Raw genomic sequence first — 68,532 nt, forward strand, 5'->3', positions numbered from 1 at the left:
GAGCAGGGCAGAAGGCCCTGTCTGAGAGCAGTTCCTAGTCATGGGGCTGGCGTGGCAGGGAGCGTGGAGAGGTCCCTCTGAGTGGCATTGACCTAGCTCTGCCCCCTATGGGAGACCTCTGTGGGGGGCGGTGGGGAATAGGGACAGGGAAGGGAGATTTCCTAATTATGTCGTTCCTAATTCAAACAAGAAGCTAACTAGTTGAATGGATCAAGAAAGGCCAGTGAATCAGGCAAACATGCACAAGCCTGAACCCTTGGGTTGGGTTTTCGAAGGCTGAGCTTGGAGAGACTGGGGAATGCTGAAGGACACTCCGGAGACCCTGTGGTATCCGGATCGAAGCCACGTCGGAGATGGAGCTAGGTCTCTCTGCTCTGAAAAGCTCGTGGGACCTCACGTGCAGCGGGGGTCCCCACGCTGACAGAGTCCCTCCTCCCTGTCTCTTCCTTAACCCCCTCAGCATAACGTGCTGGGGCTTCCACCAACCGCTTCACAGCCTTTGCCCCCAAGATGGCGCAGGCCCTGACAGGCATGTGATATGTGTAATAATAGTCCCTGCCTCAGGCTGTTATGAGAATTAAATTAGATAATCCTTACGGAATGCTTAGAGCAGCACTTAGCAGGCAGTAAACACTCAGTAAATGTTGGCTGTTATTACCAGAGGTAGTAGTCAGAGGAAATAGGCAGGTGACTTCGCTCCAGCATCAAGGCATGTGGCAGCGGCCTCCCTTGCTCCACGGTTATCCCCGTGTGACAGACAGAGCTTGCCACTAAGGAAAAACTCCTCTGTTGAGGCCCCTCTGGGCCCTGGCATCCACTAAGGCCTGAACAGAACTGTATTCCATGTGCTTTTCTTCCCTGAAGCCATGGACTCCTGACTTAATTGAGCATCTACTGTGCTCTAGGTTCTGGCTGATGAAGGGGAGTCAGACGGGTCTGTGCTGTCAGCAGGCTTGGCAGCAAGGCCAGGGGGAGGCCTGGGAGGGGCCCACGGACCCGGCCGCTGAGGGCTCTCATCGCAGGCCTGGGCCCTGGAACTCGTTAGAGCCAGAGGGAGGACGAGGGGGCCCAGAGCAGCCCACGGAGGTCTGCAGGCTGGAAGGGGACTTACAGGAGGGGTAGGAGTGGCAAAGGCAAAGGGGAAGGAGTCCCGGAAGGGAAAAGCATCCAGCTTGTCTCCAGCCCCATGGCCGTGTGTTCCTGCGCTCCAGAAAGTGGTTCAACATTCAGGGGGCCGGTAGAATATGCCTCACCCTGAGCCCACGGGGGCTTGTTGGGTCTTGCTCTGCCTGAGGTAAGGACAATCTCAGAGATCCTGGGAGGATTGCTATCTCCCTCCCGACCTTCCCCCTTGCTCACCGGGACTTCTTATCAAGGAGGGCTTTGCTGTTTGCTAAAGCACTTACTATGTGTTCGGCATGGTTCTAGGCACTGGAGATACTGACGGTGACCAAAACAGACCAAATGTCCGTTTCGAGTATCGGGGGTGGGGGTGGGGAAGATCAGATACTAAACAGGATAAGCGAGTGGGATATAGACATACTGTATCAGGTCGCATGTGAGACGTGCTAAGGAGGAAAATGAGGCAGGGGAGAGGATGAGATGGGAGCCAGGGGGACTGGAGTGTGAGAAGGTCACGGTACCTGCCCCAGGAGGTCACCATCTTACGGGGTTTGAGTTTAATGACGAATCTCCTAGGGGAACTCTAGAAGGCAGATGCCCGGGCCTGACTTCTGGGACTCTGATTTAGCAGGCCTGGGGTTGGACCCAGACCGGTAATGCCAAGGGCCCACTCAGAGGGACATTGCTTCCTTGGAAACCAAGTCCAAGAAGGCTGGCACTGGTTTTTCCCCTAGGAAGGCCCCGTGGGAACCCCAGGAAAACTGGACAGGGGCAGGGACAACAGTGCTAGTCCCCGTGGCTTTGATCTGGGAGGGCTCTCCACGCGCCACTCCCTCTCCCTGGAGCCAAGGCCAATGCCCAGCCTCTCCAGAGAAAAGGATGAGTTTGGAGTTCCCAGCCAAACCCTCTACCAGACACAGCTGGGTTGGGCTGGAAGAAGGGGAAAATCCAGTCTGAGGACAGAAGCGCAGCTTGGGGTTCTGCCTCCTGAGTCAGTTCTGACGCCCAGGGGCAGTGAGGAGGGCCCCTGGCCCAGCCCAGATGCCGCTGTCCCAGCATTTTACCGCAATCTCAGTGCTCATCTGTGCGGTCAGGACGCCGAGCTTTGGTAACAGAGGGTACATGGAACAGTCACGAAACTTCCTGGAATGATGTACGTGTGCCACCAAGTACTTCCTGAGCACTTACTTTGTGCCAGACCCTGTTCTGGGGCAGAGGACATAGCAGTGGGCAAAATTGTCAGATCTCGGCTCTCTTAGAGCTTATATTATGGGGGAGACAGACACTGAACAAGATAATAAATAAAATCTATCTTTCCAGTAATGATAAAGGCTGAAAAAGAGAAGGGAGTCTATAGCAAGATATCAAAAGTTAGATAGATTAGATAGAATGGGCCATTAGATAGAATGGGCCAGCAAGAGCTGCACGGAGAAGGGGACTTGAGTGAAGACTCTTAAAGAAAGTCACGAGGATTTCTGAGGGAATAGGATTCCAGGCTGAGGAAATGGCAGGTACAAAGGCACCGGGGCAGGGCTGAGTTACAGCATGGTGGCCAGTGTGGCTGGAGCGAGGAAAGAGGGAAAGGAAGGAGATGGAATCAGAGGTCACATTGACCAATCACAAAGGGCCCTAGAGGGCCTACCAAGGACTTGGGCTTTTCCTGTCAGCGAGGAGGAAAGCCAAAGGAGAATTTTGGCAGAGGAGTGACCTGACTTGACTTATATTTTCAAGCGATCACCTTGGGCAGCTGTGTTGAAAATAGATGATGTGGGACAAGAGGGGAAGCAAAACCAGGTAAGAGGCCATTGAACTACGTCCATGAGAAATGATGGTGGTTTGGACTGGACCGTGAGCTACAGGAAGATAACAAGGGATTGGATATGTTACAGGAAGGCCTGCCGGATTTGCTGATAGGCAAAGTGGGGGTTGTAAGAAAAAAATTACATGTGTATGTATGCCAGGTGCTACATGACATCCTTTCTACACAAATCACTCAAATTTTGCAACAATCATATAAGTGAGGTTCTATTGTGTGTGTGTGTTTTAAGATTTATTTATTTTCGAGTGCAAATAGGACAAGGGACAGAGGGAGAGGGAAAGAAGCAGACTCCCCAAAGAGCAGGGAGCACGTTGTGGGGGAGGGAAGCCGCATCCCAGGACCCTGGGATCATGACCAGAGCTGAAATCAAGAGTCCGACGCTTGACCTGCTGTGACACCAGTCACCCCATGAGCCTCTGTTGTTCTGTGCACTTTACGGATGAGGAAACTGATGGAGATGCTAAGTACCTTGAACTACTTCTTGGCAAGGGAGTGGTAGAGCCGGTATTTAAATCCAGTCTTCCACCGAAGGCCAGCCCCCAGCCCTTCCTTAGAAGTTCCTCTGTGACAGTCCGACACACTCGCTCACGTGCCACTCTCGGTTGCCTCAGGCCGTAGACTAGATGCTGGGGTTGTGAAAGGAGCCGGAGACAGCTCTTGACCTTGGAGAACGCATCGTTTGGAGGGGGACGTGGACAGGAGTAGGAATAACCCATTATAAGAGCTAAACGTGCAGAGTCCTAAGCCCTCGGCGGAAGGGCTACTTTTCCCCATTGGAGTAAGACTCTCAGAGGAGACAGTGTGTGCCCCGGGCTCCACCAGGCAGAGCGGATGGGAAAGTGCTCGTGGCCAGAGGCTCCGTGTATGCTGTGTGCCAAGGCACGGAGGTGGAAAGGGGTCTGGCGCCCCCGGAGGACTGCACGTTCTGTGCTTTGGTTTGGGAGGAGCCTGGAGAGGACTGTGGGGAGGCCTGGGAGGAGGGAGGCGAGCTGCAGCGGTTAGCAGGGCCTCAGGCAGGTCGGGGAAAGAGCTTCTCCTGAGAGCAAGGAGAAATCCCTGCAGGTTTCCCTGGGCAGGGGTGGGTGGGGAGAGTCAATGAGATCTGTTTCCCAAAGATGGCTCTTCATGTGGCAGGAGGATGCCAGGGAGAAGAGGACGTAGCTGTCCCTGCTCCAGGATGACGCGGCTCGCCGTATCTGGTAAGCCCGTGAGAACCAGCCCGCGTTTCCAGGAAACAAATAGTACTATCCCATGCGTTCATGTCTCTGTGTGTGTCTCTCTATAAATATACTCCTACATAGCTTGACATAGTTGGAGTCTCACACAGGCCGTGGCAGCATCTCGCCACACTCCCAGAACCTCTGCCCCCTCCCATCCTCCCCCTGGCAAGGCTCAGCCTGATAAAGCACCAAATTTCATCACGCAGCAGGCGCGCCCAGGAGCTGAGCGGTCTTACCCTTTTCCCCCTGGGGGACACCAAAGCCAGTGTCTGAACAGCAGAACGAAGGATGTGAGTTTGGCCAAAGGAGGAAATATGGAGACTGTTGGACTCCCCGGTGGCAAGGGCAGGAAGGGGGCGTCTGAAAACCTAACCCACCTCCAGTGACCATCCTGATCAGAGGTAGTGAGTGGATGAGGTGACCCTTGTTCCCTCCATGGGAAGCTCTGTGACCTTCAAGTTAGATTAATGAAGTGAGAGCAAACTGAGACAAGACAATATGTGCGTGTGTGTGTGTGTGTGTGTACCTAGAGATATAGACATTTATCTGTAGATACAGTGTATGTTCATAGAATATGTCTGTAAATATACACCTGTATGCCCACATATGTCTATATATGGAGAGAGAGACAAAGAAGACACAGGAAACAGGGTCAGGGACAGACAGACAGAGACAAAAAGATGGGGCAGCCAAACATGGGTTTTAACCATGGCAATCTTCAAAGCCCCAGCTAGGGCAGACCTGGTAAAATAGGACAGAAACGGGGTGCCTGGGTGGCTCAGATGGGTAACCCTCTGCCTTCAGCTCAGGTCATGATCTCCACGTCCTGCGATCGAGCTCCACATGGGGCTCCCAGCTCAGCAGGGAGCCTGCTTCTTCCTCTCCCTCTGCCTCTCACCCTGCTTGTGCTCTCTCTGTGTGTCTCTCTCAAATGAGTAAGTAAAAGAAAAAGAAAAGCAGAATTGGTGTCACCTTGTGCAGGAGTCCAGCCTAACTCCCCTTGCACGTCCCCCGCTCAGAAATGTGCACCAGCTTCTCCCTCTCTTGTCAGCTCTGGGAAAAGAGCAAAAAAACAGGGAAAACCCAGACTCAGGAATTTGCAGAGCAAAGCTCCTTCCCCAAAGGCTTACTAAAACTCCTGTTCCAGGCTGGCGGCGGGGTGCGGGGTGAGGGCACATTTTTGACAGGTCTTTGTGAGGCTGGGCCCCGTGCCAGGGGTCAGGGCCCCGGTCAGGGAGGGCCCTGGGTACCCGCCTCTTCTCTGGAGCGCTAGAACTTGGCAAGTGGAGCCGGGTGTCAGCCAGGCTGCCCCGCTGAGCCCCCGTTTATCAGGGACCAGAGGGACCTGGGGAGACTAACTCATTTCAGGAGACAGCGGAGTCCTAGTCTCCGTGTGACTTTAAGGTGAAGTATATGGTCCTTTCCCTCTAGTCTTCTCGTCTGGAAAATGGGAAGAAAACATTTGCTACTGTGTGGTCTCATTTATATGTAGAACAACAATAAACTACCAAGTTCACACATACAAAGAACAGACCAGTGGTGGCCAGCGGGGAAGGGGGTGGGGGTGGGCGAAATGGAGGAAGGGAGTCAAAAGGTACTTCCAGTTACACAATAAATAAGCTACAGGGATGTAACGTACAGTGTGGGGACTATAGCTAATGACGCTGCGTTGCCTGTTTGAAAGCCGCCGAGAGAGTGGATCTTAAGAGCCCTTATTACAGGAAAGATAATTTCTTTGCAACTATACATGGTGACAGATGTTAACTGGACTTACTGTGGTCGTCATCTTGCGGTATATATAAATACCAAAATCATTATGTTGTACGCCTGACACTAACGTGTTACATGTCAATTACACCTCCATAAAATTTTTTAATTTTAATAAAGAGTTATGCAATTATGTGAATTTATGTAAAATTAAATTTTATTGTATTTATTTATTTTTATAAAAAATAACTTTTTTCATTTTAAAAACTCTGCTGTCCCATTTTATAGATGAGGAAGCTGAGTCACGAAGAGGTTAGGTAACTGGCCCAAGGCATTACCTTCTCCAGAATTCAGGCCAGGCAGTCTGGCTCTAGATCCCGTGGCTCTAGATCGTCACATTCCTTGGCTGGCTCCTTGCAACACCAGCGTCCCTGAGGTCCTCCTGCCGCGTAGTGAAAGCTTTTGTTCCAGAATGGGGGACTTCACTATCTGAATAGGATCATGCACTTGGACTCAAAGCTTGAGTTCCAGTTCCTCATTTGCACTGACTTTGGGTTGAAAGGCGCCTACGTCCGTGTTGAGGATGGTGTGGGGCAAATCTTAAGGTTGCCCAAATGTTCACGTGCAGAGTCCCCGCCACGGTGTGGACTGCCCTTCCCCTGCACCTGGGAAAACAAAGACGGCAGTAAAACTCATAGCCTTAGCAAACTGAGATGGCGGAATAGAATCTAGAACTCCACAGAATTTTAATTAAATGTTCAAGATATAAATCATGCATTTAACACTCTTTAAAAAGCCCTCCGATGCTTGCAGTTTAGGGACTATTAATAAAAGTTTCTGAAATGCAAAAAAAAAAAAACAAGAACCAAACAGCTGCTCTGCTCACCCCTGTGAGCGGTGATTAGGGGAACAGCACTGTAGGAATTTAGTGAGCTCTGTCCCATGTGCCCCGGGCTGGTGCCTGGGCCCAGGGGCCTCCAAACCACAGCAGAGAAGGGGAAGCCGGCTTGAGTGTGCTTTCTTGGAGGGTGCGCTTGAATTGAATGTCCCCAAAAAAGACCTGTCTGGGGACTGCCTGTCTCTTTCAGGAGTTTGTGTACAGAATGTGGGTTAGGGGTAGCGACTGGAGAGGAGAAAAAGAAGCTTTTTAGAAAGGCCCGTGTCCCCCTACCTAACCAAGCTACCCACAGCTTCTTTCTTACCCTGCCACCCCAAATCTCCAGACTCCTCAGGGGCCCTCAGGTCTCTAGGCAGAAGCACTCTGGGGAGTGTCAGGGAGCAGACCACTCTGCAGGGAGCAGACCACTCTGCAGATCATTCCCCAGCTCCCATACCCAGAGCTCCCAGAGTGGACACTCGGAAAGGGGGACCAGTGGGATTTGAGGAAGGGCCCAGGAGGGCGAGGCACAGGCAGATCTGGGTCCAACGCCTGCAGGAAGCCTCCCGCATCGTCCTCTTTGTGACGTTGGTCTTTCCTGCCCATGGGCTACCACAGCCATCCATTTATGAGGTCTTGTCATCGTACACCCTCGCCATGCCGTAGTTACATAAATAACCTCTCTGAACTTGACACCCCTAAGACCTACATCCTCTGATAACAAAATAGCATTTACGGAGTCCGTCTGCACACTGGGCAGACAGATGCCTACCTGACGGCTCAAGTCAGATCCTCCCAACAGCCCCGTGGGGGCCCACAAGGGGAAGTCGCACAGCTGAGGTCCCAGATGGTAGCGTCTTACGGGTCCCAGACTTGGAAGCCTGTCCAGGGAGGAACCTCTCCAGGGAGGGCATCCGGTTGAGGGAAGTAGAGAACAGTGTCTTCAGATCTCCCCAAAAAACAGAGCATGTCCCCACCAAGTAGAGGGGAGAGCTTCTGCAGGACCAGAACATCACTAGAGGAAGCTGCAGCCCAGCGAACTCTCCAGACACCTGATTGGAGAGACCCCGCATGAGAGGAGGACTGGGTGGGGCGGGGGGGTGGTTAGCTACAGTGTGTGAGCGGGTCCAGCCGTGGTGACGGCTGTCAATACACCTTCTGCAGGGACAGGGAAGTCGCTCAAACAAGGGAACAGCGAGAGCTACTGTTTATTACGTGTTGCTATACCTGGGTCACCTTTTCCGCTCCTCCCAGCTGTCCTGGGTTGCTCCAGGATTATCTCCACCGAGCAGAGGAAGAAGCTCAGGCTTAAGTAACCTGCCAGGGACACACAGGCAGGCACAGGTAGTGCTAAGATTCCAACCAGGTCAGCTCCAGAGCCACCAGCCCCGACGCTTCTCAGCCTGTCGCATGTCTGTCTCTCCGGGTCTGGCAGACTGGGAAGGCCTTCACGCTGGCTGGGCTAGCTCCTTTTTCTCTGGTCCTGCAGTCAGGGGCACCACGGGGGGGGGGGGGCGGGGAGGGGTGGCTCCCACAAATTCCCAACCCCAGCCTTAATGACAAAAACTCACGCACCCCTGTGGAGGGACACGCTGGCACTCTGCCCATTGCCCTCCTGTGTGTTTGGGAACGTGAGCCAGGCCTCCAGACACTCGCCCACTCTGGTACCTGAGAAAGCAAGAACAAGTTCTAGACCTGTGAAGCTAAGTCAGGCCCTGTTGTTTTCTCCAAGGTCTTGCCTCAAGCGTTTGGGGTGGTGGTCGGGGCCCAGGCTTCCTAAAGAGCCAGCCAAGGCTTGGGGTGTGCAATCAGAGATCTTGGCTGTGTATCCTGAGCTAAGTTACTTAGCTTTTTTTCTTCTTTTGTTTTATTGAGCTAAGTTACTTAACTTCTCCGAGCTTCGCTTTCTGATCTACCTCACAGAATAAAGGTATGTAAAATAACTCCAGAAACTAAAGTGCTTTGTGGTCTGCCCTGAGTCATCACGGGTCTCAAGTCCCACCAGGCCAGGAATTGCACTGAGGCCTTGTCGCTGTCACCTGCCTAGACAGCGTCCCTACTTCCTCCACGTTTCTTCGTGGCTGGCCCTCCTGGTTCCCTCTCCCTTCGGGAGGCTTCTTCAGGGCTTGTCACTCTGTGGTGATTGTCCAGCACCCGCCCTGTTCTGTAAGCTCCTTATCCCTGCCCCCAACTTGGGAAGGAGGTCACACGGTGGTCCTTCAGTGGGTGTTTAAGATGGGACACTCTAGGCACCTGGGTGGCTCAGTTGGTTGGGCAACTGCCTTCGGCTCGGGTCATGGTCCTGGAGTCCTGGGATCAGGTCCCGCGTCCGGCTCCCTGCTCCATAGGGAGTCTGCTTCTCCCTCTGACCTTCTCCTCTCTCACGCTCTCTCTGTCTCTCTCTCTCTCAGATCAATAAATAAAATCTTAAAAAAAAAAAGGGGGGGGGGACACTCTGAGGAGTGCGGAAGTGAGAGGAGAGCCAGCTGCTGACCCGGGCGGTGGGAAGGGCCTTAGCACTTCATCTACTTGGCAGGTTGCGTTCACCTTCTCTGTCCCTGAATAGCCTCGGGACTTTTTCGAAACAGCCTTCCTTGTCCTGGGTAGAGTATCATCCCACAAGCAGCTCTCTCCTGCAGTTTCCTGAGGGCCTGACAGCCTCTCCCCCTCTGGCAGGAGCTCCAGGGCAGAGGCCCTGCTCCTGTCCTGTCCCCATCAGACCGGCCTGCCTGGGCAGGGGCCACTCCCAGGACCATGCAGGTGGCCGAGCTTGGGCTGGCTAATTTGACTTGAGCAATTACTTCCCTCAGGGTGAGACAGTGATCTCGCTGAGCTTTTCAGTTTTTTGTTTTGCTTTGTTTTGTTTTGTTTTGCCTTCCCATCCAGGAACCTAAGAGCTGTTTTGCAACCATTTGCCCCTTTCCTCTGGCCACAGAAGCAGGGGAGACTTCCTTTGTCCTGCGCCCAACTGGCTGGAGAGCAGGAGCAAGGGTGGGGTGTGCGTGCAAGGCCCTGCCTTCAGGGGCTTTCTCTGGAGTCCACCGAGGGCCTACAGAGTGACTCATTTCTGGGCTGAACACCGAGGCCAGTGGTTCTGGACTCAGGTCCAGTATCAGGGGGGATCCCTGTCCCAGCACAGGAGACGTGCTGCCTGGCCACTGCCCGGAACCCAGAACACGGCTGACAGGAGAAGGCCCCTGCTCAGGACAAAGCCCACAACAGGCATTTCCTCCACGCTCAGAAGGTCAAGTTCTTTGCACTCAGGCACGTCCATCCACACACACACCCAGAGGAAGTCAGACAGTGAGAAATGGTGACTGGCTTTAAATAAACACAATCAGCTATTTTAGACGTCTGGGGACTGGGTGCCTTTTCTGGGCTGCCAGACACACCTTTCCCGTGGCAACACCTGTTGAGACTTGCCCAGCTCCCAGCCAGGACCGCGCAGACCAAAACAGAGGCCTGGCGCCCCCTGCTGGTAAGTCTGAACACCTACACCAGTTTGGGTGATGACAAACACACCGGGAAAACTCGGCTGTCCTGTTTTGTGGGGATACGGAGATGAGCAAGCAAGAAGAGTTCCTATCTTCCTCTCTCCTTTCCTTCCAAGGATCCAGATGGATTAACGTCCATTCATTCTCCGAAAGGCAGGATTCACCTCCCTGTGGTGTGGAAGGAAAGATGAGGCTCAGAGAGTCCAAGCGACTCTCCCCATGTAACACAGCAAGTTGGAGCTTCCCACTTGGGAACCAGCTAGGAGGCAGACGGGCCCATTGAGTGTCACTAGGCCCACTGGACCCAGCAGGGAGCACTCACAGTGTCTTCTCATCTCCATCGGCCAAGGCCTCCTCCTTACCATGTTCTCCCTGGCTGGAGAGTGGCGACCGCCGCCCCACTGACCCCATGGGGCTACATGTGACCTGTCTGAACAGCGTATTCTGTGGTGGCTGTGTGACGTGGAAACCTTCTTTGGAGGAGAACGAGGAGCCATTTCTGCATTCTGGGTCCACTTGGTGAGTGTCTAGGCCAAAGAAATCACTGATGTTTCAACAGAGACACAGTCAGATAGGGGCAGTGGGACAAGGCATCCACCGCCTTGAAGGCAGAGGGTCCTGGTGTAGGAACTGGGGGTCCAGGAGAAGGAGCCCGCCATGTCCTCCCATGGGGGAGCTCTCAGTCATGGGAAGGGCGGGCAAGATGGAACTACCAAGAAATCACATCCTCAAGAGAGGAACGTCACTGAATTTACACATGGAGGTGAAGAGGGGGACTCCTAAGGCTGAGGTCAGGTGGGCATCTCAGGCCTAGATCATTCCTACCATGTCAGGAGTTTCCATATCATCCTTGCCTCCGTGCTTAGCATCTCCAGGATGATAAGGGGTACTCAGCACTCACTTGTCCTTTTAGCAAGGGACCCCTCTTTGGTCTTCTAGAGAACATACAGGTTGAGGTAGGGTATGTGTCCTGCTTTTCTTGGGCCTAGGCCACCTTGGTGTCACTTCTCCTGGACACCCCTGGACTCCAGGCTGAAATAAATCCTAATAACTGACTGCAGATCACATAAGAGCTTTTTCTTTTCAGAGTTGCTGGTTAGGGATCAAAGAGGCTCCCACCCCTACCAGGTCCTTTCTCTCTGCCCCTGAGGCCAGGGCGATATGGGGAGTGTGTGGGTAAGCCCCAAGCGCCTCTCCAGCCTCTGGGCATCTTGCTGGGTTGATTTGGTGTTAACTACTGGGGTCAATGACCCACAGTCCCCCAAACTGTCTCCTCACCTGGGAGAGGCTACTTTCGTGGCCCTCCCTCCTCACCCATCCCCCTGTGTGGCCAAGATCCCTTAGTAACAGATTCCATCACTGGGTCACGGGTAACCCCTACTTCCTGCAGCGTGATAACAAAAGGACAAGGATTTGGAACCAAATAGCCTGGGATCCGAACCCAGTTCAAACTGTTACTCTCTGTTACCTTGGGCAATTGGCATTACCTCTCAGGATAATGTCAGTTTACAAATCTGTCAGCGAGGATAATACAATGGACCCTTGAACAACTTGCAGGCCAAGGGTGCCAACCCCCTGCATGGTCGAAAATTAAAGTATAATGTTTGACTCCCCAAAACTTAACTACTAAGAGCCCACTACTGTTGCCCCAAAGTCCTACTGATAACCTAAATAGTCGATTAACAAAATTCTATTTGCGATATGTATTCTATACTATATTTTTACAACAAAGCAAGCTAGAGAAAAGAAAATGTTATCACAAAAGGGATAAGGAAGAGAAAATACATTTAAAGTACCAGACTGTATTTATCAAAAGAGATCTGTATGTAAGTGGACACGTGAAATTGAAACCCGTGTTGTTCAAAGGCCAACAGGCCATGGCGTGTCCGTCATGAGGTGGCGTAGGAATGGAAGGGAATAATGCAGTGACTCCACGGGTATGTACGCCGGGTCAAAGAGAGGGGAAGCTAGAGGATAAACGTGGAATATCTTGCTGGAGTGTTCATTTTACCAGGAAAAATTAGGGAAATGTATCTTGGAGTAAATCAGCAAAATGTAAAGTCTCAATGCCTTTTCAAGAAGAAAGAGCAGACTGAAAGAAATGCTGTTACTTGTGGTCACTTGCTTTGGGTTACTCTTTAAACTCAGAGGTAGGGGTGGTGGCTAACAGTCCCTCTCTCAGCCTTCTGGAGTCTTTGGTAGAAGAGTCTGAGGTGTGTGAGGTCCCTCTTCATGCACAGCGGGACAGACCTCTTCAGAGGAGCCGTCTCAGCCCACATCTGAGATCTTTCCTGGGCTTTGGCCACCAGCACAAGGACAAGAATCGGAGGCCCCAGGGAGGAACTGGGGTAGGTGTTCTTTTGTGCAAAATTGCTAGCTGATGAAGAAAGGTGGGTGGGGAGAGTCTCTTTTTGCAGACTCCAGGGTGGGAGGCGTAGGGATAAAGCAAGTCACTCTGTCTTACTCTAGTATTCTGAGGCCCAAGACAGAAGACCTGGGAAAGTTCAGGCTGACTCTGGGAATTTGGTTGGGGATAGCAGTCAGAAACTGGCTGTAGTGGCTCTGGTCACCTTTGAGAGGAGGAGAGCTATCAGTGCACTTTCCAGAATTCTGGAATCAAAAAGGAACCAAAAGGTAGGGTGTGTGTGTGTTCCAGGCTCTGGGCAATATCACAACGTGTATATGGTAAAATAGCATAATCTCCATGCCCCGGGAGGTCATGAGATTTGCCCAAGGTCACACACCTACTGTGGTAGAAGCTATTAGTAGTTCCCCAGTAATTGTCTGCTACTTCATCTCAGCTACGGAAGCAGAGCGGCCTAGAAAGAAGACTACATTTCCCAGCCTCCTGTGTGGCTAGATGCGGTCACGTGACTGAGTTCTGACCAATGAGAAGTAAATGGCGTGTCCAGCCGCAGTTTCCAGGAACCTTAAGGTATAGCTTGTGTTTATGTTTTCTGCCCTTTTTTCTTTGTTCCTTCTAATATTTTGCTGTTTAGTAGGTGGATGCCACCTAGAACCATGAAGATGAGGGTCACCCACTAGGAACAGCAGGACAGTGAGCTGGAAGACCAGAACATGGTACCAGCCCCCTCCCGACTCCTACCTTTAGCCTTTTATGTGGAAGAGGAATAAACATCTACCTGTTAAAGACACGTTGTTGTGGGTTTTCTGTTACCTTCATTTGTACCTCATCCTAACTGAGGTACTTAGTAAGTGATGGAGTGGGGAATTTGAACCTGAGTCAATGAGTTTTTGTTTTTGTTAGTTAGAGGGAGAGAGAGTAGAGGTGGGGGGTAGAGGGGAGAAGGAGAGAAAAAATCTCAAGCAGGCTCCATGCTCAGCGCAGAGCCCAGCGTAGGGCTCTATCCCATGACCCCGAGATCATGACCTGAACCCAAATCAAGAGTCAGCTCTTGAACCAATGGAGCCACCCAGGCGCCCCTCTAGGAGATCTTAAACCCAGATTTCTCATACAATGTGATGTTTCTGGGGCCCCTGTATGTGCTCCTACTGTACTGCCATAAGCTCTTAGTGTGAAGCATTACTTGGAACTACGATGGTGTGGGGGTTGGGAGGAGGGGGAACCATGTCTGGTGTAACTCTTCACACACATTCATTCGAGGATAGCCCAGGGAACTTGGATGAATCCAGGGGCACCTTGGAGCTAAAGCCCCGGACCCTGAGAGGGTGGGGGAGGGAACATTTCCTCTAAGATTCAGGAAACTTCATTCTTCTTCCCTTGGACTTGTCACACAGCCACCTCTTGTGACAAGTGCATTCACGTAGCCCCCTTTCTCCGACCCCAGTCTCGTCGGACAGAATCTGGTCACTTGGGACACCTCTAAGTAAACTGTGCTAACACAGGTGAGCAATGCCCAAGGGCCATTCTCTTTCCGTTGGGGAATTTTGCAGGAGCTTTGAAGCCCAGCACAATTTCACGTAGGCAAGGCATGACCCGCTTTTGGTAAGGAGGCATATTTTCTCTTACACAATCTCAGAAGGGGTGTTAGAACTTAGTCTGAGTTAAAAGGGGTTTGAGATCCTACTGTAAACCACCAAACCTCCATGTCACCAAGGAGAGTCTGAAGTAGGACTCACAACAGCCGGCTAGATGTCTGAGAAGATGCTCCTCGCAAACAAAGAAGACATTTAACTGTCTGGGTGACCTAGAGGAAGTCTCCTACCTTGTCACTTTCCTGGTTCCTGTGATGGGAATTACAATCACTATCTGTCAAGGTTACTGCAACACTGAATGAGATGCTAAATATGAAAATACTCCAAACTTTGTAAAATGTTTACAAATGTGAAAGATCGTGATTATTCCTCATTTGTATAGTTGTTGACACTTTGTACCCAACCAGATCCCCTTTCCTGGGTTGATGCACTCACCCCCGCCAACCCCCCAACTGTGTGAGGACTGGTGCTAACAGTTCACAGCTATTCCCTTTCCAGAGAATTCCCTTGGCTGAAAGGAAGCTGCCTTGCTTGGGAGCCTGCAGCCAACGACTGCCTGACACAGGGGTAGGAAAGGTGAGCCCCCTTTCCCTTGAGATAGGATTATCTCTGGTACAATCCGTGCTCCAGGACTCCCCAGAGAATCAAGGGGATGCTCAATCAAGGGGGTCCTCAGTGGAGACCCCAACCTGGCTTAGCTCCATCCTGCCCTATCCTGCTTTCTTCTCTTGCTCCAGTAGATCACACGTGCTGAAATCTGCTTTTAGGGAACCTGACCCAAGTGTCTACCTCATAAAATTTCTGTGAAGATAAAATGATATAATAGAAAGAAGTTAGTCCCATGCCTGTATGTAGCAAGTGTTTAATAAATGTTAGAGATTGTTATCTGGGAGACCTGAGTATTAGAAACATCCTAGTGTGATAGTAAGGGGTGGAAATATGGGGGGTTGGCCAGTGGATTGAATTTCACCTGCTAAGGGAATAGGATGAGCAGAGAGGGGCAACTGAATTTTCTTGGCTGTCACTGGTCTCTCTGCTTTGGTCCTTATGTAGCGAAGGAAAAAAATTTCAGTCAGTGCACATATTCACCAACAGAGGGCGCCATTTCAACACAAATAAGTGCGTTTCCTCCGCTAATCTGGACCAAGTTTGATCAAGGCTGTGGAGGTTGGTAGGGATGATCAGTTACATAGCAGAGCAGACTTAGGAAAATGCCCTAGAACGAGTACAGATAATAGAAGAAGACAGAATAGGGAGAAACACTGAGTCGGGCTGATGGAGAAACTTCCTGGGAGGTGAAGCTTAAATTGGGCACTCTGGAGCGAAGGGAGTGGTTGGGAGACAACGTCCCTAGGGGAACCCACCAGCCTAGGCTAGATGATCGGGGCCTGGGCAGAGTAATGGCAGCAAGGGTGGCTAAGGGAGTGTGTGAAGGACCTCAATGAGGGAAACAGGACTGTAATTCCAACCAACGGGTTATAAGAGAACAATGGGCCCATTGACGCCAGGGCAGAATTCAGGACGCACCCTGACAGCATCTTCTCCAACGGGCTTGGCTGCCCTGTTATGGTGTCCACAGTGATCTCGCCCTACAGGGCACCTTCCCAATAGGCCATAATTCTGCAGGATTCCTGCTCTGTGTAGATTCCAGAAACCAGAGCAATATTCAGATGTGTTAATAGCATTGTAAGATTCCATTGGTTCCTCCCATTCTGTGTAGGGAAGGCAAGAAGTCACTCACAGCTGTCTCTAGCCTCTGCTCTAGAAGAGAGGAATCACACAGTAATTTGAACAGCGAAGGTTTCATAGAAGAAATAGTAACTATTTTCAGGGAATTAACTACCCAGTGGGAATAGAAGATGGAGAGTACACGAAGAAGAAACACACACAGACTGGGAGGGAGCACCCAAGGCTGGGGTTCCACCCTTGTTGGAGAAGGCGTGGCTGCAGCTCCCTGATGGCAGAGAAATTGTCTGGGTTGTTTCCGGACAAAGCTGGTCCACACTCAGAGAACCAAGGCTGGGGGGCAGAGAATGGGAGCCTGGGATTGCCGTCCAGAAGCCTCTAGAGTGGGTGGCCATATAACTCCCCGGGAAGTGGCTTTTGGGGGATGCTGATGAACTCATGGTGAAGCCACCTCGAGCTCACTCAGAACTCCTTGGAAACCAGCTCTGGGAAAGCACTGCGGGCTGCACTTTCCAGGAAACTGGCTGAGTCACCCCTGCTCTTCTTTGGGGGCACCCATGACAGTGCCATGGAATTGGGAAACCGGGTGGGACACCCACTGACGTAGCCATGAGGAGGCCAGCAGGAGTGATGCCGAAACTTGCAGGGAGTGAACTCCCCCAGGGTCCACAGTCCGTCCAGCAAGTAGGAAGGCAGGTGCAACGGAACCACGACCCAAGTTTCCTCTCCCAACTCGCCCTGTGCCTCTAGCGCCCTCTACTGACGAAGCTTAACGTGCACCAGCTGGCAAGGGAGATGGGCTCGAGGCGTCTATGAAGGGTGGATTTGGAGCTGAAAGGCAGTACGTTGACAACATACGGATGTTAGTTAGGTTCCATGAGGGTGCGGGTGGGGGGTATGGTGGGACGGCTCTTCCATAAAACCTTTTTGAAAACTCTTACTTTTGGAAATATCCTTGCTGGCTGAGAAATGAATGAAGACCTCAAAAAAAGAAGTTGTAAGAGAAAAGGCAAAGAAGGATTAAATCAGTAGAACTAAATAACATTACATGAACTAAGTAACTGTGATTCACATGATGCAAAACTCCAGAAAAATGAGATAAAGATAATCCTTACAATCGTATATAGTAAAGATTGCATCATTATGAACTGAGGACTTTGACAAACACTGGGAAGTCGCAAAGTTAAATTTTTCATCTAACGTAGGAGACAACCATAGCCATGCAAGTGTATGAGTTTGAAGACAGGTCAGAAAAAGTTACCGGGGAGAACAGAACAGAGTTAAAATAAACGCACATACATATGTCAAATGATGTCCTACATGGGATATAAAAAACCATTAACCAGAGAAGGACTTCTTTTATAAAGTCTTAGAATTAAATATGACTTACTAAAAATTAAAGACCACTGTTCATCAAAAGACTCAACTAAGAAAAGAAATAGACAAAACCACAAATTGGTATAAAACAGTCACAATAACATACATCTGAACATGATATCCAGAATATATTAAAAACCTCCATAACTCACTAACAAAACCAAAGAGCTCAATAAAAATGTGGATGGCAGACACTTCACCGAGGAAGACATGCAAATGGACAGTAAACACATGAGAAAGTGTTCAACATCATTAGTCAGCAGGAAAAAATAAAAACCACAGTGAGCTGTCACTACACACCCACCAGAATATTTAAAATTTTTTAAACAGCCAACAACACATGTTGGCAAATATTTGGCATAATTGGAACGCTCGCACATTGCTCTTGGATGTGTGAAATGGTACAACTACTTCGAAAAGCTGTTTGGAGTTTTCTTATAAGGTTAAACACACATCTACTCAACGATCCTGTCATTCCGCATCTGTGTATTTATCCTGATGTTATGGACTGAATGTTTGTGTCCCTTCTGTCCCCAGTTCATGGGTTGAAATCCTCACCTCCAATATGATGGAGCCTTTGGGGGGTTAATTAACAAAGTCTTTGGGAAGGAGGATGGAGCCCTCATGAATGGGATTAGTACCTGATGGGATGCTGAAGCCTTCAATTGTAACAGTGAATTTGTCTGTTTCTCCTTGAAGTTTTCAGTTGTTGCCTCACATATTTTGATGCCCTGTTGTTAGGCGTACACACATTAACTATTGCTATGTATTCTTGGAGAACTGACAATTTTATGGTTACATAATGTCCCTCTTTATCTCTGATCATTTTTCTTATTCTGAAGTCAGCTTTCTGAAATTAACATCTACTTCAGGTTTCTTTTGATTAGTGTCAGCATAGGGTATCTTTCTCCATCCTTTTACTTGTAATCTGTGTCTTTATATTTAAAGTGGATTTCTTATAAATAACATAAGTGGGCCTTGTTTTTTAACTCCATGTATGTTATATCTTTTGTAATTGTTCCACATTTCTTGGGTGGAACATGGGTGTTCTATTCCATTCTTGTTCTATTCCAGTTCTTAGAATTCTTTTTTTCTTAGTTTGTGAGTCTGGGTAATTTCTATTGACATATCTTCAAGTTCATTGATTCTTTTCCTAACTGTGTCTAATCTACTGAAGAGCCCATCAAAAACATTCTTCATTTCTGTTACAGTGTTTTTGATTTCTAGCATTTCCTTTGCTTCTTTCTTAGAGTTTCCACCTCTTGCTTACATTACATACCCATTCTTGCATGTTCTTTTTAACGTGTTCATTGTATGAATTTGAACTTCCATATCTGATCATTCCAAAATCTGTGTCCCATCTGAATTTGGTTCTTTTCAAACTCTGTTTTTTCTTGCTTTTTTGTAATGTCTTATAATTTTTTTGTTGAAAGCTAGAGATGATGTACGAAGTAATAGAAACTGAAATAATAAGGCTTTTAACATTATATCAAGCAAGGAACTGGCCTGAGTTTCGTGTTTGATGTGGTTGTGAGTACCAGTGGCTTCAGTTTCCTTTAGTTTCCTTGTTGTCTTTTCTGCCTCCCCTGTTGTCTTTGGGTTTCCCTTAGAACTGCTTCTTACATAGTCTGTGTCCTGCGTGTCTTTCAGTTGGAATCCGCTGTCATTACCCTGGAGCTTTGTTGATGTGAGGGTAAATAATCAGGGAGGTGAAGCATTCTATAATCTTATGATTAAATCTTAGTTTTTTAGTGGATCTGAGCCTCTGGGCTCTGCTCTTCAAAAGAATTTCTCAGCCTTTGTGTTTTCACCCCTTAAGACAAGGCTAGAGGGGCTGGAGTGGGCTAACTGATTCTCCAGAGCTCAGATAAGACTCTGGCAGAGTAACCTCCCTTAGAGGACAAGACTTTGTTATGGACAATGCTCAAGGCATATTTCCAAATAGCTGCTTTCCCCCTCCACCTGAAGGGAATGTGAAGAAGTTTTTTTCTAAATTTTTAAAAAGATTTTATTGATTTATGTGATAGAGAGAAAAAGAGAGAGTGCATAAGCAGGGGGAGTGACAGGCAGAGGGAGAGGGTGAAGCAGACTCCCTGCTGAGCAGGCAGCACGACATGGGGCTGGATCCCAGGACCCTGGGACCATGACCTGAGCTGAAAGCAGACGCTTAACCAACTGAGACACCGAGGCGCCCCTTTTTCCTGAATTTTAATGTGAGAAGCAGGTGGGGCTTCTGGAGGTGAAATCTAGAAAGTGCGACACCACTATGTTGACTGGGCCCCGGCAGCTTTTCATTCTCCAGCTAGCCCAGGCTCAGCCTCCAACAATTCATTACAGTCGCTCTTTAAATGTTTCTACCAGTTGATTAAACTTGTAGAATTAACTAACAAACATATGAGATTGTGTTCTTTAAAAGATGAATGAAATACACAAAGTTTGACAAGCTAGTTTTTTGTTTGTTTGTTTGTTTTTAAGGGAAAAACTCAAATGCCCAGAATTGAGAGTGAGAATTATAAACATGGATATAAGGGCGTCCTGCCACGTTCTGCCCAGCCCAAGTCAGGACATGGGACAAAGCATCCCGTGATGATCTTGGGGGAGCTCATGGGAAAGGAAGCTGATACTCAGAGTCACTTAGTCAGCGGGGAGGGAGTGGGTGGAAGCCCCCAGAATAGAAGACTGAGCACAGCCCTTGAGTGAGAGCTGAGGAACCCTTCTAAGGCTGATGTGCTCCCACATCTCAGTCCTTTTTGGCCGGTCCTTCCTGTCTGGCTCCCCGGAGGCTGGGTAGAACCCATCTCAGAGGGACCAGCAAGTTCTGGCCCAGGGTCCCAAACTAAAGGCCACCACCATTGCACACATGTTTAAATCCTTAAATGATAAGCAGTCTCAACTTCAAGTTTGGGGGAAGATGAGAAAAGCTTCAGAGCCTGCGGCTGGGACCAAAGATGCTCCGTACAAGAGGCAGAAGTATGAATTACTCAGAAGGTTGCCCCTCTCAGGGGGATTTACGTTTTGAGAAATGACCTCAGCCAAAAACAGTGCTTAACCCTGCAGACTGTGAGCTCCTCAGAGACAGGGGCTGTGAATTCATCTCAGGGTTCCCAGTGGCTGGCTCATTCTTGCTATCTAGAAGGTATACAGCAAAAAAAGTGCATTTAAAAAAAACTTTTTGGGGGAACAGGTGGTGGGTGATGGGGAGGGCACGTTTTGCATGGAGCACTGGGTGTTGTGCAAAAAGAATGAATACTGTTACGCTGAAAAAATAAATAAAAAGGGAAAAAAAATAAAAAAAAACTTTTTTTAAATAATGAAAGTAACGTATGTTCATTGTTAATAGGCAGAACATAATTGAGTTTAGAAAATCAGATGCCCTTCCTGCCACCCACTCTGGTTTCTTTAAGTTCCTCTTTTTCTCTTTGTTTTACTCTATCTTTCATGTGGGGCAAGAGTCTGGTGATCCTAGCTTTTCTTCCATTGCAATAGTGAGTCATCACTATTGGAAGCTCTGGGGGCTTGTGTGGTTTCTTATCTCAGGGCCCCACCTTGGGGTGATGGGACAGGGACACAGCTATCCCAACTGGGGACCCCCAGATGTCATTTGAGTTTTGGTGGTCTGAGCTTCAGTAACTTTTCTTTCAATCTGGCCAGATTTCCTTGAGAGGAACTTTCTAGTGCCCTGCATGGGGCTCTTGTGGAAGGAAGGGTTGGCGCTTGAGCATCTCACATGCAGACTTTCATGTAATTCCCCCGGTTGTCAGTCTCTGTCTTCAGTCTGGCACCCACACCCCCATCTCCACTCCCCTCTGTGTTGGGCAAGATGTTGCCAAGTCTACAGCCACTGTGGTCCATCCTATTTTATGGCTGGCTCCCCAGAAGCTGGGCAGAACCCATTTGGACAGGCAAGGCTACAAGAAGAAGAGGATCTGGGGGGGGGGGGGTGTCTGACAGTTTACCCACACTTGTTGTCAGCCTCAGCCCACTTCACAATATCCTGCCAAATCCTGTGGCTCTCCAGGGTGACTTGGCATGAGTGTCCTGCTTCCCATGGGCTCCCCACCTACAGAGGGACGTCTTGGCTTCTTCAGGTTGGCTCAGTCCGTTCCACTTGTTCACTCCATGTTCATTATCAAATGTGAACATTAGAACAAATGCTCAAACATTTGTTGACATGTCTCACCAATTTTGCCCCCCCCCCCCCATTTGCCTTGTTTTAGTTTCTTCATACCATTTCATTCATTTAACTGCTATTTGGGGGGTTTTTAGGAGAGTGGGGATAAATACCTTTGTTCAATCTGCCATGTGCTATGGGTACACCTTGTTTTTCTCTTTAAGGATGTATTGAGGAAATCTTTCTTTCTTCCTTTCTCCCTTCCATCCTCCTTCCCTTCCTCCCTCTCTCTTTTTCTTTCTTTCTTTTCTAGTCTTTTCTTTCTTTCTTTCAAGGTTTTATTTTTTAGTAACCTCTACTCCCAACATGGGGCCCGAACTCACAGCCCCGATATTAAGAGTCTCATCCACCAACTGAGCCAGCCAGTGACCCCCTTTATTTCTTCTTAATGGGACACAGAATTCCAAGCTCCAAGAGGCCAACACCTAAGCTGGTTTTCAGTTTATGTTACGTTTTTGAATGTTGCAAGGAATGCAGTGGACATTATTGTATATCAATAATTATGTGTAGAAATATACAAGGGAGGGAAGAGGAGAGGGAGAGAGAGAGAAAGAAAGAGAAAACGAACGAGAAGGAAAGGAGCCAGTGTCTCCATCCAGCATCTGAAGCAGACAGGTTGGGGAGAGCCTTGGAGGGGTGAATAGGCTGTATTTCCTGTGTTGACCAACTCTAGTTGGACCCAATCCTTCTCTCTCCATTCAGGTACCCACTGCATGCCAACTGCCTCCCCCAAACCTGTTATTGAGAAGAAAAGCAGCTTCCTCTGGGATGTGGTCCACCAGGATCCAAAACCAAGCTGATGTTTGGATGGGCAAGGCCACTGTTGGCATGACCAGAGAGGACCCAGTGTTTCCTTTATCCCCAGAGGGTGTCCTGACTCCCAGACATGAGTTTCAGCATGACTGAAGGCCACGTCAGCCAACATCCATGAACTGCACCCTTGTCCGGGACTCGGGCTCATCCAAAGGTGCCCAGGAAGGAAAGGGAAGAGCTCAAAAGTCTCCACGCCGCCCTGGCTCTTCTTTTATCCAGCTTTGGGTAAGGTTGCAAATTCTCTCTCCTTCCACACCTAGACTTAGGGGAGAAAGGCTTCTGCTAATACAGTAAGAGGTTTTGATTTGTATATTTAGACCATATATGTATATTTGTTTATATAGGAAGACATTTGCATATCTCCCATCAAGCAGCTACTTACTGAGCACTTGACATTGATCGAGAATTGAAGGATACTGAGAAGTAACATTCAATAAATAGTTCACTCAACAGATATTTACTGAGGCCTCCTGTTCTATGTGCCAGCCTCTGGGGCGGTTGGCACATAGTAGTGGACAAACAGACATCTCTTGGAGCCTCTGATCTAGTGAGAGAGACACACAGTAAATATACTAACTCACAAAATAAGTATATAATTGCAAATTAGGATAAGGGCTTGGAAGGGAAAGTGCATGCTGCTTCAGGAGAGGGTATCAGGGACCCAGTGGACAGGGGAGGCCTCTGGAACAGGTGACGGTTGAGACAACTTCTAGAGGACAAGAATAGGGAAGAAAGCACATTCCAGGCAGAGGGAACAGGATGTGCCAAGGCCCTGAGGTGGGAGAGAGCTGGTCATGTTGGTGCTCACGAAGGAGACGCTGAGGGTGTGGTGACCAGGATGAGGCTGAAAGGGGGGGGCCGATCCCTTGGAAGCCACACTTTCTCTCTCAATTTCTTTCTTTCTCTCTCTCTTCCTTTTCCCTCCTCTCTTCCTCTTTCTTTTCTTTTCTTTTCTCTTTTCTTTCTTTCTTTCTTCCTTTCTTTCTTTCTTTCTTTCTTTCTTTCTTTCTTTCTTTCTTTCTTTCTTTCAGAGAGAATCTTCAGCCAGCTCTACACTCAGCGTGGAGCCTGACGACATGGGGGTGCATCTCATGACCCTGAGATCGTGACCTGAACAGAAACCGACAGTCAAAAGCTTAACCAACCGAGCCACCCAGGCACCCCTCTTTCTTTTTTTCCAACAGATAAGGATGAAGCATCTGCTATGTGCTAGGGAATGTTTTAGGCACCAGAGTTAAAGGAATAAACAGGATTAAGTCCCTCCCCTCACAGAGCCCGCCCTCTAGCGGTAGGAAACAGACCTACCTGCCTACGTGTGGACACATGGATGATAGATGGATCCATCAGCTTGGGGAAGTACTTGGGAGAAAACAAATCAGCAGAACAGAACAAGGAGAGCCTTGAAAGGCAGGAACTACTTTACATGGATGTTCAGGAGAAGCCTGAATGGGGACCAGGAGCCAGCCGTGGGAAGATCACAGAGAAGAACATTCCAGGCAGAAGCAATGGCAGGTGCAAAGGCCTTAATGAAAGAACAGACTTGGAATTTTCAAGAGACAAAGTTAAGGAGGTTGTATTTTATTCTGAGTTCGGTGGAAACCACAGAGAGGTCTTAGCAGAAGAGTGGCAGGACTGGACTGAAGTTTCTCACAGCCCGCCCCAGCTGTTGTGTGGAGAATGGAGGGCAGGGGACAAGAGAAGGAAGGAGGAAGGACAGTTATGAGGTGGACAGGAGCTGGGGTGGCAGGGGAGGTGGAACAGGAGGAAGGACTCCTCGTGGCACCCGGTGATGTAAGGGTGGGGAAAAGGGGGAGGTCGGGGAGACTTCCTGGGTGACTGGAAGTACTGGCTAGAATGTGGGAAGAAGCAGTTAACGGACTTAAGTGAAGTCTCATCACATGCTCAGCACAGGGAGGCACGAAGCGGTGTGGGGGGAGAGGCCCGGGCCCGCCGGGCTGGGGACGGTGCAGCCACCACGATGGGATGCCAGCCACCAGCAAGGGCAGAACAGCGTGCCGCTGGCCCTTGCTCTCATGGTCTCGTGATAAGATCTGGTTGGTGCTTCCTTGAGTTAGGAACTCACGGGTGGGTGTTCTGGGCCAGTCCCTGGGGAAGATCCCTCCCCAGGTCCACAGGACATGGACCTGCCTTCTGTTTGTCAGGCCTTGATCTCCAGGCTGCAGCTTTGTACTCCTTGATATTTTGCAGTCTAGGTCAGGTCTATCAGGTCAGCCTTGAGCATGCCCTACCCGGCCTGAGACATCATTGCAAAAGACATCTAGCTTGGTAAATCAACACAGCCCCTTCCTCGCCAGCTGGCATGTCCGGTTCCTTCCCACCCAGAGCCCCTTACCAGAGATCACCCTGGCCTGCTGTCATCGATCACTGCTTCTCAACTGATGGCGTGCTCTGTCACTGTTGCTGCAGTGTGACGGGCGGCTTTGTCTGAGCCTCCCCATCGCTGAACATCCCGCGTACTTGTCAGAACCATCTTGCCTTTCTCTCTTTGCCTTCCACCCCACCAGTTCTCAAAGGCCCGCTCTAGCACCCCTCCCCCTGGCCTCCCCTTGCCCTCTCTGGCTGGGTTCTGCCACCCCCCTTCACGTCCAGGGCTCCCCTCCGTCCTACCCCTGTCTTCACTAGTATATATGGTATGCGGGGCCCAACCTTGATTCTTTCCAGTTTGGTAGACAATTAAGTCATTGACATCTAGGAAACCTGTTTTTCCTGCCCAATTGAAACATTGCCTTTGGTGGACACATGTTTTCCATATATGCTCAGATTTACCTCTGTTTGTCTGCTCAGGAGCCAATTCCATGCTTTGATCCCAACAGATTTATAGTAAGTTTTGTATAGTATGTCCCTCATCATTACTATCTTTTTTTTTTTAACTTGAGAGGAATTGACGTTTTTAAAAAAAGATTTTATTTATTTATTTGAGAGAGAAAGAGAGTATATGAGTGGGAAGGAGGGGTAGAGGCAGAGGGAGAAGCAGACTCCTCACTGAGCAGGTTGCCCTACGCAGAACTCGATCCCAGGACCCTGGGAACATGACCTGAGCCGAGGGCAGGTGCTTTAACTGACTGAGACAGCTGGGTCCCCTAAGGAGAATTTACTTTTTTTAAAAATGGTATTGTTTCCCTGTGCAGGCAGATGTTTGAATCTTGTTTGTGTCCTGCAATAAGTTTTATAGATTTTATTTTTTTAATATTTTATTTATTTATTTGACAGACAGAGATCACAAGTAGGCAGAGTGGCAGGCAGAGAGATAGAGAGAGGGAAAGAGAATTCCTGCTGAGTTGAGAGCCCGATGTGGGACTCGATCCCAAGACCGTGAGATCATGACCTGAGCTGAAGGCAGAGGCTTAACCCACTGAGCCACCCAGGCACCCCATTTTATAGATTTTAGTATCAAATTTATTATTAAATTTAGTCCTAAGTATTTTATAGCTTTGACACTTCTGTAGATTAGACATTTGCCCCCATTTCTATTTCTAATTGGTTTCTCTACTATAGAGAAAAGCTATAAATTTTTGTATATTCACCAAATCCAGCAAATTCTGTATTATTTCTGGTTTGTTTGTTTTTTTTTTTCAGTCTAAAAAACTGAAGGGTTTTGCAGATATCCAAACAGATCTACAATTATTGGCAATTATATCATTCATATACTATATATAATTTCCCCTTTTATTAGTATAATAGCCAAAGATTTTTTTAAAGATTTATTTATTTTTATTTCTTTGAGAGAGAGAGAAAGCAGGAGCGGGAAGAGGGACAGAAGGAAAGGGAGAGAGAGAATCCAAAGCAGACTCCCCACTGAGTGTGGAGCCCAACAGGGGGCTCGATCCCACGACCCTGAGATCAGGACCTGAGCCGAAATCAAGAGTCAGACCCTCCACTGACTGGGCCACCCAGGCGCCCCTGGAATAGGCACAATTTTTAAAACAGTGCTGAGCAACCGTGGTGGTAGCCTTCAAGCTTTCTTTATTACTTATTTTTATGGAAATGCCTTTAGCATTTCGAAGTTTCTGATGTGTATTGTTGGGTTTTAGGAAACAGGGCCCATAGCTGCACTTGTCAGTGTCCCCAACCAAAGGCGAGCCCTTCCCGCGCAGGGGGTGCCCGGGGAGCTGACGTGGAGAGGGGTGGATCTTAGCATTAGGAGGACAAGGGTCAGAGCCCCGGACCCTCACCAGATTTTTACCAGAGGAACTTAGAGGAGCTTGTTTCCTATATTAGGTTTCCACTTGTTTTCCTTTGAAGAAAGGGTCTGGGACAAAAATTCAAAGAGAACAATATTAAGAAGGATAAGAAGAAGAAGGATCGGCTGCGTTGACCAAGGTAGCGATGTTAATGGTGGGCTACTGGATAGAGTGGGGACCCTACCTGAGTCGCAGCGGGTGGGTATTTGGGGCAACTCAGAAACCCGGGCCCCTGCAGTGCAGGGTCCTCTTGGGGTCAGAAAGCTGAACCAGAAAAGCTTCAAGCTGACAGGTCAGTTGTGTTTGTGGGGGTGGCAGGCGAGTGAAGGAGGCCCCCGGCCCCTCTGGAGAAACAGTCTTCACTCCCACGGTCACCTGCCCCTTCTCGCTCGCACGCAGAGCTGAGGCACCTCTGCAGATCTCGGGGGACCCTGAACTCTGTTGCAGGATCCCCAAGTGAAGGGAACAGAAAATGACCAAAAAAGAGGCAGTGGACAAGAAGAAGCGAGGACACAGGGTCTGCCCATCCGGGGACTGCGGTCCCACCCTCTCAGGGACCTCACAGAGGTTACCAGGGCCCTGAGCTCCGACACACCCAGAGACTGGGCAGAACTGGGAGTCAGAAGAGCTGCCGGCACGTAGTGCCTTCCCCCAGCGATCCTCTGCGGATTTCACTTTATAGATGTAAAAACTGGGGCTGAGAGAAGGTAAGGAACTGGCTTGAAGTTGGGCAGATGGGAAATGGCAGAGTGGGGATTAAAATCGAGGCAACCTGACCCCAGAGCCGGCTCCCACCGGACTTTCCCACTCAGCCGGCCAGGGCACTCATGTTAAGGTCAAGGGCCACAGATCGGATCACCTAAAATTAGCCATGTTTCACCCGAGACCCTGGAGTTCATGCACACACCAGACATCGTCTGCAGACAGAATAAGTAGCACAGACATGGTTAGATCCGATAGTGGGTTGAACGGTCCTCTTCCTCGAGCCACCCACCCCCCAAAAAAAGAACCTCAGAATGTGATCTTATTTGGCATAAGGGTCTTTGCAGATGTAATTAAGGCAAGAATCTCAAGAGGAGATCATCCTGGGTTAGGGTGAGCCCCAGATCCAATGGCCAAGTGTCTCACTAAGAGGTGACGGAAGACACACAGAGACCCGGGGGAAAGGCCACGAGGCAGAAGTCAAGGTGATGCCACCACCAGCCATGGAACACCAGAAGCTGCAGAAGCTGGAAAGTGCAAGCAAAGATTCTTCTTTGGAAACTTCGGAGGACGGATGGCCCTGCCGACACCGCGCTTTCAGACTTCCGGCCTCTACCACCGAGAATGACTTTCTGTTGTTTTAAGCCTCCCCAGTTTGTGGGAATATGTGACAGCAGCCATAAGAAGTTAATATATATAATTTCCTTTTTTCTTTTAAATTTTTTATTTATTTCTTATTTTTTTATAAACATATAATGTATTTTTATCCCCAGGGGTACAGGTCTGTGAATCGCCAGGTTTACACACTCCACAGCACTCACGATAGCACATACCCTCCCCAATGTCCATAACCCCCTCCCCCTCTCCCAATCCCACCTCCCCCCAGCAACCCCCAGTTTGTTTTGTGAGATTAAGAGTCATTTATGGTTTGTCTCCCTCCCAATCCCATCTGGTTTCATTTATTCTTCTCCTATCCCCCTACCCCACCATGTTGCATCTCCACGTCCTCATATCAGGGAGATCATATGATAGTTGTCTTTCTCCAATTGACTTATTTCAAGAAATTAATATATATATATAATTTATAGGAAACAAGGCATTTAAGGGGCACCTGGCTGACTCAGCCAGTGGAGCATGTGACTCTTGATCTTGGGGTGGTGTGTTCCAGCTCAGGCTGGGCATTAGAGCTTACTTAAAAAAAAAAAAAAAAGACAAAGAAAACCAAGACATTTAAAATTCCTACAAGCTCATAGTTGCTGTTTGTCATTATATATTTTTCTCAATCAGTGGAGATAAAATGTATTACTATCCTTGGAGGGTCACAAAATAGGATTTTCATGAAATACATATTATATATGCAACCCCATCATCTTACAGGGAGGGCAAGTGAATTCCAGAGGGAACAGTGGGGAAATAACCACCAGGCTGGTCAGGAGTCCAGCTTCCCTGGCTTGTGAATCATTCCTCTTCGCCCCCCAAGCCCAATAAGCAATAGGTCACTCACGGTCACTCACCAACCCCCCACTAGGGAAATCAGAACCAGGCTTGTCCAGCAGGATGCTTAGAATCACTTCCCGCTTCCCACTCTCAGCCTACCCAATTGGGTCATGCCAAGGGCCCAGTTTACACTCTGTGATTGTTCCAGGAAACTAGGAATTGCTAAAGGCCATTGTGTTAGGTTTGCCCAACCCATGATATGTGACACCTAGCCCTTCACGCCACACCCCAGCTCCCTCTCCCTCCTCCGCCACCCCCTGATTTCAACACTCCAGGCTACGGTGGAACAGGGCAGCCCGATAAAAGGAGAGAAGGTCTAGCAAGCCGGTGGCACTGGCTGGAGTCTGACGCCGAGCCAGCACCATGGCACGGTCCATGGCCTGGGCAGGTGAGTGGGCGCTGTCCGGGAGAGTGGGCTGGGCACAGGCAGCTGTGAGGAGGTGAGAATGTAGCTATTAGGTGGCTTCTTGGTGCTGTCTGCAAGGAAGCATGAACATTCGGGAGAACTTCGGAGGGTCATTCCATTCTTGTGGTGTCCCCATGGGCTCTTTCAATCCTAGAGTCTTTGTGCTGCAAGAAAAGGCTTTTCTCAACGGACTGAAATGGACTTTTCCTCCTCCTGTCTTGCAAGCCCAGAGTCAGTGAACACCACGGCAGTGGGTGGTGTTCTCTTTCCATGTTCTTAGGCTTCTGTGTTTGGCCTTTTTTAAGGGATGCCCACTGGCAATGGATTCTTCCCACAAGGATTCATTCAACCCTGTGCTGGTTGTCCCAACAGAAAGAGGGCAGCCCAGGAGCCGTGACCTTGGGTGTCCTTGCAAGTGTTCACATAGGTTCTATTAGGATAACAGGAACATCCAAGGTCACCAGAAAGGTGAAATAAATCTTTCTAAAGGAGTTCCGCTGGGCCTGAGGTCTCCGGGGATGCTGGCAATTCAACCAAGATTTGTGAGGTGTGGCAGGAAAGCAGCACCAAGTAGGAAACCAGTGGGTGTGAGCAGAGGCACAAAGGCCGCACGGAGAGACAGTGTCTCTGGCCTAGCCCTTCCACACTGGCTCTTAACAGTCCCAGGACAGGTTTTCTGCTTGCTCCAAAAGAGAAACATTCTCTCTGAAACCTCACTAGTCAGGGGTTTTCCTAGAATCTTCCTAAGTACACTCCGCTCTCCACTGACGCTCTAGGGAGGAGCAGTCTTCCCTCGCAGAAACTTCCATCAGCTCTGGGGCTAGTCCAGGCCAGGGAGGGGCCCCTGCCATCTGGCTGGGGTGAAGGGATGGACCCAGTGCCCTCCTGGGTCCCTTTTGGACAGAAGTTTGATTCGGAGAAAACCATCCTTTGCCTACCCCTGTCTGACCACCCCTACCTCCCAGGCTTCAAGAAGCAGACAGGGTCCGGGGAAAATACGAATGACCAGTTAACCTCTGCCTTCTCTCTTGTGCCGCCTTAGGTTTGATGGTTCTGCTGACAATCCAATGGGGTGAGTGGAGTCTTCTTTGTAGTTTTGTTGTTTTGTTGTTTGTTTGATTGTTGTTTGTTTGAAGTAGGCTCCATGCCTAGTGTGGAGCCTAACACGGGGCTTGAACTCACAACCCTTAGATCAAGACCTGAGCTGAGATCAAGGGTTGGATGCCCTCTTTTTTTGGATGGGGAGGGTAAGCGGCACCTTCTTGAGGCTAGCCCTGGGTTCCCTCAGCCCCTTCCCTCTGCTCCCCTCCCCACTCACTCCCCACCCCGACCCCCACCCCACATTGAGAGTTTTCGCCAGATTTCCATGGGGCCTCTCCTCCAAAGGTCAGACCCCTGCAGGTGTCCTTGTGCCAGGAACAGGTTTTTGCCGCCTTACCCACTAGCCGAACTGCTTGTCCCTGGGGCCAGCTTCACTATCAAGCTCTCTCGGGTCTTCCCTGAGGTCCCTTGCTCCAACCTCTGTGCTCTCACAGAGCTGAACACATTTCCCTATGTGTACGTCAGTGTTGCTATCGGCATAGATGTCTCCCCGACCAGGCGGTGAACTACTGGAGGTAAGGAGCCCAGGTCTCACCCAACTCCATGCCCCAGCCCCTTAGCTCAGCCTGGACAACACACTCACTCCTATTTCTGTTGGACTGATGGCTTATAGGGCTTGGGAGAGCCCAAGGCGTCCTCTTTCCATCTCAGACAGGTGAGAGATCTCTGGGGGGTGCTCAGCAACTTGGATTCTGGGGTTCCCTTCCCACCCCACTCCTTGTGCGTCAGCGGCTCCAGGAATGCTGGTTCCTCAGACCCTCGTCTTGAGGCTGGGCTGTGATGTTAGACGAATGGTTCTCCTCCTCGTCTCACAGGAGGCAACAGCCAGGAGCCACAGAAAAAACAAACGTGGGGAAGAAAGGTTGAAGATTTCCCTAAAAGCTTCAGTCCAAGTTGCTCTGGGCTTATGGTCTGGTGTATAGATTAACAGAGTCTTGTGTGAATGAAGGGTTAATACATGTAAAGCACTTAGAATAGAGCTTGCTGTCCGCTACCACTGTTCTGAGTATCTAATATAATATATTTACTCTTTATTCGTGCAACAGTCCTTTGAGGTAGAAACCATGATCATTCTCATGGTTTGGAGCAGGAAGCTGAGTAACCTGGCTGGAAGGTGGCAGAGTTGGGATTTCAGCCCAGGCATTAGAATTCCAGAGACCCTTCTTTTAACCACCGCATTTTATTGCCGCCATTGTACAAAAGTCCAGGCGCGATATTTGATATAACAAGATACGATGTAAGAAGAACCTCCACGCTTCCTCCTAGATAGTCCTTGGATATATTGTTCCCCGGGTTAACCCTTTGCTTTGAGGAGTTCACCAGTCCTCCTCCTACATCAGCGCAGGCTATGCTTCCAGTCCCCACTGGCAAGTTCTACTCCTGTGTGACCTCTGGAGAGCCGGTGACCCCCCAGGGGCTCCAACTTCTCCTTCGGGAGCCATCCGTCTGCCCAGGGGAATCCCAGACAGCCTCTCGTGCTCTGGGTTTCCACACAGCCTCCTGTAGACACTTTGCACCCTCTTCTCCCTCGCCTGACCTCTCACTAGCCACTTAGAAGCCAAAGGGGACTGCAGAGAGACACTGTCGGGGCTAAAGGAAGTCCCAGGGTCTAGACACTGGCCATAGATGTGCTCCAGAACAAACCCATGATTTTGCCAAGTCCATGAGATGGAAAGAGGACCTCGTGCAAACCATACCCTTATAGACCACAAGTTCTGGAAGAGACCTCAGAGACCACATAGTCATTTTCCAGTGGGGACCCTGGGCCAGAGCTGAAGAGGGAGTTGCCCCAAAATGCATTTCTGACAGATGCAGGGATAAAAAATCATGGGCACCCCCCCAAAGTTCCCAAACTTTCTGGGGCTTCCAGAAATAAGCTGCCTTTTCCTAGATTAATTTTTTTAAAGCTTTGATTTATTTATTTGACAGTGAGAGACGCAGCGAGAGAGGGAACACAAGCAGGGGGAGTGGGAGAGGGAGAAGCAGGCTTCCCTCTGAGCAGGGAGCCCGTTGTGGGACTTGATCCCGGGACCCTGGGATCATGACCTGAGCCAAAAGCAGCCATTTAATGACTGAGCCACCCAGGCACCCCGCCTTTTCCTAGATTAAACAAGCTCTTCATTAGAACCTTATTGGAGATATTAATAAACCTAGATTCTCTGCAAGAAATAAAACTTTTTAAAGCAAGACTAAAACTTGAATGCAAGCATGTTGGGCCCTCTTTCCTGCTACTTCATGTGTTTGCATTTGAACGAAACTTCTGAAGTATTCCGTGCTACATTTTGAAAGTTCTGCCTCCCTGCCTTCAGCCAGTCCAGAGTCTCTAACATTATCTACATTCTGCCCTGGGCGGAACCTTTATCAGCGGACCTTTATGACTGCCATTTCTTTTCTTTGTCCCCAATGGCCAGGCTCTGCTGCAAAGCTGGTTTGCTACTTCACCAACTGGGCCCAGTACAGACAGGGGGCCGCTCGCTTCTTACCTAAGGATGTGGACCCAAATCTGTGCACCCACCTCATCTACGCCTTTGCCGGCATGAACAATCACCAGCTCAGTTCTATAGAGTGGAATGACGAGGTGTTATACCAGGAGTTCAACGGCCTGAAGAAGACGTGAGCTTCTCTGGAGGGGGGTGGGAAGTAGAGAAGCCAGGCACCTCCTCTCAGAGCCAGAAATCTTCCCCAGCACTGCAGTTAGGCTATAGACCTGCTGTGTGGCTTTGGGCAAGTCGCATCACCTCTCTGGGCTTTCCCGTGCTTACGTGGAAGAGGTAGGCGTAGACAGGGACTCCTTAAGGCCCCTTCTAGTTTAGGTCTACGTGGGCTCTGGGTTGGGAAACTGCTTCCCTCTGCTGGGAATGCAGGCCCTTCTTCCTCCTAAAGTCTATCCATCCTGTAGCTCAAGCATCATCACCACTTTGACAAAGCCTCTCTGTGGATCTACCTGATCTCTCACTTCTGAGTTCTTTGCGTGTCTATCTCCCCAGAGAGATGGGAGCCCTTGAAGGCAGGAACATGCCTTTTCTTTCCCAATCTAGAGCTCCCCCCATCCGGGTTCTGTGCATAGGGACTTAGACAACCCCTACCCCATCAGCTTAGACAACCCCTACCCCATCAGCACCCATCAGGGCACCCACCACCCATTGCTTTCTCCATCAGTGAGGTGAGCCCCAAGAGATGGCTGGGTGATAAAAATCTGTAAATTCCAGTATTTGTGTTGTCTTTCCTAGGAATCCCAAGCTGAAGACACTGCTTGCCGTCGGGGGCTGGAACTTCGGCACCCAGAAGTGAGTTGGCCATGGGCACCTGTATGGCAGAGTCACTGGGTGGGGACCTGACTCACTGGCAAGAGAGAGCCCTGGTCAGGGAATCAGACTGGGCTGAAGTGTAATCAGAGCGAGAGGGTCAGGAGGGGAGCCTGGAGTTTGGGGGCTGACCTTCCTCTTGGGCTCTTGGTACCTCACCGGGAGGGCCATGGAGGAGGCTTAGCTCCAGAATGTCTGTTACACACCCAGGCTTGCCAGCAGCACAGGAGAGATTCTGACCCCTTTCCAGTTCTCAGTCTCTTCCTCCAAGAAATGGGTCAAGGGAGAGTCCTAACTAATCCCAGGGACATAGAGTGTCTATATTTTCTGAGCTCTAAAACAGGATATCTTATCTGAGAATTTTTGTTCCATTTCTGGATGTCAAAGGCCGTCTGAGAGAGAGAGCTTGGCTGCCAAAAATACTGGCATTTCTAGGACATTTTTGAGGAATTATAGAGATAATGGAATGAGGTATTTGAACCTAGACGTTTCCTAGAAAGTCCAGAATACAAGGTTCCCAAAGTTCTAAACTATTCTTTCTAAAACTTTTTTTTTTAAGATTTTATTTATTTGTTTGTTAGAGAGAGAGAGAGAGAGCACAAGCAGGGGGAGCGGCAGACAGAGGGAGAAGCAGGCTTCCCACTGAGCAAAGAACCCGATTTGGGGCTTCATTTGGGACCCCAGGATCATGACCTGAGCTGAAGGCAGACACTGAACCAAGTGAACCACCCAGACATCACATTTCTAAAACTTTCTGGATCATGGGCCCTTTAGAAAACCCAATGAAGTTTATGGCCCATCTTTCCCAAATACTGTATATATGCAGATTTTTTTACTGGAACAAGGGGTTCTTAGCTTGGGGATCTTGGCACGTGGATCCCACTTCAGAACTGCTATTAATTAAATGAATAAATCAATAGAAAACCAGTTAAAATAGGATCAGTCTATAACCTTGAAACACTTCTTAGAGGGATCTTGGGAATCAGGAGGATGTGGGGAGGGGGCTCCTCGGGCGGCGCGGGATTTCGACAAGCGTTTTACGTATGCAAGTTTGAAGAAAATGACCATGTGAACCGACCAAGGGTAGAGCAGCCGGCCCTCGGGTTACCCAGATCCTCACTAACCTTGCTGTACTTCTCTCCGTTCATTTTAGAAACTGATCTTTCCTCTTCTCTAAACCTCCCTGCTTGGGGTGACAGCTAGTTCCAACTCAGGGTAGGACAGTTCCCTGAGCAGAGACATGGCAGGACGCTGGTGGAGGGAATTTGGGGAGGCAAAGATCCAGACAAGTCAGTGTGCCGTGGGGACAGGACACACTTCCACCGCCAACATTGCATCAGACCTCTGACGCAGCCCTCCCAGCAACGCCCCCGGCCCAGTGGCCGGCCACCAATATCCAGAGGAGTTTCTCGCTTGTGTCTGCGGGAGAGAGAAGCCCCCTGTGAGCAAGGCAGGCCCACAAAGCCCTTCATCACCCCACAGGTTCACAGATATGGTGGCGACAGCCAGCAACCGTCAGATCTTTGTCAACTCAGCCATTAAGTTTCTGCGCAATCATGCTTTTGATGGCCTTGACCTTGACTGGGAGTACCCAGGTAGCCGGGGGAGCCCTCCTTCAGACAAGCAGCGCTTCACAGCCCTGGTGCAGGTGTGTCTGGGCGGGGGAGGGGGTCACCCCACTGGCCAGGGGGGCCCAGATCGGCGGCCTCAGGGGACACCTGAGAGCTGCTCTGTCCCCAGGGCCCACTGTTTTGTGTGTTAGCATAGCACAGACCAGCCCTGAGGTCGGTTTTCAGACTCCCAAAAGGGAACATCTGCTTGGGGCCCCCAGGAACCTATCTGGTCCCTGCCTCTGGGTTCACTCTGAGCTGCCCCTGCAGGACCTGGCCAAAGCCTTCCAACAGGAAGCTCAGACTTCGGGGAAGGAACGCCTTCTTCTGAGCGCAGCCGTCGCAGCCGGGAGAACGACCATAGATGCTGGATACGAGGTGGACAAAATTGCTCAGTGAGTCTCAGGCATATGGTATGGAACCCGTGCTCTCTGAGGCTGAGCTGCCCCAGGAGGAGAGCAGGTGCTCATCTGCAAGGTGTCATTCTGGGAAAGACCGGCCCCTCCAGCAGCGGACCCAGGAAGGATCTGCTCCCCATGTCTGCTACTCCAGGGTTCCGATGCTCTCTTTCGGAATCCTTGCCCTTTTCCTTGGAAACTCAGTCTTAACATCAAGTACCCTGGGAGGGCAAGCGTGAAGGCCAGAAGACAAGTCATCTCGATTCCTGCACGCTGATGTGCCGTGTGTGCACCTGTGTGCCTGTTAGAGACACGGAACCTCTGACCCTACCACAGGCCTCCTAAATTAGGGCCTGTGTTCGGATGAGGTTCCCAGGTGATTCGTGGGCACACAAAAATTTGAGCGACACTGAGCTAGATTTCCCTCCAAAACGGTGAAAGCACAAAGTGTCCCGAGCTTGCTGGAGGAAGGATGCCAAAGATGGGAGTTGCTAACCCCACAGTGTGAATGACAATGACCTCAATACTGGGAGTTTGGGGGAAACAAGGCAGTGCTGTCTAATAACCTCTTACAGACCGGGGGTGACCCTGCATCCCTGTCTCTTACTGTGAGGGCCCGTCCTTGGCCCCACAGGGAGGGCAGGAAGGAGCAAGGAGGGGTTGCTCACTAGCCCCTCACCCTTCTCTCCACACCTCCTGCAGGAACCTGGACTTTCTTAGCCTCATGGCTTACGACTTCCATGGCTCTTTTGAGAAGACCACCGGACACAACAGCCCCCTCTACAAGAGGCAGGGGGAGAGCGGGGCAGCAGCCGAATTGAACGTGGTGAGTGGATGCAGGGGAGAGGCAGGACACCCCATCCCCAGGCCCTGTCAGGTGGCCTGTTTGTTTGTTTGTTTGTTTTCAGATTTTATTTATTTATTTATTTGAGAGAGAGCAGGAGCCTGGGCCAGGTGGTGGTGAGGGACAGAGGGAGAGGGAGAAGCAGACTCCCCACTGAGATGGGAGCCTGATCCCAGGACCCTGGGATCCTGACCCGAGCCAAAGACAGAGCTTAACTGACTGAGCCCCCCAGGCGCCCCCAGACTGAGGCCTAATGGAAACAAAAGCAGGATAACTAATAATGCAGAGTTGCTGGGACTTTCCCTTCCTTTGCTTGTTTCTTTCTCCTCCTGTGCCAGTGCTGAGACAAAACCTGACTCCTGTTCTCCTGTTTAGCATCCTGGCTGATAGTAGACACAGCAAACCAATTTAATGACATCAAAGCAGTGACTCGTTGGGAGGCTGTCTTTGACCTTCAATGTCCTGCAAAAAGGACTTCTTGCTTTCTTCACATCCTCCACCGCATTTCCTTCAAGGCCATGGGTAAACTTTCCCTCCTGGTCACTCTGATTAACCTTGACCTTCTGGAAGGTGCTTTCGGAGGAGGCGGAAGCTTTCCCAAGCTGATAATACATCAGGGGATGTCCCTCGGGACTGGACCTTCCCCTCCCACACCCCAGTCCCTGGAAAGGGCAGGTTTGGTTTCCGGCTGGGGTGGGTGGAGGCTTCCTGCCCGGCTCACCCTGGTGGAGCAGCCCAGAGGGTTTTTTATAAGCCCACTCTACATTTTTTAAAAGTTAAGAACAATCGTATTATTTTTCAAAACAAACAAACAAAAAACCCTAAATAAAAATGCTTTTTAATTTTGGGGAGCCCACATCCTAGCATATCAGCTAGGATAGAACATCTTCGACTTCTGGGGCTCTTTCACAAACAAGGGACACATCTTTGGGTATTTGAGTCGGGCATCCATAGTTCACACTGAGCCCAGCCCCTGCCCCCCAATCTGGAAAACTGTGCGAGCCCAGCCCAGCGGGGAAATACCCAGAGATGAGAGGCGAGGGCCCGAAGTCCCACCAGCACTGTGCTCACCAGACTGTGCGCCCTGGATCCACGTAGGGGAAAGGAGGCCCTTCTCTTATGGAGGCTTTCTGCTCTCTGTACTGTGTGTCCACTACTGCTTCTGGCCACAGAGTGACTTTCCCAAAGGTGCACGAAGTCCCATAGAGCTCAGCAGGGGGGCCCGCCCTCTGCCTTCGGGAAGCTCCAGTCTGATCAGAGATAAATCGTGTAGACCAGCAGAAAGAAAGAAATACAGATGCGTTTAGTGAGAAGTGTTCCTTCCTTAAGTGCTAGGAGGGGACGGAGTAACAGGAGCACTTGGATTTGTTTATTTGACAGGCAGAGATCACAAGTAGGCAGAGACGCAGGCAGAGAGAGAGAGGAAGAAGCAGGCTCCCTGCTGAGCAGAGAGCCCGATGTGGGGCTTGATCCCAGGACCCTGGGATCATGACCTGAGCCAAAGGCAGAGGCTTAACCCACTGAGCCACCCAGGCACCCCAGGACTTGGATTTGAACGGTGCTGCTTCCTGGGGGAAAAGAGCCTGTAATCCTGACCCGAGGGCAGGGTCTTCCCTATTCATTTATTCCAAATCCTTAGACTGGGTACCTCCGCGTGTCAGGCCAGGGGTGTCACATCAAGTCATGCGTGAGGGGGAAAGCCCTTGCGGGGACACATGAGGACACCGTGTACTCATTGGTTCTTCCTGTTGGAGTATCCAAGTGTCGAGCACTGTTGCAGGCACAAGGGACGTAGAGATAAAGGAGACCGGGTTCCCTGCTCGCGTACTGGGTGGAACTTCAAGCGACAATGAGCACAAGCGTGATCACAGCTTCATCTTGCTGCGTTCTGCTGGACCTTCTAGCTGCATCACATCTTGCAATTCTTGCAATTTTAATTGTTTCCATGTTACGGACAGGAAGCTGGAGGCTCAGCAAGGTGAAGTAGTGAAGTGGCTGACCCAGGCGGGGATCTCGGCCGCTTTGCGCGCTGACGCATCCCGAGCATCCAGCCTGGGTCCCAGGGGTCAATCCCTAATTATTGGCTCTGTGAATGGTTGTCAGACTCCAAAGCTCATGCTCGTCGGCCAGAGTGCCATGCGGCTTCTCTCTCTTTGGGGTCAAGGATCTAAGACAGGACCTAAAGAAGACAGGACAGGCTTGGAACACTACTAAGGCCTGTGATGTTCCTCTGAAGCTCCTGGCTTTGGACGGCCAGAACCAGGCCAAAGGCAAAGTGAGTTAACCCTGCCCCTCCTCATCCCTTATCAGGACTTCGCCGTGCAGCTGTGGCTGCAGAAGGGGGCCCCTGCCAACAAACTGATCCTCGGCATGCCTACCTACGGACGCTCCTTCACCCTGGCCTCCCCATCAGACACTGGAGTGGGGGCCCCAACCACTGGGCCTGGAACCCCTGGCCCCTTCACCAGAGAGGGAGGGCTGCTGGCTTACTATGAGGTAGGAGAACCCACAGCCACCCCTCAATATGGGGTGGGGTGGGGGGCTGCTGCTTCTCTCATAGTTTCTGAATGAGGATGCCAGGCAAAGCGAATTCTGGCCTGGCGAATTCCATCCCTATCTGTCATCTTGTATTAACGTTAATCCCCAGTGCCTCATTGAATCCGGGGTTCTAGGTCATTCAATCTAGAACCTCCTAGGTCCTGCAGGTTCCCTCAGACAGGAGTTTTTCACTCTCCGGTCTCCTCTTGGCCAAGGAGGCACAGGTCCCTCCTCCCCAGCCTCCCCAGCTCTGCCCTCTGCTCCTACAGGTCTGCTCCTGGAAGGGGGCCACTCAGCACAGAATCGAGGACCAGAAGGTGCCGTACGCATTCCAGGGCAACCAGTGGGTGGGTTTCGATGATGTGCAGAGCTTCAAAACCAAGGTGAGACCCAGCCCTGCTGGGAGGGGGTGGACCTGGGTGGGCCCGAGGCTGTCAACAGCCCTGAGCGGTAGCATTCCGAACCTCTTCAAAGAGAAGTCTCCTTTAAAATATCTCAACATGTCAAGACCTTCTCGCAATAGCATTTTACATTTTTACCATCTATTGATTAAGAAAAGATGCAATCACAAAAGCCGCTCTACCGTGAGTACCACTCTTGAAAGAATTTGTATTTTATGACATACTTGCATTTGTATTCGACAAAATACAAATTCTACAGACATAGGGAGAGGAGACATACATAGAGTGAGGTGTATCCTTTTCTTCAGCTCATTGACAATATTTGGTGCATGTTCAAAATATAGACTTTTTGGTTTACATATATGACCCACCCCAACCGACTCTTGCTCAATATTGGTGGCTGAAAAAGAGTGCATTTATGTATTTCTTTCCTTTTTTTTTTTAACATTTTTAAATTTAAATTCAATTGAGTAACACATAATGTTGGTTTCAGAGGTACAGGTCTGTGATTCCTCAGTCTCATACAACACCCAGTGCTCTTTACATCACATGCCCCCCCCCCAAGGTCTATCACCAGTTAGCCCATCCCTCCACCCCCACCCCTGCATTTATGTGTTTCCATGACTTTCTCCCCCATGAGATCGTGACCTCCTATAGAGGCAGCCGCACCCTTTCCTTCTGGACAAGTCACTCCCCTTTCGATGCAAGAAAGGGCAGGGCTTCCTAGAGGGGTAGATCAAGGGCTCTGGAAGAACTGAGCAGGGTGATCCCTGCTGGAGGAGACAGAAGGGGTCAAGGTGGAAGGGTCTTTGAGAAAGTCTGAAAGCAGAGAAGGTGCATCTGCCTCAGACCTGCCCTACCCTCCAGCCCTCACGCCAGGGCCTCCCCCGATCTCCGGCAGGCTTAGGGGGATAGGGAAGCGCCCTTAAGGGAACACACAACCCTTTCCTGGGGACAAGTTGGGGATCTAGTAGGGGAGAGAAGGCCCTCAAGGGAGGACAAAGACCTGAAGATAGGAAATTGATCAGATCTCTGGGGAAGCTTCGTCGTCCCTATGGTAATTGGATTCATCACAACCAGCAGACAGTGCCCCCAAACCCAGCAGCTCAGCCCAGGAAAGACGGAGATGTTAAAGCTTCCAACGTAGGGAAGTCCACACACACCCACTCCTCACACCTCCACACTCACCCCCACCCCAGGCCATACTCCTGTTGAGATGGGAGGATTCCAGAATGACTTATGCCCAGTAGGGATCAGGTCTCGGTCTCCTGGGCTTCCAGCCTGGGCCTGTGTCCGGAAGCCTGGACCGCTCCTGGCCTAGGGGTGCTGGAAACAAGAACCCTGTCTCAGGGAGGAAGCCAGAGGAGGGACTCTGGGGTGGCCTGCCCAGGTTGCCCCGGGCTCCGCCACCTGTACCTCGCTCCCCACACAGGCCAGCTACCTGAAGCAGAAAGGCCTGGGTGGGGCCATGGTCTGGGCGCTGGACATGGACGACTTCGCTGGCTTCTTCTGTAACCAGGGCCACTACCCCCTCATCAAGGCACTGCAGCTGGAGCTGAGTGAGTAAGGAGCCGGGGGCAGAGGCAGAATCTGCGGCTAGGGTACTAACACCCCCTCCGTGAGCTGCAGGTCCTGGCTCCTTCTGAGGAAACAACTTTCCCCAACACTGCAATTTCCCAAATTTCATGCACTCCGGGGGCTAAGGAAACTGTTGAAACCGTTCTCTTTCCAGGCTCTTCTTCCCCTTTCGGGGGTGTTGGTAACTGGGGCTTCCCTCTGGGGGCCCTCAGCCCGGGAGCGAGCCGCAGCTCAATCCTCTCCTTTTAAAGGGGAAGTTTGCCCTCAGCCTGCAGTGCGAGACTCCCGGTGATCCTTGCTGGTCTGTGCAGGTGGGAGATGTCTATTGATGGCCTCTTGCACGGGCTGCCCCCACGTGTCCCGCTGAGCGGTGCCACAGCTGTGGGCGTGGCTGCTGTCAGGCTGTTCTCCCCCTGGGGCACCTGGCTGCTCTCTGCCTGTGGGTTGGGATATCTTGGGGCAGACTTGGCTGAATCTTCCCTCTTTCCCCTGGTCTTCCCTCTATGCCTTTAGGCACTGTAGAACCTGAAGTCCCCAAACCAGGCCAGCCTTCTGAACCTGAGCATGGCCCTGGCCTCAAACAGGACACCTTCTGTCAAGGCAAAGCCGACGGGCTCTACCCTAACCCTCGGGACCGGAGCAGCTACTACACCTGTGCAGGGGGGAAGCTGTTCCAGCAGAGGTGCCCGCAGAGCCTGGTGTTCAGCTCCTCCTGCAAATGCTGCACGTGGAGATGAACGCCCGAGACCTCTGGAGCCCCAGCCACCAACCAGGCCAGGGCCCGGGGTCACGCCACAGCTTGCCTCCCCAGCTCTCCCGGAGGGGGAGCTGCAATCCCCCAGACCTCTCAGCCTTGCTTCCTTTTGTCCTGACTTTCCTGGGCTGCCTCTTTTACTTGCAAAATAAATCTGGTTTGCACCCACTGTCCCGAGTGCTGTGACTTACAGGGCCTCTCTAAGCACCCTGTTGATTAAAACAGGGGAGGTGGGGAAGCCACGAGGAGAGGGTAGCGTAAGGCACGCAGAGGTCTGAGCCAGGTGAGAAGGCTGTCCATTTGGGGTGTGGGAGGCCCGGTGTCACGTCTCACCACATCCCTGCCGGCAGCTCTCAGGACCCAGGTCCCACCTGCCTCCGCTCTGGTGTCATCCCCAGGACTCACACTAGATGGCAGCAGAGAAGAGATTTGCTTGGCCCTCGGGACTCCGCGGCACCCGTTAGCAGGAAAATGGGATTCCGGACCCCAGATAGGTACTGAGCGCTCACTTTGAGATGACTCCTCTTTTAAGCCCCTCCCTTGCCTTATGTCTCCTATGGCTCCGATGTGCCAGAAAAGGCAGGGACAATGATATCCTCATTTCACGGGAATTTAAACCGAAGACTGACTGCCATCCCAGGTCTGAGTGCAGAGCGGAGGCCTCCAGGAGCCAGGATGCGGCGGCAGAGCGCGCACGCGCAGCACCCCGGATAACTGAGTCATCCTGATGCCCCTTGCAGCTTTAGGTTGAAGCTTGGTCATTCAGTGCACATCACCGAATGGTCCGTCTGTCCTTGCACTTACCCACGCTGGGTTTTGGGGTGGGACTCAGGCAGGCAGCTGGAGATGGGGACGAGTGGGAGGGAGGACGTGACCTGACCCTTCAGCTGAGTACGGCCAGTCCCGGATCCCTAGAAAAATGCTTTCCCCGCTTCTCCACCCTGTCTGTCCTCAGGCCTTCACAAATCGGCTCTTCTTCAGCCCAGGGCACCGGTCTGCTCTTACACACATTCCCTTCCTCTGAGGTCTCAACTCAAAGGAAATATGGCACATCCGAGCCTGGCAGAAGCCTCCTCGCTGCTCCGAATGGGGCCCGGGGTGGCTGTTTCCTTTTGGGGAGCGCGGAGCTGACTTCCGGCCCCCGCCGCCTACTAGCTGTGTGACTTTTGGCAGAGAAACAGAAGCCCGGTCAGGCAGGTAGGGTTAACCCCTCCTCTTCGTGATGCGCACTCACGCCTTCCCTCCCTCCCCACTTCTCTGTCCTTTCTTTACCTTCTGGAGGCGGATAAGTCAAGAATTTAGCGGAGAAGGGCACCTGGGTGGCTAAGTTGGTTAAGTATACAGAGTCCTGATTTCAGCTCAGGTCATGACCTCAGGGTTGTGAGATGGAGCCCCGCATCAAGCTCCACGCTCAGTGGGGAGTCTGCCTTTCTCCTTCTCCTTTTGCCCCTCCCCCCCAATAAATAAATACATCTTTAAAAAATATAATTTATCAGAGTCTCCTTTTGGCAAAATGAGCTCTTGCATGGGTGTCCAAAGCCCAAGTCCCCCTAAATACACAGTATTGCCTTGGTACTAGCTTTATCCCCCGGACAGTATTAACCACAGCCTCTCTCTGGTCTTCTCCAAATCCATGGTCCCTGTGTCAGCTCAAATCAGTGCCACCTGTCTCCGGTCTTCCTGCTGGTCTCCCTGCTTCCAGTTCCTCCCCTATCCTGGCCAACCATCACACAGCCACCAGATCGATCTTTCTAAATTTTGGATCGAATCCCAACCCTCTCTGTGCTTAGTAACTGCCAGCAGCTTCCGCTGGCTGGAGAGCCGAGTCTCCATCATCAGCACAGAGTCCAAACCCTTTATCAGACCCCAGCTTTGTCTCCTGGTCTCACTTCCTTTCATTCCACCTTACGGTGATGGTCAGATCCCCAGACGCCAGCATACCTCAGCCATGCCAGCTTCTCACAAAAATCCCCCAGGTGTCTGCCATTACCCCCATGAGGTTGAGCCCCACCCCCAAAGCGAATACTATTTAAAACAAAAAATTTTTAAAGATTTATTTATTTTAGAGGAGAGGATGGACGGGTGGGGGGGAGGGAGAGAGAGAGAATCTCAAGCAGACTCCCCGCTGAGCAGGGAGCCCAATGGGGGGCTCGATCTCAGGATACTGAGATCATGACCTGAGCCCAAATCAAGAGCCGGTCGCTTAGCCGAATGGGCCACCTAGGCGCCTGAGCAAATACTACCTTTTAAACTAAACTTTTTCCTTGTCCATCAGCCTGCCCCACCAGCCGCCCACACTTACTCGTAGACCAGGTGACACACCGGAGCCGGCCTTTGAGTCAGGTGCGAATGCTGCTTGGAATAGTGGTGGAGTGAGCTTGGAGCAATATCGCCTGAAAGGAAATTTTTGTATTACTCACGTTTGGGTGACGTCACTCATGAATAATATCTGGCCACTCTCCTAACAGGGATGACCACTGAGCCCTATAAAGGACAGGTCCCTCTGGCCTTCTCTCCGAGCACATTCATAACATTCACCACCATGACTAATACACGTGCTGGAAGCCCAGGCAAATACTTAACCCCCATCCCTCCTCCCAACCAGGACCCAGCTCTCCTGGTGGGCCCAAAGCGCCCACACCCCCACCTGCACCCTACCTAAGCAGGGAGAGCTGAAACTCTATTGTTTTTATTTTGCTTTAATGATGAAATCTGCCCATAGACAAAAGAGTGTTTAAAACATGTATGTTCCGTATGTCCCATGAGTCCATCACCCAGGTGAGGAAACACAATATTACCAGTACTTTCCAAGCTCCTGATGCGCCCCTCCCTTATTCTCCACCCCTCTAGCTAGATTTTGGCTATTCAGTCCTTCATTTTCTTATTTACTGACTGTGTGTATATTCCTAAACAAGATATTTTGGTCTAGACCGTCTTTGATCTTACATGCGTAGAAACATACAGTGTGGGCTTGCTGTGGCTCACTTCTCCTGGAAACTCGCTCATTTTCACTGCTGTATAGTATTCCACCATGTGCCTAAACCATGACTTACACATTCTGCGGTCAGGAGGCATTGGTGGTGTTTCCACTTTGGGGTTCATGTGGACAACACTGCTATGGGTACCTCTGAACATGTCCATTGGTACATATGTATAGAATTTGGGGCACATGTAAGGTCAACTTTACTAGGTGTGGGCAGTTATTTTCCCAAAGTGGATGTACAACACTTCCCTACCACTGCAGAGTTCCTAGCGCACCCCATCCTCACCATTCCTACCCTCTCTCTATGCCAATCTGAGAGGTGTAAAATGGCATCTCACTTTGGTTTAAACTCCCATTGCCTTAATTATTTATTAATTTAGTACTTTCTATGTTGGCAAGCTATCTGTGCTTGTTCTTTTGCGAACAATCTATTGTGTCATTTGCCCATGTTCCTGTTGTGTGGTTTGTCTCTTTCTTGTTGAAATGTAGGGGTTCTTTACATAGGCCGAACCCAGGCCCTTGATAGTTACAGGTTTGACTGTACCTTTTCTCGGTTTGAGGTTTGGCTTTTCATTCTTATTGTTTAATGTAGTTAAATTCACCAAATTTATCCTTTATGGTTTGTGCTTCCTGCATCTTGTTTAAGAAATCTCCTTCTAGGGGTGTCTGGCTGGCTCAGTCAGAAAAGCGTGTGATTCTCGGAGCGCCTGGGTGGCTCAGTGGGTTAAGCCTCTGCCTTCGTTCGGCTCAGGTTATGATCTCAGGGCCCTGGAACTGAGCCCTGCATCAGGCTCTCTGCTCGGCGGGGAGCCTGCTTCCCCCTCCCTCTCTCTGCCTGCCTCTCTGCCTTGTGATCTTTGCCAAATAAATAAGTAAAATCTTAAAAAAAAAAAAAAAAAGAACGTGTGATTCTTGATCTCAGGGTTGTGAACTCAAGCCCCACACCCGGTGAAAAATCAAAGAACTTACAAAAAAACAAAGAAATCTTTTCTAGTCTAAGATCAAAAAGATGTTTTCCTAAATTGCCATCTAAAAGTTTTATAGTTCTTTATCATTAGGTCTTTAATCCTTCTGAAAGTGACAGTTGAACGTGCTGTGAGGTGAGATCCTACTCCTAATTTTTTTTCCATATGGAAATTCCCGGCATTATTGACTGAATATTCCATCCTTTTCATACTAACAAATAGATTTCTAGATATGCATGGATATCTTTCTGTTTCTTGGTCTATGTTTCTATCCCTGCCCCAGTAACTGACCGACTTAATTACTAAAGCTTTATGATCAGTCTTGAAATCCAGTAGGGCAAATCCTTCTACATATTATGCTCTCTGTTTTGGCAACATTTTGGCTATTCCCCGCCCTTACTTTTCCATGTACGTGAATTTTCTTGCCACGTTCAACTAGAAATTCTGTTTAGGTTTTGATTAGAGTCTCATTGACTCTACAGGTCAATTTGGGGAGAATTGACATCTTTATGATATTGAGTTTCCCAATCTAAAAACATCTATCTTTATATTTACTTATACTTATAAAATATATCTTAATAAAAGTTTATGATTTTCTTCTTAAAGATCTCATACAACTTTTATTATACTTACCCTATATTTTTAATATTGTCATGATCATCCTATAGATGATCATTATAGACAATAGACAACCATACCATCTACACAAATAAGTTTGCTTCTTCCATTCAAAAATTATGCCTTTATTTATTTTTCTAGTTTACTGTGGAGTTAAGATCTCCAATACAGTGGTGAATAAAAACAGTGAGAATGGGCATTTTATCTTGTTCCTGGCCTGTAAGGAGACATTTGCAATAGCTCAGTGTTAACTAGACTATTTATTATAGGTTTTTCACAGATGTTTTTTTATAAGACTAAGGAGGTTTGCTTCTATTCTTGGTTTCCTGAAAGTTTCCATAAGAAGGAATGTGAATTTTGTCAAGTGGCTTTTATTTATAATAAATTTTTTCTTTTATTCTATTAATAAAGTAATTTATATTCATGAGTTTTCCCCTGTTAAATTCATCCTGCATTCCTAGATTAACCCTACTTGGTCACGATGGGTTATCTTTTCTGCACATTGCTGGATCTGGCTGATCTGTGTTTCACACTTCTGTGTTTATATATTAACAGGCCTGCGTGTTTTCTTTCTTACACTCTAGGATGCGGCGGCCATGACTGCTGCTGTCCAGGCTAATAATAAACTAATTTGGAGTATCTGTGTTTTACGAGCCTCATAAAATGAGTTGGGGAGGTTCTCTCTTTCCACTCTCTGGAAGAGTTGTGTCACAGGACTTATCTGTTCCTTAAATGTTTGGTAGCTGTCACCAGGAAAGCCATCCTGGTTCCATGCTTTCTCAAAGGTGACTTGTGACTGCTGAGTCACTGTCTTTTAGTGGTCACAGAACCACCGCATTTCCAATTTTCCCTTGAGTAGGCAGAGAGCTGAACTTACTAAGGATCTTAGAGACCTAAGGATGATAGTTGGTGGCGTTAAGGCTGCTTTTGTTTTACTCAGAAGTCAGTATGTCCGTGTTCCCCAGAGAAGAACCCTTGTCTGAAAGAAGGTCAGAGAGGTTGCTAGTCATCCCTCCCTTCCATCTGTCCCTCCCAAGTGGCCCTGGGTCAGGCTGTAACCCTGCTATTTTCCCAGAGGTCTCAGGAATGGACCTACATCGTAGAAGGTCCATGGACAGTCATGAGCCTGCTGGAAATGTTGTTCATCAAGAGGTCATTGAGGGAGTCCACAGATTTCCCCCAGGGGGATCTAGGTTCAGTGAACCATCTTCCTCCTTCCTCTCGGCTTCCTTCCTCCTTGCTGACCACCCCCTGTCACCCCGCACACACATACAAGGTGAAAGCCTAGGAATGCCATTCTCCCTACACTGTAAGCACACACCTGGGAGATCCTGAGAGGACCCCGACTGGGGAAACAGTGCCCTCGGAGACACAGAATGGAAAAGGATGGCAAATCATTGCAGAGGGAGCTTCCTCTGAGAGATTGTCAGAAGGTCTTTTATCGGGAGTGGGGAGCAGCTAAAGGACCCCCGGGGACCCCCCTTGCCAGGTCACACACCTGCTCGGAGGCCAGTCCCTGCTCCACTGTGGAATTACTGCTACAGAGCACTCCTTACATGCATTCCACTCTCTGTCATTGCAGTGAAGCCCATTCGCCCATGTTCAGAGTTTGGTGCAAAGAGAAAATAGCCAGATTCCTCTTCGTTAACTCAGTCATTTGGGGAAAAAAAAAAAAAAAGTCTCTAGGAGAGAAAGATGGCTTCCAAAGCTCCACTGTTAAATTCCTTTTGGGTGTTGCCATTCCGTTTAGCATGGGAGTGGAGAGAGAAGGGACAGGCATTCCTTCCATTTCCCCCGCCCCCGTCAACCCCTACCACATGGTATGTGAGATCTTGGGAGCTTAGGATGGCCCCAGTACCACCCACTCCCTCCTCAGTGTGCCCTGGCCATTCCCAGCTGTCGCCCAGGCCAGTAATAAACTGTTGAGGCCAGGCAGCCAGAAGTTCAGGCTTAGCGGAGGACACCCTCCCTGTCTCCACACTCCCTGGCCCCTTCATTCCAAGAAGGGACACTGAAGGGGCCACCTGAGAAGGGGAGGCGTCAAAGGAAGATGGCAGGAGGACCCAGTGCCCATAACTTCTGCCATCGCTACAACTTGCCTTTGACCTTCTTCTGAAGCGGAACCACTAGGGCATCAAGGAGCCAGACCCCTCCAGACCAGCTCAGACCCACTGTCTGGTGGTCTTGTTTTCCCTAAGCTCCTTCCAGGCATCTAATCTGAGATCCTTGAGCCATAGCAATAGTTCATGTGACCTTATTTCGGCCTCTGTGGGGATGAAAATCTTCTCCACCTCATTCATTTTTAAAGTTAGCTCTCAATTTGCCACATGTAGCTTATTTGTGTCCATGGATAAGTTTTGGGCCACCTTCCAGTCCACAATGCAGGGCTCCACTCAGCCCCACCCCACTGGAAGGCAGACATTGAGTATGAGGGGCTCAGCCCCTGTACCATGAGCCAGGGCAGGACTTGAAGCTAGACATCTGGGATCCCTAAAGTCAGAGTACAGAAAGATCGTCACCCTACCATATTCCTACTGCCGTCACCCAGACTCAAAGGCGACCTGGTATGAAGGCAAGTACACTAGGCCTTTACCTTTGCCTCCTTGTGCAGCCTTGGACAAGTCACTTCTCATCTTGGGTCCTCAGGGTCCTACTGAACAGTGTGCGGTTGGACTAGATGACCTACAGGCCACAGCCAGCCACCACCAGCCACTGGATGTCCCTTCCCAGAAAATAGGAAAGCAAGCGAGGGCCAGAGCCTCCGTTGGGCTTAAGTATTGGCCCCCTTGCTCTCCCACCCACAAGCCCCTTTCAATATAAGCCTTGAACAGAATGTAGGGGGCTTTCTCCATGCTCCCTCTTCCCACCTGACCCACACACATATTCACACCCACGAAACTTATCCTTTCTTGGCCTTTGTTTACAGGCAACCGCAACAGTGGGAACAGGGCATCTCACATCACCCTTCATGCCATAGCCTGTCTTCACCCATCACTCCAGGCCTCCATCTCCACCAGTAGACCCCAGCCAGGCCACCCATGCCCTCCTACCTGTCCTGTGCCATATCTGCAGGGACACCCACAGACCCCAAGCCAACCAGAGGCTGAGCATGATGTCCAGGCTGTGTTCCAGAGCATCCGTGGGGTGACTCAGAGGTTACCGGCCTGTGGAGGGTATCCAGCTCTCAGCTCCCCAGCCAGTGGAGATCTTCTCCCGGTGCCCCAGTCCCCAAATGCCTTGAGACAATCTCTTTCTAATCCTTTAATCCAGCGGTAGGAGCCATTTTCTATTAAGAGACAGTGATCTCAGTGGAAAAAAAACAATCATCCAGGGGCCATACGATCATATAAAATTACTTAGTTTAGGTGTGGATGCTGCTGCTAGGTTTGTATTTACAGAGATCTATGAAGCATTAAACCCCTGATTTTTAAAGGAAGGCGAAACCATACTCAACAGTCAATATTTTTAAATATGTCTTTATTCTATTTTTTTAAGATTTTTCATTTATTTATTTGACAGAGAGATCGCAAGTAGGCAGAGAGGCAGGCAGAGAGAGAGGGGGAAACAGGCTCCCCACCGAGCAAAGAGCCTGATGCGGGGCTCGATCCCAGGACCCCGAGACCATGACCCGAGATGAAGGCAGAGGCTTAACCCACTGAGCCATCCAGGCTCCCCCAAATATGTCTTTATTCTAAATTTAAGACAGTTGAGCTGATAAATAACATGAAGGAAAGTGAGTGTCAGAAATTGTGGGGAGAATAAAAAGAAACATAAAGAAGGTAAGAGGTAAGAAAGATGGTAAGGTAAAGAGGTAAGAGGTAAAGAGGTAAGAGGTAAGAGAGATGGAAGGAGAGAGGTCAGGTGTGGGGAGGAAGAGTGAGATGAACTTAGGACAGGGCCAGAGAGGCCCCCTCAGGATGATGGCTAACCCGTCCCCTCTCAGCCCTGGGCTCCCACCTCCCTGACCCGGTCAATGCTGGCGCTCACGTTCTTGCCTGGGCTCCAGGTTACCATTCATAGTAAACATGGTGGGGGCTTCTTTCCATTACACCGTCTAATTTCACAAGAACTCTGCAAATTACCATTTTATAAAGAAAGAAGCTAAGACTCAGAAAAGTTGCCCAAGTTCACGCATGAGTAATAGAGTCAGGACCAAATCCAGACCTTGGTCCAAAACTTATGCTCTGTGCACTCTGTCCCCTCCTATTGATCATCTCACCACCATCGCCCTACTGAACTGTGGGTCATCTGTGTTCATCGCCTCCTGTTCTCCAGGATCCAGTCACTCTCGCCTGCCTTCCATTCCTCATACCCATTAAACTCGTCCCATCTCGGTCCCCACCTTCCCTGACCTCAAAGCTTTGTCCCATCTGTTCCCCTTCTGGGACTGCTCACGCCCAGCCCTCCCCCCACGGCCACCTCTGCCCCTCTGCAAATGTCTCCTTAGCGCCCCTTCTTCAGAGACCCCTTCCAACCCCTTCGCGGTCACACAAGCACATCACTCTGACTGATTTTTATGATGGCACTTACCACGACATGGTGTTTTCTTTGTTGATTATCTTTCTCCCTGGGCTAGGACGGAATCTCCACGTGAGCGAGAACTGATCCAGCCTTATGACTCTATCTCCAGTATCTGGCGCCATTTCTAGCATAGATGCTTAATAAAGATTTGTCCGATGGACGGATGGACGGAGGGATGGACGGATGGATGGACAAACTACTCTCTATCCTTTCATAGACTCTCTTAGCAGAAGAGCATTTTCCCGGGGAGCCAGTGACATCAAGCCCGAGGCTGCATTTCCCACATTGGCAAAAGTCCCTTCAACTTGAACCTGACCTCATCCACTCCACAAGCATATCCAGGCTCTTTGCTGAGGCTGTGGATGGAGATAAATGAGATTTGAGCCCAGACACACACTTGATCTTCTGGAGTTTCTAGAGTCCAGAAGGGGTGATAAAGCATACCCACGAGGCATTATGATTCAAGATGAAAGGAGCCGTGGGCAACGAACTAGGAACACACTAACCATGTTTGAAGGAGGGAGAAAGCCTCTCTGGATGAGTGAGCCGCGAGGCTTTAACAAACAGAGGTGCCAGCCCTGAGGTCCAGCCTCAGTGCCGATCCAGACCCTCCTCAGCATCCGAGGCAGAGCGTTAACCCAGGCGAGTACTGAGAGCCAGGAACCCTGGGGCTTGTCCAGACTGGACCAGGCAGGGGGCACAGGAAGGAGGCAGCAGATCAGGATGGAGGGAGAGGTTAGAGCCAGACCGTGTGGGTTCCTGGGCTCAACATAGGCACGGGAGAGTGAGCCATGAGGGCACTGTGACCTGGGCAGCAAGGTGAGCAAGAACAGCCTGGTCCCCTGCACTCAGCAGCTGACAGGAGCGGGGGTTGGTGGGTGGAGGGCTCTTGCCTGCAGTCACGAGGGGGCTGACCTCGTTTCTCCCTGAAAAGCTCAGTGAGACAGATTTCTCTTTTCTTCAAGCAGTGTGAAATATAAACCAGTCAACAGGCATGATTTCTCAACAGCAGGAAATGAAGCAACCGTTTTCAAGACGACAGCCGGCCTTCCTGGAGCGCCATTCCGCTGTCAAGTGAATCCTGTTGTAGAAAACAGTTCTCTTCCGAAGGGTGCTAGCCTGTCGGGAAGGGGGAGAAAACCTAGAGGCCCGGAGGTGGGGTGGAAGTGAGGAAGGAGCAGGGCTCCCTGGTGTGACTCATGGACAGTGGGGGCTCTGGGAGAAGGAGGCTGGGCTGGGCAGCAAAGCTGGGTTCTTGAGGATTCAGGGCGTCTCAAGGAAGGAGACTGCACCCAGCAGAGCTCCCCTCCCCTGCATCCTTTCTCCATCTTCCTGAGGTTCATGGCACCTTCCATAGACACGGCCACAGCTGCTTCTGGGACCTGAGACTACAGACACATCCCGTACCTTCTCCTGGGCGCATCTCTATAAATACTGTACCACACTGTATGTAAACATCGGCTCACAGAGCTGCACCTGCCTAGACTGTGAGCCCCTGGAGGGCAAGCACTTGTCCTACTGCCGCCTGGGGGCTCGCTAACTGCGTGAATGGGGTAGATGAACCTGCACCTTCCAGGTCTAGCCCACCTCTGCGCCATGTCCAAGGCCTCAGGGCTGGCCCCGATGATCTCATTCACTTCCAAGACTTTAAATAGCATGGTTATGCTAATGACTCCCCTCCCCCCACCCCTACAGTGTATCTCCAGCCCGGACCTCCCCTCCAAGATGCATACATCACTGGCCCACTTGCTCTCTCCGCTCAGATGAGGTGTAAACAGCCCATCTTTACTCTGCCCGAAATAGAAGCCGTTATTATAAAAGCTCTCTGCACCTCCAACGTGCCTCTCTTTAGAAAATTGCCATCAACCTCTCCACGTGGCTGAGCTGGAACCCCAAGATGATTCCTGCTTCCCCCTTTCCCCTCAGCTCTTGCATTCAACCCATCAGTCCATTTCATTTTCCCTCCAGTAAATGTCTAGCGTCTGCCCGCTTCTCTCCATCTCCCTCCCCAGCAGCTAGCCCCAGCCGCCAGCCAGCGGTCCTGCGGGGATCCCTAATAGCTAGTCGCGCTCTCACCTCTTCCACTCCAATAACCCTCCAAGTCTGGTCTCTGCAGAAAGCAAGAGTGGCTTTTCAAAACATCCATCCTATGGCGTACCCCCGTTTAAACTTTCAATGGCATCTGACCACACCAAGGGCCAAACCACTTTGTGGTTTACGAGGACTCCTGATGCAGACCCTTTGCTCTTATCCTCATGTCTCCGGCCTCTCTCCCTCTAGCCAGGTTGGCTAGAGGCTTCTTTTTTTTTTTTTTTTTTAATTTTTAATATCCAAAGCTCTTTCTCACTCATGGGACCATGCATATGGTGTTCTCTACCTAGCCCTCTCTCTCCCTGCTTCTTGACATGGCTAATTCCCCTCTCATCCCCCAGATTCTAGCTTCAGGACACCTCCTCGGAGAGGCCTCCCTGGCCATCCAAACTAAATCCCACCCCACCCCGGTCCAGCTTAGCCCTGGACTGGCACCTCACAGGGGCTCAGTAACTGTTCCTGAAAGGGTAGGTGTGGCCTTGATCCCAGGCCGCCTCCGAAGAGGTCCTGTTTCCCTCTTTCTCTGCTACCCAGGATGCAGCACCGGCTCCCTTTATTTTTACAATTTCTCAAAACTGCCCACACAAATACCATATTGTAGGGTTTCTTTCTCCTCCCAAATTAGCTGCAGAACCGGACAAAGACTCCTTGGCGGCTAGCTTCCTGGCTGTCTCTTTCAGTTTCAGGGTTTAAAACTAGTCCTGCAGGGGAGCAGTGGGAGAATGGAAATTCACCAGCAGGAAGAAGCGTCCGGGTCCGGAGACCAGCTGAGCTCCCACAGTCATGGTCGTGCTCTATAGTTAGCTCCTGACTTCCTTTCTTGGCAAGATCTTACCGGTTATCTAGGACAGTCCCCGTTTCAACTGTTCTGTTCTATTGTCCGACTATGTACATGAGTTTTCTTACCATACAGTCGCTCTATCCCTCTCCACCTGCTCTCCTCCCCACCCCGGCAGCGTTTCTTAAACCACACCTACATGCAAGAGTGAAAAGGCCATCGGTTCAAGTTTCAAGCCCTTGCTTCCCCATGCTAAAGTCTGTGTTACTTTGGGCAAATTACCCTCCCCAAGACTCAGTTTGCTCATCTGTAAAATAGGGAAACAGTACCTTCCTCCCAGGCTTTGGCTAGGAGCTGACTGGCATAATAGGCATCGAGCCTTTGGCGCTCATAGGAAGTCCCCCACCACCCCTCTCAGAATGGATGGATGGCATGACATTTTCAGCCAAAAATGCCTGGGCTCTAATGAACAATTCATTGCTTTCACCAAACAGCGTAGGTGGGTAACTGAGAGGGTGTTGAGGGACAAGTCCTTTCTCCCAGTTCTCCTGGGGTCTCCGTGGGGAGCCAGGTCATGTCTGTAGGTGGGGAGCTCAGTCCTCCTGATGAGGAATGTGCCGGGGTTCAGTCTCAGAGAAAGGACAAGTCTTCATTGGAAACCGGAGCTCAGAAGACTGGCCTCAGGCAGAAGGGAGAGGGCTTCCTATCTCTTGGGACCGGTTCTTCCAGGGCCCGACTGAGAGCTGCAGTGCCCCCCAAGACAGGGGCTGAAAGATGGCTTTTCCACGTGGAACCAGGGGAGAGGATGGGGCTCTGTTTATCGGGCACCCGTCTTGGTGTGAGCTTCCCTTAGAGACCCTAGAGCTTCCCCTAAAGGCTTATTTGAATGCCCTGGCTCAGATTCAGCTTTGCAGACGGACAGGGTGCCAACTCCTCCCGGGCCAGCATGGGAAGGGACGACCAGTGTCCCCAAGGCCCTCTCAGTGACAACCTTCCAAGGGGAAAGGTGCATCTTGGCGAATCTGGAGAGAGACAGAGGAGGGATGGTGCTTTCTGCTGCCCCTCCCCACAAGGGAATTCTTCTGGTGGCAACCCGGGCAGTCGCACCTGGACTTTGCTTTTATTAAGGGTGCTGGCCCTTCCTTTCAACACGTCAGGGGCACTTGTTCCAGACCACATAGGCTTCAGCTCCCAGAGGGCCCCACTTAGCAGAAGAAAGGGTACTTTCGGGCATGTCCTCACTGTGCCCGCACGCACACAGGTCTGCTAGAAAAAAAAGGAGCTGGGCCCTGAGGCAGGCAGCCAGGAGACCTGGAAACAAGGCTCCCACTCTCGGCTGCCTTTTTAGACAGAGCTCACCATTTCTGGGTTGTTCTCCCGTGGCTGCTGTAACAAACACCACCAAACTTCGTGGCTGAAAACAGCATATATTTGTTACCTGACCATCAGAATTCTGAAACAAGTTCATGAGGCTAAAGTCAAGGTGTCCGCTGGCCTCGTTCCTTCTGCCTCCAGGGAAGAATCCGTTTTCTGTCTTTTTTCACCTTCCAGAAGCCTCCTGCTTCCCCTCCATCACCATATCCATCTTCTGTGTCTGAAAGACTCTTGTGAGTCCCTGGACCCACCAAGGGCATCCGAAATAATGGCTCTTTTCTCAGTTCTCCTTAACTTCGACACAACCTCGAAGCCCCTTCAGCCATGTAAGCGACGCATCCCCAGGTATGGGGGTACTAGTAGGACAAGGGTGCCTCCGGGGAGCCATTGTGCTGTCGACCATAATATTCTCACCATATAAGCTGTTCTCTTCAAACCTCATGCATTTCCCGGGTTCCCAAAGGGACCTTCTTACGTCATCTCAAGCCAAAGGACCCCAGGCTGAAGATCCCTAAGACAGAGGCTCTGTAGAAACCTCTCATGACTTCTTTTCATGCTGAAAGCCCTTAAAGGAAGTTCTCACTAGTCTCAGAATCATCTCCTGGCTATGGCATCAGAGATCCATACAGCTCACCCCAAGCACTCCTCAACGTCAGGGCTTAGCGGAGGCCCTCCAGGAGCATCTCGATGGCAGAAGATGGAAACACCATGGAAGAGCCAGAAGGTGAGGTGGAGAGTAGAGAAGGAAGGGAATGAGCCCCTGCCCCCCATCTGCAGATGCACGGGAGCCTGACGGTCAATGTCTCACATAATCCTGACCACAATCCTGGGAAGAAACCAAGGCTCAAAGCGGGAGAATAATGTTTCCAAGGTCAGCAGGTGGCAGAGCTGAACGGGGGTGCGAGGTTACTCTCTGAGTCTACCACAGCGTAGCATGGGGTTGGGGTCACTGGGGCCCTGGTTTTGTATATTACCAGCATTTCCTTTCTCCGGCATGATAAACCATCCCAGAGAGGAGACTGTGGCTTATGATGACGAGGGCTATTTAGAGAGGTCAGGGCCATATACTCTGGGATTTAGAGCTTGTGGAAGTGAGAGGGTATGTGTGTGTGTGTGTGTGTGTGTGTGTTTCATTAACTCCTACTTACTTCTGGATATCTGAATGGAGAGGAGGAGGGGGAGAATGTCATAGGACATGGGAGTGTACGATCATTGCCTGGACAGGAAGGGAAGCCCAATGAATGATTACTAAAAACACCGTCTGTATTCAAGACATCCTCAGAACAGTGGCTTGAAATCACCATCATCATTATCCAAAGACATTTCCTGGAGACCTTGGTCCTGGGGCTGAAGAGATCCATTGAGAGTCAGATTCCTGCACCAATATGGTGGTGGAGAAATTCAGCGGAAAGAGACACAACCCCTTCCCCCAGGAGATACTGGAGAAGAAAAGGAGAGAACGAGTCCCTCGCTTCGGGAAGATCCCCGTGTGGCAGATGAAAAAGAGAGTTCCCAGTTTAGAAGGAGAGCTAGAACACACGGGAGCCGAACACACCCCCACAGAGGAGTTTCCAAATCCCCACGACTCAATGGCGGTAGAGCCGGAGCCAGAGGAAAGAGCCGTTAGAGGTGAGCTTGGTGAAACAGGGGAAGGTTCCAGGAGGAGGTGAGTCTGGAAGCAGAAGGAGGAAGACTGAAGTGGGGAGTCCACAGCAGAGGGCTGGGGAGGGAGAGCTCACTGATCTGGGGGGTCCGTGGAGGTGAGAGAGGCGGGAGAGGGAGCGAGCCAGGCAAGACCGCCGGCGGCAGGGCACTGGGTAGAGGAGGTAGAGTGGTCATCCCTTCTTTTTTTTTTTTTTTTTTTTTTTTTTGCTTCTCAATGGCTTTGATCATGTCTTTATTCAAAATTAGCTGTCCAGGGGCGCCTGGGTGGCTCAGTGGGTTAAAGCCTCTGCCTTTCGCTCAGGTCATGATCCCAGGGTCCTGGGATCGAGCCCTGCATCGGCTCTCTGCTTGGCAGGGAGCCTGCTTCCTCCTCTCTCTCTGCCTGCCTCTCTCCCTACTTGTGATCTCTATCTGTCAAATAAATAAATAAATAAATCTTAAAAAAAAAAATTAGCTGTCCAAAATTATTTGACTTTTATGAATAAATGTTAAGTTTTTAGGCAGCAGGCTTCTCTGCAGTGGGTTTCTTTTCTGCAGGCTTCTTATCAGCTGCTGGTTTCTTGGTAGCTGCAGGCTTTTTCCCCACCACAGGTTTCTCCTGCTTCTTCACACTAACACCCTTCTTTCCTTTCTTCGCTACCACAGGCTTCTTGCCTGGAACTCCCTTCTCATCTGATTTGGCTTCTAAGGCTGCCGCCGCCTTATCCATCCAGAGTTTGTGATTCTTGGCCTGGCGAAGAATGGAGTTCCGGCGCATGGTCTTTGCATAGGGGTTTAGCTTCAACATGATTCTCAGGTTCTTCAGTGGATTCTTCTTCAGGACCCTGTGATGAATCTTCTTGCGTGGTGCTTGGAGGGCTCTTTGGATCTCTGGACTTTTCAAGATTCTGCTAAGGTCTGTATTAAGCATCTTATGCATGGGAAGGTTGTAGTTATTCTTGAGGGAGGCAGCCTTACGCCAAGTGCCATATAGATCGTCTAACTTGCGGAAAGCACTTTCAGTCCAAATGCAGAAACGTCCCACATGCCCACCAGGAGCAAGTTTCAAAATGTTCAGTTTGCTTACATTAAGTAAAGTAATTCCAGGAATGTTTCTGAAGGCCTTGATGATACCATTGTCTTCATCATAGATGATGCAGGGTCCCCTGTGCTGGATACGACAGCGGTTTCTCATTCTGCCCTTGCCAGCTCTCATTTGCTGAGAGGCATAGACCTTTTTGATATCATTCCAGGCTTTAAGTTTTTTAAGAAGCAAAACAGCCTCCTTGGTCTTCTTGTAGCCTTCAACTTTATCTTCAACCACCAAAGGAAGTTCAGGAACTTCCTCAATACGATGACCTTTAGACATGACCAGCGCTGGTAAGGCCGAGGCAGCCAGGGCAGAGCAGATGGCAGATCGCTTCTGTGTCGTATTCACTCTGCGATGCCAATGGCGCCAGGTTTTGGTGGGTGCAAACATGCGGCCCCCACGACACATATTTCCAAAGGCACCCTGGCCAGAACGGTGAGTCCCACCACCTCGAACTCTGGGAATTCGAGCCACAGCTCTGCCAGTACCCCAAGACTCAGCACTGGTTTGATGACCTGCTAATTCACTGACAGCCTATGGCTGTCTATTGTTTTGCGCAAGTTGGTGTGAACAAAGTTCACAATATCCGGTCGAATGCGAGCCTTGAACACAGCAGGCAAAGTAACATTTTTGCCAGATGATTCCCCCTTCTCCGAGTACACAGATATCAATGGGCGAGCACACGCCATCGCGGGGAGAGGAGAGGGCCTGGTCATCCCTTCTTTAACGAGAAGGACCAGGGCAGGGATCCTATAGGAAATCAACACGCAGGTCACTGATCTAGGGGTCCTCAGGCGAGTGAGGATTGCTGGTCCCAAGTTTTTGAGTGCTTCCTCACCCAGCTTTCTCTGCCTAGTAACCACGCAGACAACACAGACTTGCACGGGCTCTGGTTCCCATTCTGAGGTGCCCCGCCCCCGCCGCCACGGCCATCCCACCCGTCCAGGCAGCAATGGTGCCTGGGTCACTTCCCATCCTGTCTGCTTACTGAGAAACAGATGGCAGTTCTGCTCAGCGGACCTGAACTCTCACTTGTCCACGATCTTCATGTGGTTTCCCTAGAGAGACCCATTTTCATAATTCTATGAGGAACTATCAACTTTCGTTAATTTACCAAGTATGTGTGAATACTGCAAGAGCAAGAGGGGAACCTGTGCCCAGTTTCTTGTTTGTTTGTGTGTGTGTGTGTTTTAAAGATTTTAGGTTTTTTTTATATTTTATTTATTTGACAGAGAGAAATCACAACTAGGTAGAGAGGCAGGCAGAGAGAGAGGAGGAGGAAGGCTCCCTGTGGAGCAGAGAGCCCAATGTGGGGCTCGATCTCAGGACTCTAGGATCATGACCTGAGCCGAAGGCAGAGGCTTTAACCCACTGAGCCACCCAGGCGCCCCTAAAGATTTTATTTTTTTGAGTCATCTCTACATCCAACGTGGGGCTCGAACTCACAACTCCGAGATCAAGAGTCGAATGCTCCATGGACAGAGCCACCCAGGTGGCCCCTGTGTCCTGTTTCCAACATGCTTGAGCACTTCATAGTCCACAGTCAGGAAAAAGAAGGGAAAAAAAAATAAACCAACAGGGCTGACCTAACTGGCTCTGGTTCCCCCAAATGACAAACCTTGAACACTTCCCAGAAACGTGGACTCCCAACAAAAACAGTGTTTGATCCCTGAGTTTGGCTGTGCTGAATCCGAGGGTCTGTTAATGAATATGACATTCATGTGAGAAAGCCGCTCTTTTCCACCATGAATGGAATGTTTAAACATGGTAATCTTGGTCATTTTTCACATTTCCCTTTAAATACTTGTCCTTTATATTTGGTCAGTCGGCCGTTGGAAGACCGACTCACTCATACTTTCCACAAGAGACCGTTTTCTTCCCTTTTCTAAAAACATTGGTCTCTGGTTCTGCTTTGGCAGCTATTCCTAGAGGTCACACCACAGGTGTCAAGGTCACGTGCACCTTGTCCAGACCCAGAGCCCTGGAGAACTCAGCTCACCCTCCCCTGGCTCCTCAGGGAGTCTTCTGTGAAGTGATGGAGCCCAATCCAATCCTCAGCCAAGTTCATTTCTGGCTCTGAAGGAGCACAGCCAGCTGTGCTCACACGGGTGACGGTGACGGTGGGAGTGGAACGTGACTCTACCACTGGGCGATGTCTGTCCCAGGGCAGCAGGTGGGATTTCTGGAATCGGACTCCCCCGGGGAATCTTTTTCTGGTGGGGGGGGAATGTGATTTGAGGATTCTGCTATTTTCTGGCATTTGAGAATACAGGGTTGAAAAGGGTTTCTGTGTGTGTTTCTTGAACTGTTTGTTTTTTTTTTTAAAGATTTTATTTATTTATTTGACAACAGAGATCACAAGTAGGCAGAGAGGCAGGCAGAGAGAGAGGAAGGGAAGCAGGCTCCCCGCTGAGCAGAGAGCCTGATGCGGGGCTCGATCCCAGGACCCTGGGATCATGACCTGAGCCGAAGGCAGAGGCTTTAACCCACTGAGCCACCCAGGTGCCCCTGTTTCTTGAACTGTTGATCGAATTCTCTGTGTTCACGTGTTTTGTCTTGGTGCCAGCGGAGATTCTGTTCACTCTAAGCTTGGAAACTTTTCCTCATCCCAGAGTTGTGGCTTTCCAGTGTATTCATTACGGTTCCAGGAGCTGGGGATAGTGACAAAGGTGAAAATCCTATACCCGAGATGAAAGGAAACAAAAGAGCTCTCTTTCTCTAAATAATTAATGATTCAAAATCAATGTCTCTTCTGAAATTTATATATCAGCTTAAAAAGGAGATTGTTATCATTGTAAGGGATTTGGGTATTATGAGGGAGAGAGAGGTTTGCTAATTCAGAAGGAAATTCCCAAATTACTCGAATTTTCAACACTGCATCTGTCCCAAAGACCTAATGGTGCTTAATGAGAGGACTTAATTGATCAGCTTTCTTAAAAGATATGGGTGGTGCCTATTTCTACCTCAGATTCTCTTCCTTCATCCAACTTGTACAAGGGTTGATAAAAGTATCTATTTTACAAATATGAAAAAATTCTGAGCGAACCAGTTGATAGTTCAGTCACTTCTGGCAGGAGATAATAAATCAGATTATGGTATAAAATCTTTTAAAATCTAATGGAGTAAGGTCCTATGCCAAACATCTTTTTTTCTGAAAGAAATATTACCATATCAAGCACTCGCATAAATTGGAAGAATCCAAAGATTTCTAAAATATTTTTCTACTTTCATGCTTTAAATCTGTTGACTTTTCGAGAATTTTTTTTTTTTGCTGGAACTTTAATGTAGGGAGAAAAGGGGGAAACCACCGCCCACAGTTTTGCCCATGAGTTTAATTAATGGCCTTGGTTACTAGGTTATAAAATAAGCAAAAGTATTACTGTTAAAACAATCTAACAGTTTAGGGGCACCTGGGGCTCAGTCGTTAAGTGTCTGCCTTTGACTCAGGTCATGATCCCAGGGGACTGGGATCGAGCCCCACATTGGGCTCCCTGCTCAGCAGAGGTTGCTTCTCCCTCTCCCGCTTCCCCTGCTTGTGTTCCTCTCTCACTGTGTCTCTTTCTGTCAAATAAATAAAATCTAAAAAAAAAAAGAACAAAAACCAACCTAAGACTTTTAAAATCTAATCTGTAGTTGTGTAAGAAGAAAAATTTGTATAATACTCTCATCAAGGTTATTCTTTGGAAAATTAAACCAGTAAATAATTTTGGTTCATAAACACTTCTACGCCTTCTCCCTGATTCTACCGCCATCGTAAAGCCAATGTGAAGACAATATTCTTGTCTGTACACTCACGGGTTTGCTTTCTTGTAGAAAGTGCAGTTATTTTGAATTGCTTAAATTTCCTCTACTGTTTTTGCTGGTCACATAAACTAACATTAATTTATTTAAGATTATAAAATTGCAAAATATAAAGTCCAGCTACGTTAATAATAAAAGGTAGCATTTTATAGAAAGAGATTATTTTGTATCGTGCTAAAAGAACACACAGTGTTAATGTGTTAAATTATAATTTCCAGAGCCTTAGTTAACTTTAAGACCTTAAAATAATATTAATTTGAGTTAATAATAAACAATCTTTGGATACTTGAACAAAATAATTTTAAAACACCCATGTGGTTACTTAATACAGCATCACGTAGCCTGCAGTGACAGGTGGAAAGCTTGAATAAATGCCTTTGGGTTATGTTAATGTACATAGAGGTATTTTAAAGAAGGGTAAAAAATGTCTGTTACAATAAGATGCGTATGCAAGATAATGAGTACGTTTTTGTTTATAAAGAGGGAAGAAAAGAATAATTTTATCATAAACTAAAAGTATCCTTGTGCCAAAACATAAAAGAAGACAGTAAGAGACAAATCTGAGGTTGTGTCACCAGCTTAGATGGTCTGAGGGGAAGTAAAATTCATTTTCTTGTGTAAAATTAGCTATAAATAATAAGTTTGAAAGGAGAAATGATGTGATCATTTTTTAATCAGGTGGCTTGATGTTAATTACATTATTCATTAGTAGTATATATTTTTATTGTAAATTATTACACTAATGAGCTATATGCAAGGAGCAAAGGTAGAACTGAGAATTGCTGCCCGTTTTTATACAAATGTAATCTATCCCAAACGATGCAACTCCCTTTTTATAAACATACTCTGTTAATTCTCTGTTCTTTTGTTATATTTCTACATTTTAACAGAAATTCCTTCTTTTTGAACGTGTTCATGTTCCTAAATTATTACTACCTATTGCTGTGTGTTTTTTAAAAGTATTGTTTTATGATTGGTTTCTGCCTTTAAATACTTAAATAAATTCATGTGTTGTATCCTCAGACAACTTTTTCAAATTTGACCTTGCCCAAATTCAGACCCCATCTGCAGAAACTGTGAAGACATCTTTTACACCAAACTATTTATAGGTTTTTTAAGATGGCCAAAGTTAACACAAGGATTTATTTTTTCACTCTACGAAATGGGAGTCATGAAAAATAGTAAGTTCTATTTGCCATTCTGCAGACGGCTGATGAGCCTGACATAATTGTCAGAGCCGAAACATTCAGCTTTATTAAGGTTCAATAGTCATAGTAAAATGTATTGATTTCAATATTTCAATGATTCTATGATTCTATTGGAAACAGTCACGCTCACATTTCACTTTGAAAAGAAACATTTCGATGTTTCACAGACACTGACCGACACAAAAATTGTCAACACAGTCATTTACTTTAAATTTTGTCCCGACGTTTAATTGTCCTTGGCAACTGGTAACATTCTTACTTTATGGCATACAATAGAAGCCCTTGAGATTCGCTAATGCCCTCAGTCTCACAGACTGATTGCATATTATCCCTTCATAAAAGACTCCAAGCTCCTCTGTTCTTGCTGATTCGCCAGAACCATTTAATCTCATAATTAAAGATGATAATTAATTAATCTTACAATTACAGATGATATTTCCTTTTTCTGTGCATCTAGTAAAGGCTCCTGCTACAAACTCAAGATCAGGAATTGAGTCCCATGGAAGAAATCACAAAAGGGTATCAATAAAGAATTGAACTGTTGACTTTCGATACCACAGGACAAACCCCCATGGGTACAAGCTTCCCGGTGCAATCTGCCATCTCTGCCGTGGCCCTGGTAGACTGAATTAAGGGATCGAATCAAAATCTGTGGAGTGGTTTTGGTCTAAATTCAAACATGGGTCAGCCAACTGTGGCCCTCGGGACGAACCCAACTAGCTGTCTCTTTTTGTAAATAAAGTTTTACTGGGACACAGTGATGCTCATTGGGCTACTGTTATCTGTGGCTGCTTTCCCACTTCCACAGCAGAGCTGAGTGATTGTGTGTATGAACAGTGGAAAACCACACAGCTCTGTAGAAGAAGACCACCTAACCCAAGAGCAGCACAATAAAAATTAACTTCCTAGAACTAAATGAACTGATTTCGTTATGATTCATATTTACACGAACTGACATAGAGGAAAAAACCTTTCCATTCCATCGACTTCTTACCCTCAACAGATTATACCTACACAAACTAGAATGAAGCACTTTTAAAAAATATTGTAATAGGGGCGTCTGGGTGACTCAGTTGTTAAGTGTCGGTCTTCCGCTCAGGTTATGATCCTGGGGTTCTGGGATCGAATCCCGCAATGGGCTCCCTGCTCAGGGGGAAGCCTGTTTCTCCCTCTCCCACTCCCCCTGCTTGTTTCCTCTCTTGCTGTGTCTCTCTCTGTCAAATAAATAAATAAAATATTTGAAAAAATGAAAAAAAATGTTGTAATAATATATCTTATTTAACCCAGTATTTCCAAAATATTGACATTTCAACATGTAATCAATCTAAAAAATGTTAATGAAATATATTTTACAAGTATCATGGAACACTATATCATAAAAACTAATGATATACTATATGTTGACTAACATAACATGATAAAATTTTTAAAATAGGATAAATAAAATAAAATAATGATACAAGAAGGAAAAAAAGAAATATTTTACATATTAAAACTTTTATATCTTCGGGCTCCTGGGTGGCTCAGTGGGTTAAGCCTCTGCCTTCGGCTCAGGGTATGGTCTCAGGGTCCTGGGATCGAGGCCCGCTCGGGCTTTCTGCTCAGCGGGGAGCCTGCTTCTCCCTTTCTCTCCCTGCCTCTCTGTCTACTTGTGATCTCTCTCTGTCAAATAAATAAATAAAATCTTAAAAAAAAGAAAACCTTTTATATCTTCAAACCCAGTGTTTACTTTTATACTTACAGCCTATTAAAGACTGTCTGTGTCATTTTATCCCAATTGAACTTTCAAATTTCAAAAGAAAAAAAAATTCCATGGGAGATCTTAATATAGATTATAAGCTAACATGTCATCAGGACAATGAGAAAAACAGTTCTACAGATTAATGATGTGTGTTGATTGTTCTCACCTACAAACCAATGTCAAATAATATGGAAAGTGAGTTTACTGAGTTCCTTTACTTTTTTGTGACCAAATTTCCTATTTTATAAGTTTGGGGGGGAAACTGTAACCAAATCACTATAGTTTTTCTGCCTTTAGAAGGAATTGATACTTACAATCATGGAGGTCATTAACATAGGTTCAGGAAGAATCTGTCCTTTTTCTCGCCAGGTTATAATTGGATATTGACTATGCCAAAAATAATGCTTAATTAGGTAGGACGAACCCATTATTAAAGAACATAGGCTACAATTCACATGGGGGAATGACATCTATGATGAAGAAACTTCCCAGGAACAAGACTTACAACTTAAGAAATTCCAGCATTACTGGAAATGAAAAATTTCACTTCCTGGCAGGCCAGAACTATTAACAAATATGGGAATCTTAGAGAAAATCATGCTAATAAAGATGGTAAAGGGCACCTGAGTGGCTCAGTCAATTGAGCAACTGGCTCTTTTTTTTTTTTTTTTTTAAGATTTTATTTATTCATTTGACAGAGAGATCACAAGTAGGCAGAGAGGCAGGCAGAGAGAGAGGAGGAAGCAGGCTCCTTGCGGAGCAGAGAGCCCGATGTGGGACTCGATCCCAGGACCCTGAGATCATGACCTGAGCCGAAGGCAGCGGCTTAATCCACTGAGCCACCCAGGCGCCCCGAGCAACTGGCTCTTGATTTCGGCTCAGGTCATGATCCCGGGGTCATGGGACTGAGCTCAGAGCCGGGCTCCCTGCTTCTCGGGCAGCCCGCTTCTCCTTCTCCCTCTGCCTGCAGCTCCCCCTGCTTGTGCTCTCTCTCTCTCTCTCTCTCTCAAATAAATAAATAAAATCTTTAAAAAACAAGAACAAAGCATGTATGTATTAATCAATGCCTCTTAATATGCATATGAAAATAAACTTTCATCAACTGAAACAAAATATTAATTTAATGACATTGAGTCGGAAGAGCATTAATCATCTTAAAGTTTTCTCAGTGGCAAGAACTTGCACACAAGGAAAGAAAACCTGTAGAAGCAAAACCTGACCCTGATTCCTGACTATACGCCACACGGGATCGGGGGAGGCGAGGGGTGGGGCAGATGCAGTGCATCAGGATAAAAACCCAAACAACAGGTTTCCTGACTGGGTCAGGGCTTACGACAAGCCTTGACTGGTTGTCATAAGTATGGGCTCTCTGACAAAAACAATTTTATCCCTGATTTTGACGAGGCTAACAAGTGAAGATAGGTCATAAATGAGAACGTATAAGAAAGCGGCTGGTTTCCACCGTGAATACCATAGCCCTGGTCATCTCGATTTTCCCTTTAAACACCTGTGTTTTGTATTAGACTATCCAGTCTTTCTTCCTAAAGTCTGATTCCTTTTCCCAAATAATTGTTCTCTCGTCTGAGTGCTTCTGTCTCTGAGTCGTTGATGGCACGGACTATGAGCCAACGACAACACTGAGCCGGAGCTGCAGATTTGGAAATGAACTTGAACTCCTGCCTGGCAGAAGTCTGTATCTGGAGGAGAAGACTCACCTGTAAATAGAGGACTTCCCCTTCAAATATCTTGTGGGAAGTTAATACCACATCTGTTTGCTTTGACACCTCATGAGAAAAGAAGGGATTCTCAAAACAGTTATGCCCAAAAGGCCACCCCAGGGGGCCAGGAACTTGTCCCGGGAGATGTGGTTCTGTCCACACTCCTGCTCCTGATCCAGCCTCATCCATGCCTCCCTCATTCCCCTCCCCAACTCAACCACTCTTGAGATCTTTCAGTTCCTGGAACATGGCAGCCTCTTCCCACCCCAGGCTTTTTCTGTCTCGTCTGCCTCACATGCTCTTCAGCCAGACCAGAACCTTCCCTTCCCTCCCACCTCTGTTTACACATCACTTCCCATGGAAGCTTTCCCCGATGACCCACACCACTTATAAAGCCTCCCAACTCCCTCTTGGTAAACTTCTCACAATTCTAATAAATAACTTACTATGTGATTCTTTGTTTAATGTCCATCTTCTCTGACAGACCATATACTTCAAGAGAATGGAGACTGACTCTATTCTAGCTCATCTTTCTGTCTCTGCCTTCCCCTACAGTGCAAGACACCTGTGAGGGCTCAGTAAGCATTGGTCGGATGAGTACGTGGATGACCAGGGTAGCATGGGGGCTTATTCAGAGTGACAAGAACTATTGAATGAAATGAACATCAAGTTCCAAACTCAGAATAGAGGACCATTCTTGAGATCACTCATTCATTCATTTATCCAGTCATTCAGTAAGTATTTTACTAAGCGTCTACTCTGTGTCAACTAGAGATAGACACAACAGTGAATAAAATTAACCCAATCCTGGTTAATATTCAAAATATAGAAAGAAGTGATACAACCCAGCACCAAAAGAACAAGTAATCCAACTAAAAATGGGCAGAAGTCATAAATAGACATTTCTCCAGAGAAAACATACAGATGGCCAACAGACGCATGAAAAGATGTTCAACGTCACTCATCATCCAGGAAATGCAAATCAAAACCACCATGAGATACCACCTCACAACTGTCAGAATAGCAAAAATCAACCACACAAGAAACAACAGGTATTGGCGAGGATGCGGAGAAAGGGGACCCTTCATGCACTGTTGGTGGGAATGCAAACGGGGGCAGCCACTCTGGAAAACAGAATGGAGGTTCCTCAAAAAATGATAAATAGAATTACTATATGATGTAGTAATTCTACTACTGGGTATTTACCCAAAGAAAATGAAACCATTAATTGAAAAAGATACATGTACCCCTATGTTTATTGCAGCATTATTTACAATAGCCAAGATATGGAAGCAACCCAAGTGTCCATCCATAGATGAATGGATAAAGAAGATGTGAGATATATATACCTTTTTTTCTCCATTATATGTGTGTGTATACACACACACATTTATATATGTGATGGAATATTACTCAGCCATAAAAAAGAAAATCTTGCCATTTGCAATAGTGTGGATGGATCTAGAGGGTATAATGTAAAGTGAAATAAATCAAAGAAGGACAAATACCATATGATTTCACTAATATGTAGAATTTAAGAAACAAAACAAGCAAACAAAGGACAAATAAAAAAACAGACTCTTAAAGCCAGAGAACAAACTGGTAGTTACCGGGGTGGAGATGGGCAGGGGGATGGGTGGAACTGGTGAGGGCGATTAAGGGTACACTTACTGTGATGTGCACTAATGCATAAACTTGTCGAATCATATATTGTACATCTGAAATTCATATAACACTGTATGTTAATTATACTTCAACTTAAAAATAAACTTCAAAAGAATTGGCCAAGTCCTTGCCTGCAGTCTGAAGGATAAATAGGAGTGAAATGACCACAGGTCAGAGCTGGGAGACTACTGCCCTTGGGTCTCTTGCATTTCTGCGCATCCTAGGAGCAGAGGACCAGGCTGTCTTTGTTCCGGGCTACCTTTTTGATGACGTTTGTACAGCAAACAGCCTTGGAAGATAGAAACAGTGTCTTCCCCAGGAGCAAAAGGCAGCTTCATTGACTGTCCAGTATAGTAAAGATAACGTCTCCCTGCAGGTCCAAAGAGAGGCAGGCTCGCTGCGCGTTGTACAAGCTTTGGGTTTCTTAAACTCAGAGTTCCTCTGCTGTGGGGCAAGACATTGCATACACGGCACCCACCTGGGCAGCTCCGACGTCACCCCTCCCCACCCCCGGAATGTGGGGCCAAGGGAAGTGTGTCGGGGGGCCCATAACCGGTGTGTTAAATGAAGTAAATGCAGATTATGACCTGCTGAAGAAAGAGGGACTAGCCATCCCCAGGGGGTCGGCCGGTGGCACCTCCAGCATCAGAGCTCCCATTTTGGGGAAGTGAAGACCCTGGGGTCATTTTGACTGAAGGCATGGTTTCTATACAGTCACATGAGGAATGTCAAGTCACAAGATTTTTTACTTACAAA

At 48.9% G+C, this 68,532-nt stretch overlaps 1 protein-coding gene and 1 pseudogene across 1 annotated transcript; one reads left to right on the plus strand and one right to left on the minus strand.

Annotated features, from left to right (window-relative positions):
- Positions 1 to 28,895: 28,895 nt before the first annotated feature.
- Positions 28,896 to 41,748, plus strand: CHIT1 (chitinase 1). The gene is made up of 11 exons (XM_045983475.1): positions 28,896 to 29,032; positions 30,093 to 30,122; positions 32,563 to 32,764; positions 33,382 to 33,438; positions 34,939 to 35,104; positions 35,337 to 35,461; positions 36,167 to 36,290; positions 38,619 to 38,804; positions 39,116 to 39,229; positions 40,680 to 40,806; positions 41,339 to 41,748. The coding sequence occupies exons 1-11, from the start codon at positions 29,008 to 29,010 to the stop codon at positions 41,560 to 41,562; spliced, it is 1,380 nt and encodes a 459-aa protein (XP_045839431.1). The 5' UTR covers positions 28,896 to 29,007; the 3' UTR covers positions 41,563 to 41,748.
- A 15,306-nt stretch (positions 41,749 to 57,054) lies between these two features.
- On the minus strand, positions 57,055 to 58,347 carry LOC123927835 (annotated as a pseudogene).
- Between the last annotated feature and the right edge of the window lie 10,185 nt (positions 58,348 to 68,532).

Source organism: Meles meles, chromosome 17, assembly GCF_922984935.1.
Source record: "Meles meles chromosome 17, mMelMel3.1 paternal haplotype, whole genome shotgun sequence".
In the NCBI taxonomy this organism is placed as follows: domain Eukaryota; kingdom Metazoa; phylum Chordata; class Mammalia; order Carnivora; family Mustelidae; genus Meles; species Meles meles.

Coding starts and splice junctions, on each gene's coding strand:
- CHIT1 (XM_045983475.1), top strand. CDS start 29,008: ATGGCACGGTCCATGGCCTGGGCAG. Junction 38,805..39,115: donor GGCTGCTGGCTTACTATGAG/GTAGGAGAACCC, acceptor CTGCTCCTACAG/GTCTGCTCCTGGAAGGGGGC. Junction 40,807..41,338: donor GGCACTGCAGCTGGAGCTGA/GTGAGTAAGGAG, acceptor CTATGCCTTTAG/GCACTGTAGAACCTGAAGTC.